We start from the raw sequence: 72,089 nt of genomic DNA, 5'->3' as shown, positions 1-72,089 counted from the left end.
CAAATGTGTTTTATAAAATATTAAAATACATTTACAAGTATAGGGTGAGTAGGCATGCTATATATTCATAATCTATAAAATGGTAGATGTTAAAATTCCAATCTCTTTTTATTCCCATGCTTGAGTGCAATAATACACACATATGCTCACATATATGATGTTTATAAAGTGAATAGAACAATTTGACTGTATCACATAGGTCACATAACAATTTTAGGCATTTCTTTTGTAAATTTAAGTGGCAGATTTTAGCACCGCCCCCCACACACATTCAAAAATAAACATTTAGATAGTTGTAACAGAAAATATATTTTGTTTCCTTTCTAAATCTACTTAAATTAACTCAATTTCCTATGTTACTTTGCAAATAAATATAGACTCTGATTCAATATCACAAAGAATATTACAGTTAAAAACTATTTTTATTTCTTTTCTCTCTGCTTTCCAGACCACATCCCCAGCACAGATACAATATAATCTCCATGAGGAGGAAACAAATCTTAAACTTTCAAGTGATGTTAGAACTGTTTTTTCCCCTCAATTATCATGAAATGCATTTAAATACATTTTTATATATCAATAATTAGAAAGTACTGTTATCATCTATTACTTTTATATAGAATAGCATACCATAATAAAATAAAAATTTTAAATAAAATTATAAAATTGGGAGTTAATTGGGATTTTGTTTTCCAATCATCTTCTGCTAACCCTTTTAAAGTTAACAGAATTCCTCTGATAAGCAAGAAACAAAAATCCATTCCCATTAAAACAAATAGTCTACCCTGAAGTTCTGGTAGAGCAATAAATCAGATCTATGTCAACATGTACTTAATTATAATCAGGTATAAAACTGATGACCTTTGACGTATTAGTTGATGTCCTCAGGGGATAGAATCTTTAACTCGGATGGAAGCTATTTCTGACCTTGACAGTTAAATTCATGTAAATCTTTGAACATAGCAAAATATTTTTAAAGATAATTGTAAATATTTCCAAGTACCGCTACATAAAAGTCAGAGTTTTCAAGGGTATGGTTCACTGTCACCAATCTAAATCAGTTGTAATGGGGAAAAAATCCTTTTTTTATTGAAGAAAATTAAAGAATAACATTATTTACAGAAGCGGATAGTTATTTATCAGGTAATACTGAATTTGCCTGGTAACTGAGATAATTTGCAATAATTAAAAGATAAATGAGTATTTATTTTAATTATTAAAAATCCATAATTCATTTAGTAAGTAAATACAACTAGCTGAAGGCAACCTAAGTGCACCACATACTTTTATATTTACATACAATTACATAATAAATAACATTTTAGTGTTTATTAAATTATTAATTTTGATGGTTTCATTATGAGACTAAATAATTATTCTGTACCAAGATATGTTTTCATTATTTTATATCTAGTAAAAATAACTTACAGATTCAATTTTCCACTATACCTTTTTTCGGTAGTATTAACTGCAAATTCCAAATACTTGATCACATTTAAGGGGACAGGGTGTCTTATTTGACAAAATACAGGGTTTCACTCTGGAGTTCCCTTACCCTTCTAAGACTATTCAAGATGAAATCCTTGACTACTCAAGGGATAGAAAATATGACCATTTATATAATATGAAAAGTCTTTTAGGAGTCACCATGTTATTTCTTTTTTACTTTCCAATGAAATCACTTCCCTATAAAAAGGAAGCACCATCCTAGACTTAAGATGGGAGAATGAAAACAGAAGGATGGGGGATAAAGAAACTATAAAGAAGACATGAGAGGAAAACACTGAAAGCAAGAAAAGGTGTGTTTCATGTTTAATAATACAAGAAAATTTATCAGAGCATGTGGCCAGTGTGACATACATTACTAGATTGCATGGTTCTAGTGATATACCCTACTGTGTAAGTCTGTGACTCTCACTTAATCCTGAGAATTATTTTCAGGAATACAGCTACACATTACAAACATTTCCTGCCATGGTGTATAAATAGTCACACATTGAAAAGTTGGCATAATACTATCAGCAATTTACAATTAGGAATAAAAAAATGTGAGGCAAAATCCTTTTCACAGCAAAATGTGCTATGCAAAATACATATCTGCTAAAAAAATTGCATACCATATTCCTCTTATTTCAGAATTTTTAAGCTCTCTGTACTTTATTCTGAAGACAAATGCAATTGAAAAAATATAATTAAAAAACTGCAAGTCCAGTTTTTCAACAAGAAAAATTGAATTTTCTAATGTACATGTTATTTATTTTTTGGCAATTATATATAAACTTGTGCTAAAAAAACTAATCACTATTCCATCAAAAGCTGAAACAGATGTCCTTAACATAAATACAAAAATTCAGAGAATAGTTTTTAAAGGGCAAAATTGTATTTGCCACTTGGCAAATAAAAATCAAGAAATGATAAACCAAGATTTAATTCCAAAGTTAAAAACAAGTTGATATTATCTTTATTTGTCAGGACAATAAACAAGAAATTTAAAAATTAGTCTGCTTAATATTTGACATGATAAGCAAGAGGATATATTACTCCTGAAAAATATAATAAGAGACAATATATGCTGAACATTTACTCTATTCCAGATGCTCATACTATGATTTTTTTTAAACTAGTGCTTGGAGGGATGTTGAGTAATTAGCCCAAAGTCCCCAGTAGTAAGTGAAGCGAGGATGTGTAACTAGACAGTCTGGTTCAGACTCCATGTCCATAAACACTGGGCTAAATGTTTCAGTAAACTGAAGGCCTTTTGATAACAAGAAGCATGTTGTTTTATGAAGACGATCTCAATGGTGGACACTTGCGGAGGTTGTTAAAATTGTTCTGTATATGAAATGAAAATTTCTGTTTGATAACATAAAGTCTACTTTAAGCAGCTTTTGTTCTCTTAGCTTTTTCCATTGCATTCTCATTAAAACCCTGTTACGTTTTCTACAGTTGCCTGGCACACTTAGCTAAATGTAATGTTGGTGTGTTTGACGTTTGGATTTAATTGTATAGAATTGAGTTTATTTTGCCAAATTCACCAGGTAAAGAGACTATCTGCTAATTTGTCTGGTTGGACCCAGGCTATGTTCCTACTCTTTGCATTTGTTTGAGAAAAAAATTGTTAACTGGTTTCAACATCTAGTTAGAATAACTAGAAAGCCAAGTAAAATTTCTGACTCAGAAAATGAGGAGAAATCAAATGATGTGTTATACTGAGTGTCTTAAACCTCATTTAGAATAACCTATCTCTATAATGTCTGAATGACAATAAATAGCACATAGGAGATAAAAATTGATAAAAGATGGAAAAGAAGACTGTACAAGAGATTATCATATAGATTTGAACAGAGAATATTTAGACCTGGTAAATTTTTATTATTACCAAATTGACTCCATGAATTCATACTGAAAAATAAAATGAAAAAAATAATAAAATGAAAAATAAAATAAATAAAATTTGTATTCATAATTTACTCAAAAACACATACTCGTGGGAATAATAGAAACCAGATAGTAGACATAAAAGAAAAATGAGGCATCTTTTGAAAGTTTTTCTTTTTCTTTTAAAGATTAATTTCTTATGGAGTAATATATACTTGAGACAGAAGCTACTATGTGACGGGAACTATTCTAAGTAATTTGAATATCATCTGTTTTAATCCTTGAAATTAAAGGTAGGTTGATGATGAGAACAGTGAGGCTGAGAGTTTAGGCAATTTGCCCGTGGAGACTTCAACTAAAAAAAACTACAGCCAGAATTCAAGCTCAGTTTTATCTGATTTAAAACCAAGATTTTCTCACCACTCTACTCTGTTTCTTGAATATCAGACTTCATGATACCAGATTATTCCAATTAAAAGGAGACACAAGGACTTCCCTCATTGTCCAGTGGGTAAGACTCCGTGCTCCCAATGCAGGGGGCCCGGGTTCCATCCCTGGTCAGGAAACTAGATCTCACATGCATACCACAACTAAGAGTTAGCATGCAGCGACTGAGAGTCTGCATGCTGCAACTAAGAAGAAATCCGCATGCCACAACTGAGTCCATATGTCGCATCTAAGAAGTCTGCATGCCACAACTAAAAGATCTTGCACGCCTCAATGAAGATCCCATGTGCCGCAACTAAGACCCAGCTCAAACTACATCAATAAATAGATAAATATTTTTTCAAAGACACATTATAATTATAAAGAAGTTCACAGCAATAATCCAGAAATCAAGTACCTCTATTTATTTCAAGAAGTAAAATGACATTTCCGAAATTCAAATTAATTGTAATTCACAACTATGATGCTCTAAATGTCAAACAACTTTGCAGAGAGGGCAAAAAAGAAGAGGATCCTTTTTTTAAAAAAAAGGAAAATATAGGATTTTACAACTTCTAAAAGAATAAGAGCCATTTTCTTTTCAGAAACAAATATGATTTTAAATTCAGACACTGTAAAAGTTTCACTACATATGTGTGTGTGTGCATGTATATATGTGTGTGTATATATATATGCACACATAAAATATATTAAGTTTTTGTCTGTCAGTGTGAATTTGCTTCACATCTATTAATGCAGCCACAACTAATTTGGCTGTACTTTTGGAGAGTAAAGACCAAAGAAAAAGTATTATTTTATCACATAATTACATCATTAAAAGAATAAGTACTATTAGGGCAAAAACATTTATTCACTAATATATGAAATCATTCTTTCATGTCAAATAGCCAGGAATCTCCCCTTTTTGGCTGCTTCATTTTGATAAACAAATTAATACATGATACTTTAATCCTGGAAGAATTTTCCGTTTATATTTACTATTTATACTTTTGCATGTGGTGAAAGAAAACAAGTACTGATATTATCATTGGATCAATTTGATTCAAGACCCTTTTGAGTTAGTGACAGAAAGAGTATGTTAATTTTCTGTTTCAAATATTTTCTCATATAGCTAAATGGTAGAAAAATTGCCTAGAGAATATAAGTCTGTGAATAAAAAAGCCCTGAATGATGTACTATCATCATTTTTTTTCTATTGAAATCGGGGACTGAATCAAAGTAATGAGATATGACATTAAGGTGACTTCCCACTCTGTAGAGACTAGTTTAAATGAATGGAGCTTGTAGAGTTCCTCTGTTGTTTATAGACAGGAGCATTTCAAATATTCTCTCACAATCTCACTTATACAGACCTCACCTAGCTGAATGAGGGCCAGGCTAACCAGTTTGATATGAAATCTTTGCCCATGACAGTTGCTGAAGGAACTCATCAAGTTCTTCTTCACAATATACATTTGCTTCATTAATTGTAAATTGATTCTTCTGTCCGTGGCAGTCTCCAGAGGATCACTGAAATGACAAGCTTCCTGGATCAGCTCATCTGAATGTTACAGCTGTTTTTCAGGGAAATTGAAAGCCATGAATCCATCAGTCAAAGGGAACTATGCTAATCCCTATTGTTTTGCATGTCTATTGAGACAGCAGTGAGAAACTAAAATGTTCTATCACAAAATCATGTCCTGTGAAATGTTTTTTTTTTTTTTTTTACAATGTATGCAATTAAAATCCACATGAAAACTGGACTAATCTATAACACAGATATAAAATGAGAAAACACATTTTAATGAGACAAATTCTAATAAATGAGCACTGCTTTATTTTTATTTATTTATTTATTTTTAAAAAGAATATCACAAAAGTTTAATGAACATCAATCATCTCATATACATACAACATCAAAGAAACAGAAAAAAAAATTCCTTGTGATAACTCTTGGGATTTAATCCTTAACAACTTTCATATATAACATACAGCAGTGTTAATTATATCATCTATCATGTGGAACATTATATCCAGAGTACTTATTGATTTTATAACTGCAAGTTTGTACCTTTTCACTACCTTCATCCAGTTCCACCTCCCACGAACCCCCTCACCCCTGGTAACCACTTATCTGATCTCTTTTCTCTGGTTTTTTTTGTTGTTGTTTTTTTTTTTTTTTTACCATCTTTATTGGAGTAGAATTGCTTTACAATGGTGTGTTAGTTTCTGCTTTATAACAAAGTGAATCAGATATACATATACATACGTTCCCATATCTCTTCCCTCTTGCGTCTCCCTCCCTCCCACCCTCCTTATCCCACCCCTCTAGGTGGTCACAAAGCACCGAGCTGATCTCCCTGTGCTATGCGGCTGCTTCCCACTAGCTATCTATTTTACATTTGGTAGTGTATATATGTCCATGCCACTCTCTCACCCTGTCACATCTTACCCCTCCCCCTCCCCATATCCTCAAGTCCATTCTCTAGTAAGTCTGTGTCTTTATTCCCGTCTTGCCACTGGGTTCTTCATGACCTTTTTTTTTTTTTCCTTAGATTCCATATATATGTGTTAGCATACTGTATTTGTTTTTCTCTTTCTGACTTACTTCACTCTGTATGACACACTCTAACTCCATCCACCTCACTACAAATACCTCCATTTTGTTTCTTTTTATGGCTGAGTAATATTCCATTGTATATATGTGCCACATCTTCTTTATCCATTCAACCGATGATGGACATTTAGGTTGCTTCCATGTCCTGGCTATTGTAAATAGAGCTGCAATGAACATTGTGGTACATGACTCTTTTTGAATTATGATTTTCTCAGGGCATATGACCAGTAGTGGGATTGCTGGGTTGTATGGTAGTTCTATTTGTAGTTTTTTAAGGAACCTCCATACTGTTCTCCATAGTGGCTGTATCAATTTACATTCCCACCAACAGTGCAAGAGTGTTCCCTTTCCTCCACACCCTCTCCAGCATTTATTGTTTCTAGATTTTTTGATGATGGCCATTCTGACTGGTGTGAGATGATATCTCATTTGATTTGCATTTCTCTAATGATTAATGATGTTGAGCAGTCTTTCATGTGTCTGTTGGCAATCTGTATATCTTCTTTGGAGAAATGTCTATTTAGGTCTTCTGCCCATTTTTGGATTTGGCTGTTTGTTTTTTTGTTATTGAGCTGCATGAGCTGCTTGTAAATCTTGGAGATTAATCCTTTGTAAGTTGCTTCATTTGCAAATATTTTCTCCCATTCTGAGGGCTGTCTTTTGGTCTTGTTTATGGTTTCCTTTGCTGTGCAAAAGCTTTTAAGTTTCATTAGGTCCCATTTGTTTATTTGTGTTTTTATTTCCATTTCTCTAGGAGTTGGGTCAAAAAGGATCTTGCTGTGATTTATGTCATAGAGTGTCTGCCTATGTTTTCCTCTGAGAGTTTGATAGTGTCTGGCCTTACATTTAGGTCTTTAATCCATTTTGAGTTTATTTTTGTGTATGGTGTTAGGGAGTGTTCTAATTTCATAATTTTACATGTACCTGTCCAGTTTTCCCAGCACCACTTTTTGAAGAGGCTGTCTTTTCTCCACTGTATATGCTTGCCTCCTTTATCAAAGATAAGGTGACCATATGTGTGTGGGTTTATCTCTGGGCTTTCTATCCTGTTCCATTGATCTATGTTTCTGTTTTTGTGCCAATACCAAACTGTCTTGATTACTGTAGCTTTGTAATATAGTCTGAAGTCAGGGAGCCTGATTCCTCCAGCCCCGTTTTTCTTTCTCAAGATTGCTTTGGCTATTTAGTGTCTTTTGTGTTTCCATACAAATTGTGAAGTTTTTTGTTCTAGTTCTGTGAAAAATGCCAGTGGTAGTTTGATAGGGGTTGCATTGAATCTGTAGATTGCTTTGGGTAGAAGAGTCACTTTCACAATGTTGATTCTTCCAATCCAATAACATGGGGATTCCCTTGTGTGCTATTTGTTGTTTTTCCCTTGCTGCTTTTAATATGTTTTCTTTAAATTTAATTTTTGATAGTTTGATAGTTTGATTAATATGTGTCTTGGCATGTTTCTCCTTGGATTTATCCTGTATGGGACTCTCTGAGCTTCCAGGACTTGATTAACTATTTCCTTTCCCATATTAGGGAAGTTTTCAACTCTCTTCAAATATTTTCTCAGTCCCTTTCTTTTTCTCTTCTTCTCTGGGACCCCTATAATTTGAATGTTGGTGTGTTTAATGTTGTCCCAGAGGTCTCTGAGACTGTTCTCAGTTCTTTCCATTCTTTTTTCTTTATTCTGCTCTGCAGTAGTTATTTCCACTATTTTATCTTCCAGGCCACGTACCCGTTCTTCTGCCTGTTATTCTGCTATTGATCCCTTCTAGAGTATTTTTAATTTCATTTATTGTGGTTTTCATCGTTGTTTGTTTCCTCTTTAGTTCTTCTACGTCCTTGTTAAATGTTTCTGGCATTTTGTCTATTCTATTTCCAAGATTTTGGATCATCCTTACTATCATTATTCTGAATTCTTTTTCAGGTAAACTGCCTATTTCCTCTTCATTTGTTAGGTCTGGTGTGTTTTGACCCTGCTCCTTCATCTGCTGTGTGTTTTTCTGTCTTCTCATTTTGCTTATCTTACTGTGTTTGGGGTCTCCTTTTCACAGGCTGCAGGTTCCTAGTTCCTGTTGTTTTTGGTATCTGTCCCCAGTGGCTAAGGTTGGTTCAGTGGGTTGTGTAGGCTTCCTGGTGGAGGGGACTAGTGCCTGTGCTCTGGTGGATGAGGCTGGATCTTGTCTTTCTGGTGGGCACGTCCACGTCTGGTGGTGTGTTTTGGGGTGTCTGTGGCCTTATTATGATTTTAGGCAGCCTCTCTGCTAATGGATGGGGCTGTGTTCCTGTCTTGCTAGTTGTTTGGCATAGGATGTCCAGCACTGTAGCTTGCTGGTCGTTGAGTGAAGCTGAGTCTTGATGTTGAGATGGAGATCTCTGAGAGATTTTTACCATTTGGTATTACATGGAGCTGGGAGGTCTCTTGTGGACCAGTGTCCTGAAGTTAGCTCTCCCACCTCAGAGGCACAGCCCTGATGCCTGGCTGGAGCACCAAGAACCTTTCATCCACTTGGCTCAGAATAAAAGGGAGAAAAAATAGAAAGAAAGAAAGCAAGAGGATAAAATAAAATAAAATAAAATAAAGGTATTATAAGAAAAAAATTATTAAGAAAAAATTTTTTTTTTAATTTTTAAAAATAAATTTATTAATTTATAATAAAAAATAAAAATTATTAAGAAAAAAATTATTAAAAATTTGTTTAAATTTTTTAAAATAAAAAATAAGGAAAAAATTATTAACAAAAATTCATTAAGAAAAAAAATTTTTTAAGTAAAAAAACAAACAAACAAACAAAAAAAACAGATGGACCGAACCCTAGGACAAATGGTGGAAGCAAAGCTATACAAATTCTCACCCAGAAGCAAACACATATACACTCACAAAAAAAAGAAAAGGGGAAAAATTAATATATCCTGCTCCCAAAGTTCACCTCTTGAATTTGGGATGATTCGTTGTCTATTCAGGTATTCAACAGATGCAGGTACCTCAAGTTGTTTGTGGAGCTTTAATCCGCTGCTTCTGAGACTGCTGGGAGAAATTTCCCTTTCTCTTCTTTGTTCGCACAGCTCCCGCAGCTCCCGGGTTTCATCCTTGGATTTGGACCTGCCTCTGCGTGTAGGTCGCCTGAGGGCGTCTGTTCTTCACTCACACAGGACGGGGTTAAAGGAGCAGCTGATTCGGGGGCTCTGGCTCACTCAGGAGTGGGGGAGGGAGGGGTACATAGGAGGCGGGGCGAGCCTGCGGCGGAAGAGGCCGGAATGACGTTGCAGCAGCCTGAGGCGCGCCGTGCGTTCTCCCGGGAAGCTGTCCCTGGATCACGGGACCCTGGCAGTGGCGGGCTGCACAGGCTCCCGGGAGGGGCGGTGTGGAGAGTGACCTGTGCTCGCACACAGGCTTCTTGGTGGCGGCAGCAGCAGCCTTAGTGTCTCATGCCCGTCTCTGGGGTCTGTGCTGATAGCCGTGGCTCGCGCCTGTCTCTGGAGCTCATTTAGGCGGCTCTCTGAATCCCCTCTCCTTGCGCACTGGGAAACAAAGAGGCAAGAAAAAGTCTCTTGCCTCTTCGGCAGCTGCAGACTTTTTCCCGGACTCCCTCCCGGCTAGCTGTGATGCACTAACCCCTTCAGGCTGTGTTCATGCAGCCAACCCCAGTCCTCTCCCTGCAATCCTACCAAAGCCCGAGCCTCAGCTCCCAGCCCCGCTCGCCCTGGCGGGTGAGCAGACAAGCCTCTCAGGCTGGTGAGTGCTGCTCGGCGCCGAGCCTCCGTGCGGGAATCTCTCCGCTTTGCCCTCCGCACCCCTGTGGCTGCGCTCTCCTCCACGGCTCCGAAGCTTCCCCCCTCTGCCACCTGCAGTCTCCGCCCGCGAAGGGGTTTCCTAGTGTGTGGAAACCTTTCCTCCTTCCCAGCTCCCTCGCACTGGTGCAGGTCCCGTCCCTATTCTTTTGTCTCTGTTATTTGTTTTTTCTTTTGCCCTACCCAAGTATGTGGGGGATTTTCTTGCCTTTTGGGAGGTCTGAGGTCTTCTGCCAGCGTTCAGTGGGTGTTCTGTAGGAACAGTTCCACGTGTAGATGTATTTCTAATGTATCTGTGGGAAGGAAGGTGATCTCCGCGTCTTACTCTTCCGCCATCTTGCCCCGAGTTGAGCACTGCTTTAAAAGGTAAGTCTCTGTTTTTCATTTTACAAAATGTTTTTGGAAATGCATGTCTTTTAATCTCACTTTTAATATATCTTACAGACATATCAGAGAGAGGTTAGGTTAAGATTTTCAATTATGAGTATTAATAACTGAAGTTATATCTTAGTAGATACTTCAAAGTTTATATATTATAAAATAACTGAGCAAGCCAAAACTTGTATTCTGATATTCTTGAAACCTCAACTCAGTTTGAATAGATGTGAGAAAAGCATTATATTTTTCTACAAAAAATAGGATTACATGCCTGAATGATATTTATGATTTTAAATAAACTGGTCATCTTACATACATCATTTTCCACCCTCAAAGTGTTTTAAACCTGAATATTTATTCTTCCATGAAGCATTGTGCGAATTACCCCAATATTAAAATTCACATTTTTTCATACATTTTAATTTTGTATACAGGCTGATCAACTACACTGCCAAATATTCTCAATAAATGAATGAATTGTGCTGGAAGAGTTTGGAAATCTGATGTTTAGAAATTGGAGTAAAATTTTCCATTAATGTAATGTTGTAAAAAGTACATAGGTTCTGAAATCAGCTAATATAATGCAAATGTTTAGGTTTTAAATATAAGTTATAAAGATTATTTTCATAGCACTTTTTTTTGAGAGAAATATGCCACAATTAGAGATGTCTAAAAGATTTCTTTTACTGTAGCAGGAACAGGATATATTCCATGCCCATCTTCCCATCCGGGAGAAGGTTCCAAACAACAGCTGAGACAGCAGGGCTTTTCACGACAGATTAAGGGAAACAGTAACGTCCAACCAGTGTAAGGATTCTAAATGGATATCTGGAGGGATTTTTTTGGTGGGAAACGAGTCCATAATCATGAATGGTGCTGAGAGAAGATAGGAGAGGTCTCTGACATGCTGAGGATGAACGCAGAAAGGCAGGTCTTGCCAAGAGCCCATTGTGACAGTTTTTGTTTCTTGCACTTTTAATTCTTTCTTCTATCTCTGAGGACAAAGACAGAAGGAGGGTAGAACCTGCAGAATTCTTTACTCCTATTGTGTCACTGAATATTGCTTCTGTGTTTGTTTGCTTATGTTTAATTTTATAGTCAGCATCAAGTAAAAATCAGCTTAGGGTAAATGCAATAAGAGTTTTAATATCACACTATATCACAGAAAACTTTATTTCTGATGTTCATTTAAATACAAAACTATCTTGTCTCTGATGATATCAGCTACCACAATTTTTTTCTATTTAACTGATAGTTTATGTTTATTAATAGTAATAAATTTTAAGTAACTTGTTTTTATTATGCAAGTACAATGAGGAACTACATGAAAGACACAAAGAATTATTTTTTCAATAAATAGCATCAAGATATATTTAAGTCCATAGTAATGAAACAGAAAGAATCCCTCTTTTCTTCCCCCGCACCCTAAAAATAAAATAAACGTAGTAAAGGTTTGGAGGAAAAGAATTTAACAGTAAAGAAAAGCTGAACTTGACTCTTATTGATAATGATAATAATGATACTATGGTCATTTCTTAAGTATTAGACATATAGCAGGTACTATGCTAAATGTTAACATTTTTATTTCATTTAATCCTTCAGACCAACTTAGGAAGAGTGTTATGATCTTCTCCATTAAATTCACAGAGATATTGAAATTATAAATGCCAGGGTATTTGTGCATGGTCACATATGAAATCAGGATTCAAGCCAAGAAATTCAGATCCAGAGTCTGGGCTATTACTTACTACACTGTATTGACTCTGAGCTCCACTTTCAATCGTGTCTATTTTTTAATTTCCTTTCCTTCCCTTCTTTTAATGCCTACCTGCCTTCTTCCATTCATTCAATATTTACTAAAGATCTACATCTACCATTTTGTACTGTGAAAAGTTTCGATGTGCTTATTTCATAAAAGGAATATTACTAAAATTTCTTTTTTTTAATTGAAGTATATTTGGTTTACAATGTTTTATAATTTATTATATATAAATTATATATATATAATTGATTTTATATATATATATATATATATATATATACACACACACCACATCTTCTTTATCCATTCATCTGTTGATGGACATTTAGGTTGCTTTCATGTCCTGGCTATTGTAAACAGTGCTGCTATGAACATTAGGGTGCATTATCTTTTTGAATTAGAGTTTTTGTCTTTTCTGGATATATGCCCAGGAGTGGGATTGCTGGATCACATGTTAACTCTATTTTTAATTTTTTAAGGAACCTCCATACTGTTCTCCATAGTGGCTGTATCAATTTGCATTCCCACCAACAGTGGAGGAGGAGTTCCTTTTCTCCACACCCTCTGCAGCATTTATTATTTGTAGACTTTTGATGATGGCCATTCTGATGCGAGGTGATACCTCACTGTAGTTTAGATTTGTGTTTCTCTAATAATTAGCAATATTGAGACTCTTTTCATTTGCCTGTTGGCCATCTGTATGTCTTCTTTGGATAAATGTCTATTTAGGTCTTCTGTCCATTTTTGTATTGGGTTGTTTGTTTTTTGAAATTGAGCTGTATGAACTATTTGTCTATTTTGCAAATTAATCCCTTGTCAGTTGCATTGTTTGCAAATATTTTCTCATAGTCCGTAGGTTTTCTTTTTGTTTTGTATGTGGTTTCTTCTGCTGTGCAAGAGTTTATAAGTTTGATTAGGTCTCATTTGTTTATTTTTGCTTTTCTTTATTTCTTGATGCATAAACAGAGTTTTAGAAAGATAATTCTGGTAAACCAGTAATTCAAGATATTGATGGCAGAGTAAAATATTTATCTATTTCTGCAATTTTTCTAAAATATAATGATTTCAAATAAAACATTTATTTTCTAACAGAGCTCCTGTGGGTTAGGAATCTGAGAATGGCTTAAATCCATTGGTTGGTTCTGGCTTAGGGCCTTTCAGGAAGTTGTAGTCAAGGTGTCTCCTAGGGCTCCAGTCATATCTAAGCTTGATTGGTACTCAAGGATCTGCTCCCAAGGCAAATCAGTGTTTGTGTTGACAAGAGGTCTCTGTTCCTCACCATGTTGACTTTCCAGAGTGTTAGTTGAACATTCTCATAACACGGCAGCTGGCTTCACCTGAAGTGAGTAATCCAGAAGGCAAGGCCAAACGTAGCCTCACAAGTCAAACACTGCCATTTCCACAATAACTTACTGGTAAAACAGATCATCCCTGTTTAGTGTGGGAGGGAGATACTCAGTGGTGTGGATACCAAGAGGTTGGAATAATTGGGGGTCACTGTGAAGGCTGGCTACCAATGATAGCTTCAGTTCCTTTAGTAAAATGTTAAAGAATAATATTGATGAGAATCTAAACTAAAGAATTAGAGAAAACAGTGAAATGTAAGTAGTGGTTATTATAAAGATATTTCATAGATGTAATAAGCAAAACTGAAGGATATTTTTGTTCAGGGAGAATGGTTGTCAAGCCATGATGGAAAAGAAGATTGAATATTGCAAAATTTTTGTTTTGGGTGGCTAGGGGAAACACACGCAACAACAACAACAGCAACAAACAACTCTGCTAATAGTTGATGTAGGAGAAAAATATTTTAAGCAAGTGAACAATTGTGAGTTCATCCATTTATTATTTACTCATTTATTCAACAAATATTTCTGCATGATATGTTATGTTCAGGATAATTAGGCTAGCTGATGGAGACATAGACATGAACAAAACAATAGCCCTTGCTTTCATGGGCCTCACATGTTAGTAAGGAAAGAAGTGAACACATTTATGCTTTATAATCTATTATTTTAGGAGAAAGCCTACACATGATCCAACACCTTTTAGATACAGCCCAATGTGTCTGCTTTCGATTACAGCAGCTCCCTCAAATATATTGTCTATATTTTATTTTCTAATCTATTGATTTTCTTCAGTTTATTTTAGTCGAATATCTGTTTTCATCTACCTGACTGAAATTCTCCTATCAAGTGACCAATAGCTTCCTCTATGGAAAACTCTCCCTCTAAGCAACATTGACACACTTCTGGAAACATGTTTTTTTCTTGACTTCCATGACACTACATTTTCCTGATGCATCTTCTACCTCATTGGCTGCTTCCTTTCAATCCCTTTACCTGGTTCATCCTCAGCTTGACCTTCAAATGTTAAATCACTCAGGACCATATAATTTAGCCCTCTTTTTGTCTCTATGTTCTCTCAAGTAGCCTCATCCAAGACTTTGAATGCTACTACAAGGTTATTATTTCTAAACATATCTTTAGTTAAATGTTTCCCCATGATCTATATTTGTATATGTAATTGCCTACTTGTTTTGTTCACATGAATGTCTAGTAATTATCAAACACTTCAACCAAACCAAAGCAGCCACAATGATTCCAGTCCCTACCTCCAATCTGTTCTTCCCTCAATTGTCCCTAACTCAATATATGATGCTATCAAAGATAAAACTCATAATTGTTGACACCGTTCACAGACCAATCAGATACATCAGAAAACCTCATCATCAATACTTCAAAAAAATTCCTAAACCTGACCATTTCTATTTCCTTCCTACTACCTTAATCAAAACTTCACTACTAAATAGCTACCCAATGATTCTCTGCTTCCAATTTTATTCTCTTACAAAACAAATCATATCACTTACCAGCTAAAAACTGTCTAATTGTTTCCAAACATTGTTCAAATAATATTAAAACAAATTACCGGGATCTACAGAGTTCCGTAAGACTTAACCCCTGCCTATCTCTCCAATGTCATCTCTTATCTATCTTCCATGTTGCTTCAGGTCGAAAACATCAAACACTTTTCCCCTGTCCTTTTAACGGGTCAAACTTCTTCAAATTTAGGTCCACTGCACTTGCTTTTCCAGTTATGTGCATGGGGTGACATACTAATTCAGGTTTTATAGCAAATGTTCCCTTTCCAGAAAGGGCATCCCTACATCATCTCAACTAAAATATACATCTGTTCTCCCCATTTACTTTCAATCATGCATCATTAATTTTCTGTATAAAACCTATCATTATGGAAATATTTATGTGTTTTTCATTTGTTATTTACTTGGTTATTTTCTATATAATCTAGACCAGCATGCACGCTCATTGAGAGCATTGCTTTTTCTGGTTTGTCCACAACACTTAGCTATATCTAAAACTAGTTAGAAGCCCAATGAATATATATCGAATGACTGAAATGTTATTTTTTAAGTATTCTCTACAACATTATTATAACATTTTCAGAATCTGAGGCTAGATCTTTTCACCTTTGTATCTCACTTTACAAAAAATGCAACACAAAGCATTTTAGACACTAAATAATAGTACTAAAATAGAATTTAATATTAGTCTAATAGATTAGTTTCTTTTAAAATTAAGTTGAAACACCACATATTAAATAATCTATGATTGTACTTCACTAGTAGTACATAATATAAAATTTGCATACCTTAATAGAAAGCATAATTACTGAGTAGATTCTTAGCTTTGGAATCAGAAAGGTCTATATTTTAATAATGATTCTCATTTTCTCAGTAGGAGTTTAAATTTTTACTTAATATTTCTAATATTCAGTTTACTTGGTTATAATGGGGAATAATCACAATTTTCTAACTCACAGGTTTCCAGTATATATTAAATGAGATAATTTATGTAAAGCACATGGCAATGTGCTTGACAGTGTACTCAGAAAATAAATTTTATCACTATTTCTAATATTTTGAAGGCTTTAAAATTTAATTTCTCTGGACAGCCGCATGTAAATCAATGTAGTTAGAACACACCCTCATACCATTCACAAAAATGACTCAAAATGGCTTAAAAACTTAAATATAAGACAAGACAAGACACCATAAGACTCCTAGAAGGGAACATAAGCAAAACATTCTCTGCCATAAATTGAACCAATGTTTTCTTAGGTCAGTCTCTCAAGGCAATAGAAATAAAAACAAAAATAAACAAATGGGACCCAATCAAACTTATAAGCTCTTACACAGCAAAAGAAACCATAAACAAAACAAAAAGACAACCTACAGACTGGGAGAAAATATTTGTAAATGATGCAACCGACAAGGGCTTAATTTCCAAAATATACAAACAGCTCATACAACTCAGTATCAAAAAAATAAATAACCCAATCAAAAAACTGAGCAGAAGACCTAAATAGACATTTCTCCAAAGAAGACATACAGATGGCCAATAGGCACATGAAAAATTCTCAACATCGCTGATTATTAGAGAAATGCAAATCAAAACTACAAAGAGGTACAACCTCACACTTGTCAGAATGGCCATTATTAAAAATCTACAAATACTAAGTGCTAGAGAGGGTGTGGAGAAAAGGGAACCCTCTTAAACTGTTAGTGGGAATGTAAACTAGTGCAGCTACTATGAAAAACAATATGGAGGTTCCTCAAAAAACTAAAATTAGAGTTTCCATATGATCCAGCAATCCCACTCCTGGGCATATATCCAGACAAAACTATAATTCAAAAAGATACCTGCATCCCTATGTTCATAGCAGCACTATTTACAATAGCCAGGACATGGAAGCAACCTAAATGTCCATCAACAGATGAATGGCTAAAGAAGATGTGGTATATATATACAATAGAATATTACTCAGCCATAAAAAGGAATGAAATAATGCCATTTGCAGCAACATGGATAGAACTAGAGATTATTGTACTAAGCAAAGTAAGTCAGAAAGAGAAAGACAAATACCATATGATATCACTTATATGTGGAATCTAAAATACGACACAAATGAACATATCTATGAAATAAAAACAGACTCACAGATATAGAGAACAGACTTGTGGTTGCCAGGGGTAATGGAATAGGGGTGGGAAGGATTGGGAGTTTGGGATTAGCAGTGGCAAACTATTATATATAGGATGGATAAACAACAAGGTACTACTGTATAGCACAGGGAACTATATTCAAGATCCTATGACAAACCATAATGGAAAAGAATATGAAAATGAATATATAGATATACACACACACACACACACACACACGTATGACTGAGTCACTTTGCTCTACACCAGAAATTAACAGAACATTGTAAATCAACTATACTTCAATAAAATTAAAAAAAAATAATTTCTCAAAAATTCATCATGGAAGAAAACCTTTCTTTTAATTGTCATTTTTCACTTAGTTGATATACAGTACATTGTAAATAAGGTAAAAGTTCTCTAGGGGAAATGCAGAAGAAAGTACAGTAGCCTGTAGCATTTATTTCCTTCCTTCCCTCCCTCCCTCTCCTTTTCTTTCTTCCTTTCTTTCTTCCTTTCTTTCTTTCTTTCTTTCTTTCTTTCTTTCTTTCTTTCTTTCTTTCTTTCTTTCTTTCTTTCTTTCTTTCTTCTTTTCTTTCTTTTCTTGCTTTCTTGCTTTTCTTGCTTTCCTGCTTGCCTTTTAATGGAAGTGCCATAGCTTTTAATTCCCCAGGAATATAATGTCACAATATAATACCTAAAAGAATAGAGTTATTAGCAATAACACAAGCATTAGGACAGAATTTCTAAAATGAAATATAGTTGAGTTTCCCAAGCTAAATTTATTACAGGATCTTCTATAAGACCTGTTGGATGAAAAGCGGTCCATGAGCAATTAAAGGCAACATACTTAACAAAAAATAGAGGACACAGAAGAGTTGCTTGCTATTCATCAGAATGGTTTTCAATGATAGAATGACAAATCTTCCAATCTCATTGTGCCGAATAAATTGAATGTCTGTAAACCTCAGAGCTCTCATTTGTAAAATGAGGGTAAAAATAGTACCTACCTTGTAAAGCTAGTGTTAAGATTATTAAACATAATCAAACTAAAGTATTTAGCACAATACTACACAGGTTAATCATTCATTAAAATTTATCTATTGTTTGCATCATTATCAATACAATAGTTTGAAGAGTTAAGCACTGAACAATATACTTGCTGTTCCTTAGATTATGAACTTGAGGGAAGAAGGATGATACTGTAGTATTTTATGATATATTAAGTTATGTAAGTCATAAACACAGAAGTGCTGTGAGGACAAATGCCACAATAAAGTATATCTGATGTAATATGCAGCTAACAGCTATCTACATGTTTCCTCAAAAATAAAACCCTACTACAGAATTTTGTTATGATTCTAGGCATCAGGCAAAAGTAATATTGGAGTTTTGGCTAGTTTTACGCTCTGCTAGGTGGATAGTTTTCCCTTCCCCATGAAGGGAACTGTGAAAATTTCATCAATTTACAAATACATTTCAAGAAGTTTCAAGATGTGTAAAATAAGAGGTGAAGTAATCTAGGCAATAATAATGAATGTTGTGAACCAAGATTCATAAGCAGAAAGCATATAGCACTTTCAGTCACATAGAAGAGAGGAAAGACCCAGACAGAGGAAAGTATTTGTCAGAAATTTGTACCTAATATTCCCTGTTGAGCTAAAGATTATAAACCTATTTCTTATATTAAAAGTAGGAACAAATGGAGGTTCAGAAAATTCTGTCCTCTAAAATTTGCTTTCTATTGATTTCATGCTATGGGAGGAAGGTTCAAAACACGTATGAAGAAAAAAAAATTAATCCTACAAATAAAATATACCCTAAATAGGGTTGACAAAATAAAAAATATGGATGCAGAGAGACTACTTTAACATCATTATTCAACATTCCATGAAAAGAGAGTTAGACTATCAAAACAGTAATATTAAGTCTATGATAATTCATAACCTCAAAAAATACAAATTTGAGAAAAAAATTGAAATTATGATCAATTCATTCTTTGGGGCATTTCTCTCTTTGTCTTAACATTTGGTAAAATAATCTCCCAAGTTGTAAATAAAGATTGATGGTCTAGATGATCTCTGAGGATTAACTTTCATGTATGTTTGAAAGGGGGAAGAATGAGAGAATACAACAGATATATATAGAGATAAATTGATATTAAACAATAGACAGATAGATAATAGACACAACAATAATATTTGTGTCTATATTTCATATATAATATAAACATGTATAATAATATATTTATAACTGAAGTGATCACCTCTGTATAATAATGTTGTAGTTCACTTTGCTTTCAGATGAAAACTATTCTATTATATGCATGCCAGATTATCAAGAAAAGAAGATTTTTTTCTAGGGGACTTTAAAAAAAATTTAAGAATCTGAGGTCTTAGGAAAAAAAAAAGAAGACCAGTAGTGTTTCTATGTGATTCATAACAATAGAAGTGTAAAATTAATGTAAATATATTGAATTCTTTTAGAGTTAACTCTTTTAGAGTTAGAATGTTCAGTTTTCATTAACTAAATTAGGTCAACTGAATGAAATTAGAAATCAAATACATAAAAATGTATATTGATATTCCAGTTTACAAAGGCTCAAGTCTATTCCAGTGTGATTTCCATGTATCAGCCCCAATTGTCTACCATACTGTGTCATGTGTGCAAAGGAACACATCCATTATATTTCCATGTCATCTGTTCATCACACCATTTGATGATGTTCTATGGTCAACAGCCCTGAAGAAACTGGATTTCTACTGACTTATCTAATTTTCTGGCTCTCCATTGCTATGTAACAAACTATCCAAATTTTAGTTGCTTTAAAAAAACATACATTTAATTATATCATCTGATTTGTGGGAAGACTTTAGAGCTTAGCCTGGCAAGTTATCTGTTCTATGAGGCACAGACTGGGGTCACACTGTGATATAAAGCTTGATATCTGGGCTTGTCTGGAGAAGATAAGATCACTTCACACATGTACTTGGCATCCTGGCAGGGAAGGGAAAAGATTGGTATCAGCTAGGCCCTTCTTCTTCAAATAGGCCAAAGTCTCTACATGTAGTCTATCTCGCAGGGTAGTAAGACTCAAAGGGACCAAGGTAGGTAGAAGCTGTCAGTCTTCTTTAGGGCCTGAATAGGCATAGTGTACCACATTCTGTGGTCAAAGCAGCTATAGGCCAGACCAAATGTAAGGGTGGAGAAAATAGTTCCCATGTCTCGATGGGTGGGGTGTCAGTGAATTTGCAGCTATCTTTAACAGGCCAAAGTTTCCTATAGCTGTGATAATTCACTCCAGTAGCAGTCCTATAGCCTTACAAATTCCTACTTAGAAAAGCATACATTAGCATAGCTCTTCAAAATTGAAAAATAGTATAGAGAAATGTGACATTTGAAATCTATACTTGAATAAAAATATTTCTCTCAGGGAAGCATAATGTGCAGACATGCAAATCTTATCCTGGAGATATCTCTCTTGTTAAAAAAAATAATGCTGTTCAGCTGTTCAGAACCACAGTAAACTACATGGATGCAAATAGCTTCAATTCAGAAAAGGGTGCTTGTATTTCCTTTTTTTTTTAAACATCTTTATTGGAGTATAATTGCTTTACAATGGTGTGTTAATTTCTGCTTTATAACAAAGTGAATCAGCTATACATATACATATATCCCCATATCTCCTCCCTCTTGCGTCTTCCTCCCACCCTCCCGATCCTACCCCTCTAGGCAGTCACAAAGCACCGAGCAGATCTCCCTGTGCTATGTGGCTGCTTCCAACTAGATATCTATTTTACATTTGGCAGCGTATATATGTCCATGCCACTCTCTCACTTCGTCCCAGCTTACCCTTCCCCCTTCTCGTGTCCTCAAGCCCATTCTCTACGTCTGTGTCTTTATTCCTGTCCTGCCCCTAGGTTCTTCAGAACCACTTTTTTTTTCTTTAGATTCCATATATATCTGTTAGCATATGGTATTTGTTTTTCTCTTTCTGACTTACTTCACTCTGTAGGACAGAATCTAGGTCCATCCACCTCACTACAAATAACTCAATTTCATTTCTTTTTATGGCTGAGTACTATTCCATTGTATATATGTGCCACATCTTCTTTATCCATTCATCTGTCAATGGATGCTTAGGTTGCTTTGTGTCCTGGCTATTGTAAATAGAGGTGCAAGGAACATTGTGGTACATGACTCTTTTTGAATTATGGTTTTCTCAGGGTATATGCCCAGTAGTGGGATTGCTGGGTCGTAAGGTAGTTCTATTTTTAGTTTTTGAAGGAACATCTATACTGTTCTCCATAGTGGCTGTAACAACATACATTCCCACAAACAGTGCAGGAGGGTTCCCTTTTCTCCACACCCTCTCCAGCATATATTGTTTGTAGATTTTAAGATGATGGCCATTCTGACGGGTGTGAGGTGATACCTCATTGTAGTTTTAATTTGCATTTTTCTAATAATTAATGACATTGAGCATCTTTTCATGCGCCTCTTGGCCATCTGTATGTGTTCTTTGGAGAAATGTCTATTTAGGTCTTCTGCCCATTTTTGGATTGGGTTGTTTGTTTTTTTTTGATATTGACCTGCATGAGCTGCTTGTAAATAATGGAGATTAATCCCTTGTCAGTTAGTTCATTTGCAAATATTTTCTCCCATTCTGACGGTTGTCTTTTTGTCTTCTTTATGTTTTCCTTTGCTGTGCAAAAGCTTTTAAGTTTCATTAGGTTCCATTTGTTTTTTCTTTCCATTTCTCTAGGATCTGGGTCAAAAAGGATCTTGCTGCAATTTATGTCATATAGCATTCTGCCTGTTTTCTCTAACAGTTTTATAGTGTCTGGACTTTCATTTAGGTCTTTAATTCATTTTGAGTTTATTTTTGTGTATGGTGTTAGGGAGTGTTCTAATTCCATTCTTTTACATGTAGCTATCCAGTATTCCCAGAACCACATGTTGAACAGGCTGCCTTTTCTCCATTGTATATTCTTGGCTCCTTTATCAAAAATGAGGTGACCATATGTGTGTGAGTTTATCTCTGGGTTTTCTATCATGTTCCATTGATCTATATTTCTGTTTTTGTGCCAGTACCATACTGTCTGTCTTGAATACTGTAGCTTTGAAGTATAGTCTGAAGTCCAGGAGCCTGATTCCTCCAGCTCCGTTTTTCTTTCTTCAGATTGCTTTGGCTATTCGAGGTCTTTTGTGTTTCCATACAAGTTGTGAAATTTTTTGTTCTAGTTCTGTGAAAATTGCCATTGGTAGTTTGAAAGGGATTGCATTGAATCTGTAAATTGCTTTGAGTTGTATAGTCATTTTCAAAATGCTGATCCTTGCACTCCAAGAACATGGTATATCTCTCCATCTATTTGTATCATCATTAATTTCTTTCAACAGTGTCATAGTTTTCTGCATACAGGTCTTTTGTCTCCTTAGGTAGGTTTATTCCTAGGTATTTTATTCTTTTTGTTGCAGTGGTAAATGGGAGTGTTTCCTTAATTTCTCTCTCAGATTTTTCATCATTCATGTATAGGAATGAAAGAGATTATTGTACATTAATTTTGTATTGTGCTACTTTACCAAATTCATTGATTAGCTCTAGTAGTTTTCTGGTAGCATCTTTAGGATTCTCTATGTATAGTATCATGTCATCGGCAAACACTGACAGCTTAACTTCTTTTCCAATTTGGATTCCTTTTATTTCTTTTTTGTCTCTGATTGCTGTGGATAAACCTTCCAAAACTATGTTTAATAATAGTGGTGAGAGTGGACAACCTTGTTTTGTTCCTGATCTTAGAAGAAATGGTTTCAGTTTTTCACCATTGAGAATGATGTTAGCTGTGGCTTTGTCATATATGGCCTTTATTATGTTGAGGTAAGTTCCCTCTATGACTACTTCCTGGAGGGTTATTTTCATAAATGGGTGTTGAAATTTGTTGAAAGATTTTCTGCATCTATTGAGATGATCATATAGTTTTTCTCCTTCAATTTGTGAATATGGTTTATCACATTGATTGATTTACATATATTGAAGAATCCTTGCATTCCTGGGATAAACCCCACTTGATCATGGTGTATGATCCTTTTTATGTGCTGTTGGATTCTGTTTGCTAGTATTTTGTAGAGGATTTTTGCATCTGTGCTCATCAGTGATATTGGCCTGTAGTTCTCTTTCTTGTGACATCTCTGTCTGGTTTTGTTATCAGGGTGATGGTGACCTAGTAGGATGAGTTTGGGAGTGTTCCTCACTCTGCTCTATTTTGGAAGAGTTTGAGAAGGATAGGTGTTAGCTCTTCTCTAAATGTTTGATAGAATTCACCTGTGATGCCATCTGGTCCTAGTCTTTTATTTGTTGGAAGATTTTTAATCACAGTATCAATTTCAGTGCTTGTGATTGGTCTGTTCATATTTTCTATTCCTTTCTGGTTCAGTCTCAGAAGGTTGTGCTTTTCTAAGAATTTTTCCATTTCTTCCAGGTTGTCCATTTTTTGTCATATAGTTGCTTGCAGTAATCTCTCATGATCCTTTGTATTTCTGCAGTGTCAGTTGTTACTTCTCCTTTTTCATTTCTAATTCTATTGATTTGAGTCTTCTCCCTTTTTTTCTTGATGAGTCTGGCTAATGGTTTATCAATTTTGTTTATCTTCTCAAAGAACCAGCTTTTAGTTTGATATTGATCTTTGCTATTGTTTTCTTCATTTCTTTTTCCTTTATTTCTGACCTGATGTATATGATTTCTTTCCTTCTGCTAACTTTGGGTTATTTTGTTCTTCTTTATCTAATCGCTTTAGGTGTAAGGTTAGGTTGTTAATTTGAGATGTATCGTGTTTCTTGAGGTAGGATTGTATTGCTATAAACTTCCCTCTTCGAACTGCTTTTGCTGCATCCCCTAGGTTTTTCAGTCATCGTGTTTTCACTGTCATTTGTTTCTAGGTGTTTTTTGATTTGCTCTTTGGTTTCTTAAATGATCTCTTGGTTATTCAGTAGTGTATTGTTTAGCCTCTATGTGTTTGTATTTTTTACAGATTTTTTCCTGTAATTGATATCTAGTCTCATAGCATTGTGGTCAGAAATGATACTTCATATGATTTCAATTTTCTTAAATTAACCAAGGCTTGACTTGTGACCCAAGATATGATCTATACTGGAAAATGTTCCATGAATACTTGAGAAGAAAGTGTATTCTGTTGTTTTTGAATGGAATGTCCTATAAATATCCATTAAGTCCATCATGTTTAATGTATCATTTAAAGCTTCTGTTTCCTTTTTTATTTTCATTTTGGATGATCTATTGGTGAAAGTAGGGTGTTAAAATCCCCTACCATGATTGTGTTACTGTTGATTTCGCTTTTTATGGCTGTTAGCATTTGCCTTATGTATTTCGGTGCTCCTATGTTCGGTGCATAAATATTTACAGTTGTTATATCTTCTTCTTGGATTGATCCTTTGATCATTATGTAGTGTCCTTCTTTGTCTCTTGTAATAGTCTTTATTTTAAAGTCTATTTTGTCTGACATGAGGATTGCTACTCCAGCTTTCTGTTGATTTCCATTTGCATGGAATATCATTTTCCATTCCCTCACTTTCAGTCTGTATGTGTCCCTAGGTCTGAACTGGGTCTCTTGTAGACAGCATGTATACGGGTCTTGTTTTTGTATCCAATCAGCCAGTATGTCTTTTGCTTGGAGCATTTAATCCATTTACATTTAAGGTAGTTATCGATATGTATGTTCTTATTACCATTTTCTTAATTGTTTTGAGTTTTTTATTGTAGGTCTTTTCCTTCTCTCATGTTTCCTGCCTAGAGAAATTCCTTTATCATTTGTTGTAAAGCTGGTTTGGTGGTTCTGAATTCTCTTAGCTTTTTCTTGTCTGTAAAGGTTTTTTTTCTCTTTTGAACCTGAATGAGATCCTTGTTGTTTAGAGAAATCTTGGTGTAGTTTTTTCCCTTTCATCACTTTAAATATGTCCTGCCACTCCCTTCTGGCTTTCAGTGTTTCTGCTGACAGATCAGCTGTTAACTTCTTGGTAATTCACATGTATGCTATTTGTTGCTTTTCCCTTGGTGCTTTTAATAATTTTTCTTTGTGTTTAATTTTTGATAGTTTGATTAGTATGTGTCTTGGTGTGTTTCTTCTTGGATTTGTTCTGTATGGGACTCTCTGTGTTTCCTGGACTTGATTGACTATTTCCTTTCCATATTAGGGAAGCTTTCAACTATAATCTTTTCAAATATTTTCTCAGTCCCTTTCTTTTTCTCTTCTTCTTCTGGGACCCCTATAATTCAAATGTGGGTGTGTTTAATGTTGCCCCAGAGGTCTCTGAGACTGTCCTCAATTCTTTTCATTCTTTTTTCTTTTTTCTGCTTTCTGGTAGTTATTTCCACTCTTTTATCTTCCAGGTCACTTTCCATTCTTCTGCCTCAGTTATTCTGCCATTCATTCCTTCTAGAGAATCTTAAATTTCATTTATTGTGTTGTTCATCACTGCTTGTTTGCTCTTTAGTTCTTCTAGGTCCCTGTTAAATGTTTCTTGTATTTTCTCCATTTTATTTCTAAGATTTTGAAGCATCTTTACTATCATTACTCTGAATTTTATTTTTCAGGTAGAGTGCCTATTTCCTCATCATTTCTTTGGTCTGGTGGGTGTTTACCTTGCTCCTTCATCTGCTATGTGTTTCTCTGTCTTCTCATTTTGCTTAACTTACTGTGCTTGGGGTCTCCTCTTTGCAGGCTGCAGGTTCATAGTTCCCATTGTTTTTGTTGTCTGCCGCCAGTAGCTAAGTTTGTTTCAGGGGGTTGTGTAGGCTTCCTGGTGGAGGGGACCGGTGCCTGTGTTGTGGTGGATGAGGCTTGATCTTGTCTTTCTGGTGGGCAGGACCGCCTCTGGTCGTTTGCCTGTGGGTGTCAGTGACCTTATTATGATTTTAGGCAGCCACTCTGCTAATGAGTGGGGTTGTGCTCCTTTCTTGCTAGTTGTTTGGCATAGAGTGTCCAGCACTGTAGCTTGCTGGTCATTGAGTGGAGCTCTGTTTTGCGTTGAGATGGAGATGTCTTGGAGAGGTTTCACCATCTGATATTATGTGGAGCTGGGAGGTCTCTGGTGGACCAGTGTCCTGAACTTGTCTCTCCTACCTCAGAGGCACAGGTCTGACACGCGACCAGAGCACCAAGACCCTGTCAGCCACACGGCTCAGAAGAAAAGGGAGAAAGAAAGAGAGAAAGAGAGAAAGAAAGAAAGAAAGAAAGAAAGAAAGAAAGACAGAAAGAAAGAAAACAAGATAAAATAAAATAAAGTTATTAAAAAATAAAAATAAAAAAGTTATTAAAAATTTAAAAAATTATAAAGTAATAAAAAAAAGAAAGAAAAGAGCAACCAAACCAAAAAACAAATGCACCAATGATAACAAGCGCTTAAAACTAAACTAAAAAATAAAAAAAAACAACAACAACCAAACAGACAGACAGAACCCTAGGACAAATGGTAAAAGCAAAGCTATACAGACAAAATCACACAAAGTCCACCGCCTCAAATTTGGAATGATTCGTTGTCTATTCAGGTATTCCACAGATGCAGAGTACTTCAAGTTGATTGTGGAGATTTAATCCGCTGCTCCTGAGGCTGCTGGGAGAAATTTCCCTTTCTCTTCTTTGGTTGCACAGCTCCTGGCGTTCAGCTTTGGATTTGGCCCTGCCTCTGCTTGTAGGTAGCCTGAGGGAGTCTGTTCTTCACTCAGACAGGACGGGGTTAAAGTAGCAGCTGATTCGGGGGCTCTGGCTCAGTTAGGCCGGGGGAGGGAGGGTAACAGAATGCAGGGTGAGCCTGTGGCAGCAGATGCCAGTGTGACATTGCAATAGCCTGAAGCGCGCCATGTCTTCTCCTTGGCAAATTGTCCCTGGATCATGGAACCCTGGCAATGGCGTGCTGTACAGGGTCCCGGGAGGGGAGGTGTGGATAGTGACCTGTGCTTGCACACAGGCTTCTTGGTGGCTGCAGCATCAGCCTTAGCATCTCATGCCCGTTTCTTGTCTCTGTGCTGCTAGTCACAGCTTGCGCCTCTCTCTGGAGCTCGTTTAGGCAGTTCTCTGGATACCCTTTCCTTTCACACCCCAAAACAATAGTCTCTTGCCTCTTTGCCAGTTCCAGACTTTTTCCCGGACTCCCTCCTGGTTAGCTGTGGTGCACTAGCCCCCTTCAGGCTGTGTTCTCACAGCCAACCCCAGTCCTCTCCCTGGGATCTCACCTCTGAAGCCAACGCCTCAGCTCCCAGCCCCCACCTGCCCCTGCGGGTGAGCATACAAGCCTCTCAGCCTGGTAAGTGCCGGTTGGCACCAATCTTCTGTGCAGGAATCTCTCCACGTTGCTCTTTTCACCCCTATTGCTGTGCTCTCTTCCGTGGCTCCGAAGCTTTCCCGGGCCACCCCCCCCACCCCCGTCTCTGCCAATGAAGGGGCTTCCTAGTGTGTGGAAACTTTTCCTCCTTCACAGCTCCCTCCCAGAGGTGCAGGTCCCTTCCTTATTCTTTTGGCTCTGTTTTTTCTTTTTTCTTTTGCCCTACCCAGGTACGTGGTGAGTTTCTTGCCTTTTGGGAATTCTAAGGTCTTCTGCCAGTGTTCAGTAGCTGTTTTGTAGGAGTTGTTTCACATGTAGATGTATTTCTGTTGTATTTGTGAGGAGGAAGGTGATCTCCAAGTCTTACTCCTCTGCCATCTTGAAGGTCTCCTCTGGTGTTTGTATTTCTGAACAGTCAACCAGGTATCTTTAGTTTGTTTCTGTTTTGTCCGAAATTAATTTTGATCCCAAAGGTAAAATTAATTTTGTACATTAGAAGATGTAAAATGCTTTTAATTTTTAAAGCATAGCATTCTCCCAATTTCTCCTGTTTTGAAAAATATTAAGATCCAGACTCAGAGAGCACACATATTACATAGAATTACTGAAAAAGGTTTATATTTTCTGATGAAAATAAATGCCACATTTTCCTTAATTAGAATTTGGTAGTGACCTATCAGTTTCATGCTGTTTATTTTATAGGGAGTATATAAGAAAAATCGATAATCACATTTCATTCAATCATCAAAAACTTTAAAATATATTTGAGGGAAAGAGGAAGAAAGAAAAGCAGGCGGGAGGGGGAGAGAGGAAACACAGTTATATTTTATAATATAATATGCATATTATGTATATAATTAAATGTATATATAAATACATGTATTTTCATATATAATTCTATTATATACATTTCATTATATACATTTGATAGGGAGGAAGAGAGGGAAGGCACGAAGGAGGGAAGGGAGAAGATAACAAATGCACCACAGTTTGTTCTACATAGAATAGTATTGAAATCTGTATGCCACAGATAATATTTAAGAGATAAGATCTCTTCAGGCATTACAGTAAATAATAAAGATATCATAGAAAATTAAGAACTCAGCTTGCTTCAAATAGTATATGTGATTTAAATAGGTGTGTATGTGCATGGAGAAGGGAAGGGAGCACAGTTTATTCAGACTAAGAAACTTCCCTGAGCAAGGACAAGAAGGTAAACTTTAGCAAGAAGTGTGCTGTGAAGAGAGATGCATGAAGTTGTAGTAATGGATTTGTTTTGGTGAATAACAAAATAAAAGTTTGTATTGGAGAGAATACAATCATTTTGTGGGGATCCCTAACATAAAACTAAGAAGAAAAGAACCTCAGACAGACAATCTTGAAAAGATGTGTTATATGATGTTAATACTACTTTGAATCTATTTGTCTGACTGAAATATCAAAAATATCACCTTGTGCATATAGTCAAGAATAATGTATTTTACACTTAAAATTTTGTTGAGAATATATCTTATGTTAAGTATTCCTACCACACACAAAAAAGACCCATTGTTAAAAAAAGAGAAATATTGAAAATAGGTTGGAAAAGAAATATCAAGGCAAAGAGGTCTTTTAAAGAGGTTGCTGTTTCCACTACTCTAGGAGACGGCTCAGAAAAGATATTGCTGCGATTTATGTCAAAGAGTGTTCTGCTTATATTTTCCTCTAAGAGTTTTATAGTATCCGGTCTTACATTTAGGTCTTAATCCATTTTGAGTTTATTTTTGTGTATGGCATTAAAGAATGTTCTAATTTCATTTTTTTTACCTGTAGCTGTCCAGTTTTCCCAGAACCATTTATTGAAGAGTCCGTCTTTCCTCCATTGTATAATCTTGTGTTCTTTGTTGTAGATTAATTGACCATAGATGCATGGGTTTATTTCTGGGCTTTCTATCCTATTCCATTGATCTATATTTCTGTTTTTGTGCCAGTGCCACACTGTTTTGATGACTCTAGCTTTGGAGTATAGTCTGAAGTCAGGGAGCCTGTTTGCCCCAGCTCTGTTTTTCTTTCTCAAGATTGCTTTGACTATTTGGGGTCTTTTGTGTCTCCATACAAATTTTAAGATTTTTTTGTTCTAGTTCTGTGAGAAATGCCACTGGTAATGTCATAGGTTTTGCATTAAATCTGTAGATTTCCTTGGGTAATATAGTCATTTTGACAATATTGATTCTTCCAATCCAAGAACATGGTATATCTTTCCATCTGTTTGTGTCATCTTTGATTTCTTTCATCAGCATCTTATAGTTTCCTACACTGTTGTTGGGAGTGTAAATTGGTGCAGCCACTATGGAGAACAGTGTGGAGGTTCCTTAAGAAACTAAAAATAGAGCTACTATATGATCCAGGAATCCCACTCCTGGGCATATATCTGGAGAAAAACATGGTTTGAAAGGATACATGCACCCCGATATTCATTGCAGTGCTGTTTACAATAGCTAAGACATGAAAGCAACCTAAATGTCCATCAGCAGATTAATGGATAAAGAAAAAGTGGTACATATATACAATGGAATATTACTCAGCCATTAAAAAGAATGAAATAATGCCATTTGCAGCAACATGGATGGACTGGAGATTATCACACTAAGTGAAGTAAGTCAGACAGAGAAAAAGAAATATCATATGATATCCTTTATATGTGGAATCTAAAAAAAATGATAAAAATGAACTTATTTACAAAATCAAAACAGACTCATAGACTTAGAAAATGAACTTAGTTTACTGGGGGGAAGGGTGGGGGAGAGGGATAGATTGGGAGTTTGGGATTGACATGTACACACTGCTGTATTTAAAATAGATAACCAGCAAGGACCTACTGCATAGCACAGGGAACAGGGCTCAATATTCTGTAATAATCTAAATGGGAAAAGAATTTGAAAAAGAATAGATACATCTATATCTAACCAGCACAACATTGTTTATCAACTATGCTCCTATATAAAATACAAATTTTAAGAAATAAATTTTTTTAAAAGAGAGGTTGCTGTTTGTATCAGTGTGAGATTATAAGAGAAAAGGGTAAATCTGTGGCATATTTGAAATGAAGGATCTTCGATGTTTGGAAATCACTTTAAAACTGGAGTAAAAAATTTTTTTTTCCTTGAACTTTTGATTGTATCTTTATTTGCTCTTAAATGGACAAATATCTACTGAAAACATGGCATTCATCTGAAATACACAACTTGCATTCAATTTCCATTAACTATTCTAAGAATAATGCTTCATCAAAAATAATAAAATGAAATAAAAATAAACATATTCATTTTCTTTCTAAAATGGTAAACTAGGTTTTTTTATTGAAGTATAGTCAATTTACAATATTGTGTTAGTTTCTGGTGTACAGCAAAGTGATGCAATTATATATATATATATAAATTCTTTTTTTGTATTCTTTTCAATTATGGTTTATTACAGGATATTGAATATAGTTCCCTGTGCTATGCAGTATGACCTTGTTGTTTATCTATAGAAGTTTGTATCTGCTAATCCCAAACTCCTAATTTATCCCTCCCCCACCTCCTTTCCTCTTTGGTAACCACAGTTTTGTTTTCTATGTCTGTGAGTCTGTTTCTCTTTTGTAAATAAGTTCTTTTTTATCATATTTTAGATTCCACATATAAGTGATATCATATGATATTTGTTAGACTAGGTTTTTTGAAGCACCTATAATTAAGGAAACCAGTAGGAAGGAAATTTTGTATTTGAGCATGTTTAATGTAAAGATGAAAACTGAATTTTCCAGAATTTATGCTGACTTTCTATTTCCATTTTTTTGATTAGTGCTTAATATTTTATTAAATTTGTCACATAATTGACTTTGCTCTCTCTATTAAACTATATACAAATAATATAAAAAGGAAATCATTGTCATTAAAATCTAATTATTTAATTTATATTTTGGTAACTTTAAATATCATTTTCAATTTTACAGGTTATGGTAAAGCAGTGTATAAAACATTTATATAGGAGAACAAAAATAAATTTCCAAGCAGCCACAATGTGCTAATAACTTTATTCTTAGGTGAAATAGTATATGATTATTTTCCACTACTCTGTGTGATTGCTGTACTAGAATATACTGTCAAACTCATTTGCCCAGTATCCAAGGAGAGTGGTATTCTTTTGCTATTTCTTTTTGATGGGGACTTAACTTCACATGTCTGACATTGAGCTGAATAACCCTTGTTAGGATTTGAAAATCCTTTCACAATAGGCAGAATTCTTCTGCGCACAGGCTGGGAGAACTAGCATGGACTCAGAGTAAGGAGATTTAAAAATTGTAGGGTTGGAAAAGAAGAATTTGTAGAAAGAATGGTCGTATGCATTATGATTACTTTTTGTTCAAAATTCTAATTCAGAAACAACAACCAATTTGCTCATTACTAAATGCACAAACGAGGTTGTAACAATAGTCAGTATAGTTAAAAGGCATTTTAAGGAAAATATTAATAGCCAATTAATTAAGTTAGCTTACAATTCAATTGTCACTTATTTCAAAAATCAAATTATATGGAGAGTAAAATATTAATGCCAAATCTTATAATATTCATCATGTATTGTTAATGTACATATCTTTACTTGGGGTATGCTAGCAAATCTTAGTGATCTTTATCTCCCTTCCCTAATTTATAAAGTCAGTCTTCCTCTCTGATTTATGGAAGAGCCAAAAACTATATCTACATTTTTTTAATCAGGGAAAAAACCTCTCTTCCCTTTGCTTCCTATTCTATCAGTACATTTTTTCTCACTAGTACAATCATTTGTACTACAATATTGTCCATCACTTCTTTCTATTGATTATCTATATGGTATTGCATCCCATCCCCCTAGACTTAACCACTCACTTCCTTTCTAGTCACTAATGTGGGTAGCCCTATCAATCTAGGGAATCTTTAGTTTCATTTATAAACCTTCCACATAGAAAATGTCCATTTATACTTCATAAAATATTTCTATTGAAAATTGAAAAAAAAAATGTCCAAAGAGAAATATAGCAACCTATTGCAATCAGATTAAGGTTATCAGTAGGAATTATTTTTCCAGTCACATTTTTCTCCTATCTGAACATGCCACTCAACTTCCACATAACAACCCTTACAAACCCTGTTCTAGTTACTACTATCATCCCATTGAGATTTTGAGCCAAAAGATTTTAATGACATGACATTGACACAAATATAAGCCAATTCTCACAAATACAACAATACTCTAAATACTGGATACCATGACACAATGGGAATATGAATATTTCTAGTCTTTAGGCAAAGTAAAATATGGATAGGTTCTCTTTTCATATATGTAAAAGTGCTACCTTGCTTTATTGAACATGAAGGGAAAGATCAGTAAACTGTTTGCCACACAAAGAAATTCATCTATACAACACAGAAAGATGAAACTCATCTTATGTCTCCATATTTATATGTGTTCATCTCATCTCAAAACCAGTCACAGTCTGGACACAAAGCAAGGACATGTGCCTCACAATCCCTGAAAGCAAACATCTGCACAACAGGCAGGGTCAATGACATGGGAATAAGCATTCATATGACAATGAATATTACATTGGACACCACTTCCTTCTTTCAGTAGCAGCAGAAGCACCAGGAATCGGGATGACATAAATTTTAATGGAAAAAAGCCCCCCTTTTAAACAATAGTCATTTAAATTTATAGCCTGATGTTATTTTCCACCCAGCAGAAGCAAAAGAACCTATTTATAAGCCAGAAAATTACCTATGGAATTAGATAACATACACTTACTGACAGGGAATTTTAAGGGTTAGCACTGATTATAATTTGAAATCTGCCTAATTCTATGGTTTAACTTAGGCTCTGGTACCAATAGTAATGAAATGAAGTATACTTACTTCCGAAATTGAATCTTTCAAAGAGAAGAAACAGAGTGATAAGTAATAGATAACATAAAAGTTAATGTGGAAATGCATTAGAATTACAGTCACTTAGTTTTTCAATATTTCAATTTGTTGTAATTAGACATAAGATAGGGCAAATACGATTTTGTCATTACATATGAAATAAGGCTTTGAAGAAAAAATAAAATAAAAGGTATTATTTACACATGTATATAGTATATAATATATGTATATATATATATATATATATATATATATATATATATATATATTTAGATGCCCCCAAAATAGAAGGGAGTTATAAAATAAAAAAAGATATTGAAATCATGGCATTTGAATAAGGTCTTCAGGGAGGTGTAGGACTCCATCAGCCAAAAAACTGGGGAATAATCTGTAGGACTATGCCTTTTGTCCTCTAGAGTAATATCTTAAAACATAAAAAAGGCAGTTATTCAAGTTTATAGGAATACAGAAGAAAAGAATAACTAATTTGATAACTTATACAGCCATGATTCAAAATACTTTTGGCAGGTTGGCATACAATGTAAGATGAATGATAGGATGATAGAGAAATACATTTCAGCTTTACATTTAAATTACAGTAGTGCTGATAGAAAGCTCACTATTTAATTTTATTATTGTACTATTTTAATAAAATGTTAAAGTGACACAAAATCTGATTCTCCACCACTGGTTATAGACATAAATGGAGGAATATTGGTTTTGTATTCAAATACTTAAAGGACAGTCATGCATAATAAGAATGTGTTCATGTTTTATGTCTTCTAAAGATTGAAAATAAAGGCACTTGCTAAAACGGTAGAGAATCAGGTTATGGCGCTCTATAACTTTTTATCAAAATTGTACAGTAATAAAATTAAATAGTGAACTTTCCACTGTCATCTGCACATAGATGGATACCTTTTTCTAGAATTTATGTTGTTAACATTATGTAAGGAAATTAATCTATACAGATACTAAATTGCACAGCTCCATTAAAAAAGAAACCACTTTGGGTTTTGTTTATTTGTTTTTTGTTTCCTTTTTTCTTACTCTTGAATCTCTCATCTCTAAAGTAATATCTGAAACAAAGAAAGAACTTGATAAATATTGATTAAAAGAATACATGAATGAGTGAGTGAGATAGGAAGTAGTTTGAATTAAATTACTTTTGGAACTTACACTGTTCTTATGCATTATATATTCAATTTATGCTGACAGAATAAATGGATGATCTTAAAAATGTCTTCCAAATAAAACCTCCTATGGTTTTCTACTCAGTTATAGTTTATAGCATCAAACAAATAATCCAAAAAAAATACTATATGGATAAGCTTATATCTAAGATTCTGTATGAACAAGGATTAATTTCAGTTATATTCAGTTTTGGAAAAATATACACTAGGGATTGCTAAACTCTAGACAATAGTCAAATTAGCCTTTGGTGAATTGATTCAAACATTTAACAGTAATTACTTTCATTTTCAATTTTCTCTTATTAGGCAATTTGAATGTGAGCAATTTCAGATATAATACTTTTTTAATGAAATAAGAAAGCAGACGTTACTCATTTGAAATAGGCAATTCCAACAACAAAATAGATTAATAAGAACTGTATAAATTAATATAAAAGGAGTAAAGGAAAATAATAATTTTAGACCTTTGTTTCACTAAATGACAATCTCTTAAATATCCAAAGGAGTTTATCACATAAAAAAAAAAGACCTATTATGTTATGCTTTATAAAAACCACTAGTTTACACTGCTTTGTCACTCAAGTGGAAATTTGCATTAAAAATACCCAGTAGGATTGGTAACCATAAAATTTCTTTTTTATTCTTTAAGTTTTCTGCTTGTAACTTTTGCAATTAAGGGTATACGGAGGCTGTTCTGATACAGTTACATTTTTCTTGCTTTCAAAACATTTTTTTTCTCTTTCTCTGTCTTTTCAATAATGCTACCCTTCCGTTACTTCCCGAAATCTTTTCTGTCATTCATTCATTTTACTATACCTTACTGGGTGCAAATAACATACCATAAATATACCAGACTTTGAGAATAAAAAGTAACTGAGGTATGGTTTCTGAGTTCAGACAAGTATAGAATACAGAAAATAAAATCAGTGTCTAAAAGGGAGCTTGTTATGTAACACTGGATGTTACAGAAATACAGAATCAGAGACCAGAAGAAAGATGTCTAATTAAAAACAAAACAAACAAAAAAAACCCTCTCTGATACGTAAAGATAAAAATTGAGCTAGCAAACTTAAGGAATAATTGAAAGCAAATTATCTACATGCAATAGTATGCATAACATACATATTTAAGGAGACAGAGAGCAAAATCATATTGTGAAGGTTAGTAGAAATCATAGTGATTACTGACAGCCCCAAGCCATGGAAAGAGGAAAGTCATAAGGCCTACACAGTTGTGGCTATCTGTTTTAAACAATTACACTAGCAAAAAAAAGAAAGGCCGGAGTTTAAGTGCAGAAAATTTGGTTTGATCAGAAAAATGGAGGGAATTCCTGAATGATGGTCTCAGTTTGTTAGTGTTTGTGTGTTTGTGTGTGTGTGAAGAAACAAAAGAGACCTACCGAAAGTGAGCTTGATGGGAGCATGAAAAATTGGCTGGATGAGAATGGTTGCTGATGAAGACTCCTAGGAATGATTGGGAGGTAGTAGTGAATGACCACTGAAACTGCAAATAAGTACTGGTGCTTATTTGAACAATTGTTGTTTTCCTTCAGCAGTGTTCAGGGGTTTAGTGTTGAGGCAGAGAAAGCAGGAAGTTAAATTTATCTAGGCGGGTGGTTTGAAGTTGGGAATATTGCAAGCATAGAGTATGGAGATAGGCTTGATTAATGATAAGAGTGATCATAGATGTACTGGGAAGGACTTAAAATCAGGAATGGATTGATTCGTTGGGGGAAAAAAAGGACAAAAATGTTGATAGCCTCATAGTAGTAAAGAACAACTTCTTGATGAGTAAAAATATCTGGGAGCTTTAAAGAGTTTCTCCATTCTCTAATAGTACATTAGTCAGCAATTGCTATCAAATTTTCTTTAACATATCTCTAGCACTTCTTTACTTTGTGTAATGTAATTTTTTATACAATTTTTACAAAATTATCATGGCTTTCAAGGGGCATCACTGACCACAGACCCTTTCTATTCAATACAACACTGGGTCTACTTCCTTTTATTTCAGTAACAAATTCAAGGTCAGCATGCATTGTGCTGGCCAAAAAGTTCATCTGGGTTTTTCCGTAAGATCTTATATGATAAATTCCTGGGCTGCCAGTGACTTTATCAAAACAGATCTTTATGTGAATGTTATTATAATAACTGTTTTTCTAAACTCAGTGGAAGATTTGAGCCACCATTCCTTTGACGGTAACACCTCCACCTGTGCACTGTACTCACATTTTACTGAGCTTTAAGGATATTCTTCCATTATATGTTGATAACTTCATCACAAAAACCTTTTATACTCTGAATCGCTGCTTCTACATTACATGCTAACAGGTGTTTTTTTTTTTTCCTAAAAATACTTCACTCTGAATCCAACTGCAATAGGCTAAATGGTTTCATCTGCATTATAATTTCCCAGTATATTTTATACTATGTACCATAGTGTCTCAATGTGTTTCATAGCAAGTTTCTAATCTGTCCTTGCTCTGCTTACTCTGTAGTAACCAACAGATATTTAAGTGTAGTGTTACAATCTATTTTCCACACATACACAAGGATGTGAAGTGCCCTTGAGTAAATATGCTTTCTAGAGGGCTAGCTGGTTCCTTATTAACAAGGTTTCTTTTTGAGGCCAGTATAAATCAAGGCTCCTTGTGACATACATAAGTGCTTTAGAAGTCAGAATTGATGACTGGGGCAGGTTTAGATTTCTCGGTCACCCTGCAGTAAATCATTATCTAGCCTGAAAACATTTTTCCACAGGGCTAAATATCATTTAAGTAATGGAAAAGGATATTAGCTATAGTTGTCATTAAACTATTTTATGCTAGGTTATTAAAGTTTCTTGGAACCATTTTATGAAAAAATTACTTTGCTGATACACACAAATTTCAACATGGCAAGTCTTGATGACCTGTCAGAAATGACCAAACTTTGTTCTGTGCAAGGATTGGAGTCCGGAAAGAATTATATCAAGGTAGCAAAGTCCCTGGATAGAATCTTGTCCCAGCTGCCTTAAGTAACCAATTTATAGCATTGAGAGAACTCTTCAGTTCTTTGGCTCTATTTCTCTAATTGAAGAATGAATGAATTATAAAATATAGAGTTTAAGATAATTCTTGTTCTCAGCTTCTATCATGTCAATACTTTCCCAGCTGTTAAACTAGTAATTGTTCAGATGACAGAGAACAATGACAGATTTCAGAGAGAAATTACTTTTTGATTTTTCACACAAAGCATAATTTTGTCTGCACTTCGGATCCTAGAGGATCAAAAGGAAAATTTGATCCTCCACATTCTCCTCTTAGGCTGCATTCAAAACTGTATAATCTAGAATGGATAATATTCGACCTTCTGAAAAGCACACATTACAATTCGTGAGAGGAAGTGGACTCTATACAAAATTGTAACCAATATCAAATGTAGATTACTTAACACAGGTATTACCCAATGGCTTTCAAAACAGTAATAACAAAACATAGATCATGTGATAATTCACAGACGTCTCATCTCACTTTTCAACTTTGGTCTTTCAAATTCATTTCATTTGTAGGGTATATTGCTGTTTTGGGGTATCAATACAATGTAATAATTCAATAAAGTATCTTTCATGGTAAAACAATTGTTAAAAACAAGACAAAAGGCCCCAAACGGAGTCACTTATGCAAAACTTCAGTCACCAAACTGAGACTTGACTTAGAGTTTCAGCTCTCCCCAAAACGGAATCTTAAACCAGTCAATCAGGAATCACCCGATCAGCACCAGTTAGGTATTCTGTCTGATAGCCCTCTGTCTTCCCCTAAAGGAAAGTTACCATGCAATAACAAGCCCACTTTCTTGTCAGTATAACTTCCTTGTTTCTGCTCCTTTCTGCCTGTAAAAGTCTCTAATTTTGTACAGCTCCTCAGAACTACTTTCTACCTGATAGACTGGATGATGTCCAATTCATGAATCATTGAATAGAGCCAATAAAATCTTTAAAATTTACTCAGTTGAATTTTGATTTTTAACACAGTGAAACATGAAAAATGGAAGTTATTAATCAAAAATATATTTCTTGATTATTTCTCTATAAGCATATTTGTTTTATTAGGAGCTTATTCAAGAGTTATGAGGATAAACCAAAATGGAAAAAGATAACAAAGTTAGATTATATATTTTATTTAATAAAAAACATTTCTTTCTGAAATATATGATTTAAAAATATTTTAATTACTTTCTTTGCTTGCATATACTTCTAGACCCATATGTATACATGTCTAGATGTTTGTGATAGTTCATGTTCCCAGGGAATGCTGTCAATAATGCCTAAATATGTATTGCAAAAATCCATGTCTGTGAAATAAGTGATCTTATTTTATGGACATTATGCAAATTTGTCATTTCATTTCCATGCTTTCAGTCTATCTTTTTTTCCGGTACCAGCACCAAATTTTGCTTTGCAAGACTATGTAAAATTAAATTTTTACTCTTTGAGACATTTTGAGTGAGCATGAACTTCCTTCATATCAGCAAATAAACAGTTAAGGCAGCAAAGGATACTAGTGCTTCTTAGCTAGGCCAAATCACTAAAATTACCATAGCCAGAGATAAATACTACCATTTTCCATTTTGGCGTTCAATTAATTTATTTTTCTATATAGCAATGACCCCTAGTCATAAAAGGTAGGACAATATGAATTCAAAAAAAACAATCTCCCTTTACTTAAGCAGGAAAAACTATGATCTTCACTACTCAAAAAGTTCCCAGGCTCTAAGATTCAGAAAGACCACAGTTCTTTACAAAACCAGACATCATTTTAGTGGTTTTTCCATCTTCTATCCACTGCCCAGGCTTCTCCCAAATAACTTTCCCATCTACTAAGGGTATAATCTTTGATCCCTCTCATTTCTTTTAAAGTTCTCAGTTCCATCTGGAGACCTCTTATAAGCTTAAGCCTTGTCCATTGGCTCTTCAAGTGGCTTGTGGTTATTGACACCAGCAAATCCCTCCCAAGGTATACGGAGCTTTAAAGGACAGCTTATCACATGGGTTTGCAGACTCAGCTTAGATTTTGGTCTCTCTGTTTCTTGCTTAATTTCTTAAGAAGTTAAACAAAATTTTATTTATTCATCCTTTATCTCTGTTTTCAATGGTAAAATTTTCAAAACACCTAATCTGCCATATTGCTTGACATAGAAGTGTTCACTGATTTTTACCTCTTATATTCCATTCTTATTCTCTAGCTCCTTTGAACAAAGCACAAGGAATATCTCCTGATAGCATGATGAATGACTGACCTCTATCAAATTTCACAATAATAACAACTAAAGCAGTAGTCAATCCACCGTTTTTGTTATTTGGCTCTCACATTCACTCTAGCTCTTAAAGATATTTCTGCACTACACTTATATCAATGGCATTTCGCAAAGTACTAAGCACCAAGTAATTGCTCTGTAAATGCAACTATGTCCTGACAATGATATGTAGAGCAAACTTTAAAATGTCTGATTAAAACAAAATCTTCCTTTTATTTCCATTGTAATAAAATAAATGGCAGTTACAAGAATCAGATATATTCCATGATTAAGAGAGGATAAGAAAGAGAAATGGTGGTGTGATGGGGTATATCCAAAGTCAGAATAAATAAACTAGGAATTTCAAAGTTGAGAAAATCTTAATAAAAACACTAATTATAACTGCTCTCAGTATTTACAATGCAGACACATACACAGACGTGCACACACACACTCTATACTGTTCACATATGTTGTTTAAATGTACCGAACTGTTATTTTCTCGCTCTCAATTTCTTTTGCTTTCTTTACTACACCAAAAAAGGTCAGTGTATTTCTCCCACTGCTGAGTTTTTGCATATGATGTCCCTCCTTCTAAAATTCATTTCCTACTTACCTCAGTCCTCTCATTTCTTACATAACTAGCTTGCCTCCATTTTTCATGCCTCAAATTAAATATCGTCTCCTCAGAAAAGCCTTACCTGACCACCAGTATAGACAGTTGCCCTTATTATTCACTATTTATTCATACTACTGTTTCTTCATAATATTTAGGAAATATAGCATCATGCCTTTGTCTCTTCACCTCTAATTAAATGATTTATCTGTTTAACTGTTTATTTTGTGTTACTCATACCAGATTATAGACTCTTGTCAGAGTTTGTTCACTAATAATATACTCAGCATTCAGAAATGAATCTACTCATCTAGTAGGCTTTGAATAGCATTAACTGAATAAACAAAAAAGTTAATCTAATTTTATATAGTATTCTATATTACTCATCAGAGATGTGAACTAATCTCTTTCATTTATAGGATGAATAACAATTTGACTCTTTGTAACATACTTTACTCAAAAAATCCCCAGTTCTTTGTGAGTACATTTTGCCATCTACTTTCATAGGACTACTCACTATGGATTATTTGGAAACAAAATACCCTCATTAAACGTTTGCTTGTGTCTTGCCCTTGTTCTGTTCAGTATGATTTGCTTGGCCTTAGTCCACTCTTTAGGTCTCATGCAGAGAACTGAGAAGAGATGAAAATGAAATACATTTACCAATGGCACAAACAGTTTGTAAAATCATATGTTTATATGTCTACGCAAGTTTATAAAAATTAGATCAGAAATCTTTGTTTTATTGAGTTTTACAAGTACGATAAAGAAACCCGTTACATTTTTAACTGATTTATTTTTTCTCAATAGATTTTCTTTACTTTGTGCTGAATTTTAGTTATTTAGTTTATGCAGTTGGAAAAGATATTCAATTTTAAGTAATTAATTAAAAGATCACCAAATCTGATGTGTTACATTTCATTTATGTTACTGAAATATCAGAATTCACATCACTGTCTCTTAGCATTATAAATTAAATTATTTTTGTTACAAAAACTAAGTTAATAGCAAAATTTTGAGGAAATATTTTTAATGCTGTAGAATAACTCACGCTGAAGACTATAAGATTTTTGCCACAGAATATATGTAAAATTGTATGGTTAAGTCCCATTTAGTCTTTCTATATATATTTTCTTTTATTTTATACCACTATTTTCATATGTTCTACAGTAATTCCTCTCAATTGTGCTTTTTTCAAAAGAAAACCATAGGTTAAGCAAGTTTAAAATAAATAGCAGACTTAATAGAAATTATATTTTTCCAGTGAAAACTCATCATAAGAAAATTTGAATTTATTTTATAAAATGATATAGTAAAATATTATTAACAAAATAATTCATACGTATGGTAAAAAAGAAAAAAGAAAATTCAAACCATTACATTAGAGTATTAACTGAAAATTAAAATTACTCTGACCCACTTCTTGTAACACTCCTTGATTTAACAGCATTTAGAAGTTTCCATTTTAGGTCTGGTAATTTTCAATGAAATTCTAAAGGATATCATTTTATTTTTCTTTCTTGATTTATCAATTTTAAACTATTTGTATGTATTTCCTCTACTGAAATATGATGGATTTTGCCTTAGGGCATTTTTTTTTACCTTTTCTATCCTATTGTTACTAAATTATTTTTAATTTTTCATATATTTATAATTTAATTTTAAATAATATATGTAAATCTGTTTCTTATCTCTCTAAATGAAGACAGACACCCCCATGTAAGATTTTTAAAAACGCTAGTGTCCTTATATTTACCTACTCAAATTCTCCCTAACTCTACGTTCCAGCTTAAGATACTCAGACCATTAAAATTCCATTGATATGGCTTATCAAATTTACAGTTTGTCCTCTTATAAAAATTAAAATACCCATGTTTTGTTACAGTTTGATTCTAACATTGAAACAAATAAAGAGTATTTACATTTTCATGTAAATATTGTTTGTTACAAAGCCCATAGAGAAGAAAGAACAAGTATAGAGAAACATAAGCAAAATGGTACAAAAACTGCAAAAATTTTTTAAAAGGAGCAATTTATCTTTAAGTTAAATTTATCATGTTTTTTAACCAGTTTATTGAGGTACGACTGACACGAAAAAGTTGTACATATGTAATGTATACATCTTGATGAGTTTGCAGGTAAGTATATACTTGTCAAGTCATCACCACAATCAATGCCATAAACATACCCGTCACCTCCCAAAGTTTCCTCTCCCTCTTTATTTATATTAATAATAAATAAATAAATAAATGTATTAAATTTTCTTATACTAAAACTCAAGTTGCATTTTCTTTTTGCTTCAATTTGGATTATAATTTTGTGCAGCTTTTGTTTTTCTTGGGGTCTAATTACTTGTGATTTTTTAGAGTTGGCAAAAGAATCATAAAATATCCTCATAGCACCCATGACATTTTCCAGATTCTTTATCATACTACTTTGATACTGTTCTACATAACACTGACTGCTTTCTAAAGGGCTTGCCCATTTGTTCCTGGAATGTTTTTCAGTGGGAATTGCTGTTCTTCATTTTTCGTTTTCTTGACTCCTTTTACATTTTACTTTAGCGTATGTTCAAGGGATATCTTTTTCTGGAAATGACAAATATGATAACAGACACTCCAAGACCCTGCATGTCTACAAATATCTTCTTTGTCCTCTTCGTCTTAATTTTTGCTAGTTATATAATTCTAAGTTCAAAATTAATTTCCATCAGAATTATGGGGAAATTTCTCCTTTGTTGCATACCATGGAATAACTTCAAAGAGAAGTCTGGCATTGCCTATTTTTATTGTTGCTCTTCTTTGTGTGCTATTATTTCTCAAAACTTATGCAAACTTCTCTTTGTCCATGGGATTTGAAAATCTGTTGTGCCTTTAGGAAAAAGGATTTTAACATTTATTTGTGAGACATTTAGTGGATACATTTAATCAGATGGCGCATATTGTTTCTAAATTCTGATTATTTGTTTCTAATATTTCCTTTATGATTTTCTTTCTGATTGTTGGACCTACTTGGATTGCTATTTTATATTCATGAATTTTCTGTGATATTTTTCACATCATTGACTTTTGCTCTTGGTTTAGGAAAATTTTCTCAATGTTATCCTACAAAACTTTAAAACTTAAAAAAGATCAATCTTATGATTTTAGACTTACAGAGTTGCAAAAATACTAGACAGTTCCATTGTATCCTCTAAGTTTTCCTTTGTGAATATTTATCTTACATAATATAGGACAATTACCAAAACTAAGAAAGTAACTTTGGTACAGTACTATTAATGAAACTAAGAAACTAACTTTGATTCAGTACTGTTTTTGAAACTAAGAAACTAACTTTGGTTCAGTACTATTAAACAGTGGAATTTGTGCACAGTTTACCTTTTTTTCCCCCCAACTAATAGACTTTTTCTGTTCCAGGATACAATCCAGGTTCTCACCTTGTATTTAGTTGTTATATCACTTATCTGTGAAAGTTCCCTGGTCTTTTCATATAGTTCAAGACCTTGAACATTCTGAAAAGCAATGACCAGTTTATTTTTGTAATGTCCCTCAATTTTAGTTTGTCTAGTATTTTCTCATCACAGAACTCTCCAAGACCCTGCATGTCTTTTTTGTCCTTTCCATCTTAATTTTTGCTAGTTATATAATTCTGAGTTCAAAATTAATTTCCATCAAAATTCTGGGGAAATTTCTCCTTTGTTGCATACCATGGAATAATTTCAAAGAGAAGTCTGGCTTTGCCTATTTTTGTTGTTGCTCTTCTTTGTATGCTGTAATACATTTTGGGGAAGGGTACCACAGAAATGATGGCTCTCAGTGCACCATATTAAGGTATACATTATGTTGACAAATATTACTGATACTACTTTACCTTGGTGAAGTATGTATCTTTGAGGATTCTAAATTATAAAGTCACTATTATTCCTTTTTTAATTACTAAATAATTGGGGGGAAATATTTTGACAATACGAATATAACAACTTCTGCTTAAATGTTCACTAATTTTATCACCCACTGAGGATCTTGCCTGTAGCAGTTATTACTGTAGTGTTCTAATGATGATTTTCTCTATCCCTCACTCCTCCTACATCTATTCTTCTATAAGGAAGAGATGTGCTTTCTCCCCATTTATTTGTTCAGTTATTTATTTATACATATGGACTCATGCATATTTATTTTATTTGGGGGTTATAATCCTATTCTGTCATTCCATATTTTGTCGCTCAAGTTGTTCCAGCAGCTTTGTCCTTTGAGAGCTCTTTCAGGTTGACTCCTGTGTCCTTTTAACATGCCTCCGTCTATTTTTCATTAAATGTATTCGTTTCTGATACTGCTAGATGGTCTAGGCTCATCTTGTATTTTTCTTCCCACAGCCCTGAAATCAATAGTTTCACCAAGGACCCTTGAATCTTTTTATTGGAAAATTATATTTAGAAACCAAGATCTGGACATTAGGTGTACTTATTGTTATTCCTTCTATTTCTTCTTAGTGAAAAGATCTAGGAATATATATTTACCAATTCCTGCATAAGTACACATCAATAATTATGTATGCATGTATGTGTGTAATCTGTCACTTATCATCTATATGTCTGTACTGATACTTACTCCGATCCAGCACTGCAGGGTTTATTCTAATTTTCCCCATTTAGTTATTTATAACTCCCCCCCACCAAAAGTCAGAAACCTGGCTCTCATCATGTACAAAAAATTTACTTATTTGTTCAACCCTCTTATAACAATAGTTTTAGATTTGTTAAGCCATATCCAAGGGAGAAACACATTTAATAACTAGAGTGTTTGGATACATTTCTTTATACATTTACTCTTACAATATCTGGTCAAAACACTACTTTCCAAAATTATTTAAAACGAGATTCTTTTTTTTTCCCATCCCCTTCAGTATGGTTATTTGACTCAATTGGAGTTCACTTATTTTGTCACACTCCAACTATCTCACAATCCTGATTTTTTAAATTTAAAATTGTATATAAAAATCACTCTGTGATGTGTGGTTCCACAGGTTTTGACAAATTTATAGAACTGTATATTCACCACTACAGTTTCACAAAGAACAGTTCCATCCCAAATACAGTCTCTTTATATTCATCCTCTCCCTCTCAAAACCCAATGTGTGGCACCAACTGATCTAATTTTCTATCCTTATGGTATTGCCTTTTCCAAAATAGCAAATATTAATGGAATCATACAATATATAATATTTGGTGTCTAACTTCATTCACTTAGCCAGTTACATTGAAGATTTGGGAGTCATCTATTTGTTAGAATATACAAAAGTTTGTTTATCCATTCACTGGTTGAGAAACATTTGTTTTGTTTCCAATATTTGGTGACTGTGAATAAAGCTGTTATAAATATTTAGTGTGCATGTGTGTGTGTGTGTGTGTGTGTGTGTGCGGACATACGTTTTCATTTGCCTTGGAGTAATACTGCTGGGTCATATGGTAAATAGAAGCACATTCAACTTTATAAAATACTGCCAAAATGTTTTCCAATGTGGCTGTAGAGTTTTGCATTTCTAATAGAAATGTATGAGACTTCTAGGGGATTGCATTGTTGGCACCACTTGGTATTGCCAGTGTTGTTATTGTTACTTTGTTTGCTTGTTTTGGCATTTTGATAGGTGTATAGTTACCTCACTGAAGTTTTAAGTTGCAACTCCCTAATGATTAATAATGTTGAGCATCTTTTCATATGCTTATTTGCCATATCTCCATCTTCTTTGGTGACACCTATCTTCAGATCTTTCCCACATATTGTTTATTGATTTTTATTGCTGAGTTTTGAGATTTAGATTTATTTTTATATTCTGGAAACAAGTCCTGAAATGGAAATTTGATTTGTAAATATTTTCTTTGAGCGTGTCTCTTGTCTTTCCATTTACTTAGTAGTATCATTTGAAGAACAGTAATTTTTATTTTAAAAATTTCAATTTATATTTATAAAAAGTTCAATTTATCTTTTCTTTTCCAAAATAGATCATGCTTTTAGTGTTGTATCTAATATCTCTTTGCCTAAACCACAGTCAGGTAAATTTTCTCCTATAATTTCTTCTAAAAAGAACATTTTGTAGATGTTTTAGAGTTTTATATTTTTCACTTAGAACTACAAGTAATTTTTCATTATTAAAATGTCCTGAAGAAGGAGGCTGAGAGCTGTGACTGCCTGCATGGCTTCCAGATGACCCACTCCCTGGGTGGAGGGACTGGGTCTGGGATGGGTACTTTCCTCATCAGCAAGATCCAAGAGGCATATCTAGATAGGAACATGAACATTTTCAGTGTGGCGCCCTTGCCTGAGGTGTCGGATAGGATGGTGGAGCCCTACAATACCACGTACTTGGTCCACCAGCTGGTAGAAAACACAGATGAGACCTACTGCATTGAGAATGATGCTCTCCATTACGTCTGCTTCAGAACCATAAAGCTGGCCACGCCCACCTACAATGACCTCGACCACCTGGAGTTGGCCACCACGAGTGGGGTCATTACCTGCCTGTCCTTCCCCTCCCAGCTCAATGCTGACCTGCACAAGCTGGCATGGTCAAGGTCCCCTTCCCCCACCTGCACTTTTTCATGCCGGCTTTGCTATGTTAAGCAGCCAGGGAAGCCAACAGTACTGGGCCCTGACAATGCCGGAGCTTACCCAGCAGATGTCAGACACCAAGAATATGATGGCCGCCTGTGGCCTCTGCCATGGCTGCTATCTGACTGTGGCCATCATGCTCAGAAGCTGCACGTCCATGAAGGAGGTGGACGAACAGATGCTTAACGTCCAAAACAAGAGCAGCTATTCTGTCCAGTGGATGGCCAACATTGTGAAAACAGCTGTCTGTGACATTCTGCCCCAGGGGCCTAAAAATGTCTGCCATCTTCACTGGCAACAGCACAATACATAATATTTCTTAAAATATTCCAATCGGATGGTGGGAGCCTACAGCCAAGGGCGAGGATGACGCCGGAGAGGGCAACCAGGAGCCCTGGGTGTTTCTTAACATGTCTTGCCCCTTCTGCCCCAAGGCCTTGCCAGAGGCAACTCCTGTGACTGCCCAGCGACAAAACAGGCTTCAGCAAGGCCTTGTCCAACAAGCGGCTCCGACTGGACAAAGGCACGCCCAATAAGCCCCGGTTGTTCAGAGTGGTGGACAGCGTAGAGGATGAGGTGCAGTGGCGGCTCCACCTGGTCCCGGGAGGGCAGACAAGGAGGAGAGAAGCGAGCTCAGGAACAGGAAGCTGCTGACTGAAGTAACCCTGAAGTAACCTGCTGGGTAAGAAAAGGCAGCGTCTTCAGCGCCAGCATCTCCAAGCAGGAGGTGGAACTGGCCCCAGAGATGATTTCCAGCAGTTCTGAGTGGGACCGCCCTTTAAGCCCTACAACTTCTCAGCCCCCAGGATCCCCCACAACAGCGGACACCTGCACACCCTACTCAAGGTCTGTACCCAGCTCCGGATGATCTTTCTGGAGTTGAGGTTCACAGGGTTGCCAACAGACCATCTCCTCAAACAATCCTTCTGGAGTTTTTATTTTTGATGCCCTCTTACAGCCCCAGTGGCACTCAGCACACGACTAGCATGACACCTTCTTCCTGGGATATCCAGCAGAGGCCCTGCAGCTGCCAGTGGACTACGTCCAACAGGTTAAGCGGGCCCGGTCCTAGGTTGGCCGCCACTCATGGGGGAGCAACCGGGACTTCAGGGAGCAGGACGAGGCGGGAAAAGCCTGCTGCGCGAACACACGCACCACGTCCGTCAGCTCAGTGCACTCCGCTGCTTCCACCCTGAGCGAGTCCATTGTGCCCCGCCAAGAACCTAACCACCAACCGTGTGTTCTGGAACGAGACCTGGAGGACTCGCACCTGGCCGACTTCCACCAGATGGAGGGCGTTGTGGCTAACCACCACCTCATCCCAGGCCATCTTGTGGACATCATAAAGGAGTTCTTCACCAAGCTGGTATCATTTGCTTCAAGGCAGCCTACAACCCCTACACAGAGCCCAGCAAGGAGGCATTCAGTTACCACCAAGGCCTAAAGAAGTGGGTGGAGGTCCAGAGCTCCAGGCTCTACCTCCCTGAGATGCTGCTGCCCATGGGGCTCCCCGAGAACCTGTCAGTTGTTGCCTGGAGCCTCTCCCTGGAGCACCTGACTATAATCAAATGTGGCATCAGCAATGTCTGGGAGCTGGTGAGTCTAAGATGAACCTGCAGATGGTGGTAGTCGTCCCTTGTACCACCTGAACGGCCGAACCGGGATTCAGGTATAGATAATGTAATTTGTTGGGGGAGGGGCGTGGGGGGGGAGGTTGGTGGGGTAGAAGAAAAATGGAAGAGGAAAAAGGGGAGAAGGAGGCATCCAGTGGATGGCTTTCTAACTTTGTTAAAAAATTTTCTATTGAATAAATTTGGGGAAATCTATTTTCTAGTCTAATTCTGTTCCATCAATCTGTGGATATATCTTCTTTCCAATACCACACTGTCTTGATTAGTGTAGCTTTCAAGTAAATACTTAAATTGAAATGCGTGAATCTTCCAAATTTGTTCTTCAGTTTTAAAGTCATTTTTGTCAATTCAAGTTTCTTTGTCTTTCCATATAAATTTTACACTCACCCATAAGATATCTACAAAAATCATGCTGGAATTTTAATTAGGGTTGTACTGAATCTGCAGATCAAATTGTGGATAATTTATTTCCTAAAAATATTGAGTTTTCCTGTCTAAGAACATGGTATATCTCTTCAGTTATTTGTTGTTTAATTACTTTCATTTGTGCTTTATAGTTTTCAACACACAGAACCTGAACATATTTTTGTTAAGTTTTTACCTAATCTTTCAATTTTATTTAGTGCTACAGTAAATGAAATTTATTTTTTTAAATTCCAATTGTTTCTTGCCAGTAGGTAGGAATAAAATTGATATTTTTAGGTCGACTTTATTTACTAAGACTTGATAAACTCTATTAATTCTAGAAAAATATCTGAGATTTTCAGATTTTCCACATAGAAAATTATTTCATCTGTGAATAGAAAATGATTATCTTGGGGGGACCTTCAAGATGGCAGAGGAGTAAGACATGGAGATCACCTTCCTCCCCACAAATACATCAAAAATACATCTACATGTGGAACAACTCCTACAGAACACCTACTGAACGCTGGCAGAAGACGTTAGAATTCCCGAAAGTTAAGAAACTCCCCAATTTCCTGGGTAGGGCAAAAGAAAAAAGAAAAAACAGAGACAAAAGAATAGGGATGGGACCAGCACCTCAGGGAGGGAGCTGTGAAGGAGGCAAAGTTTCCACACAATTTGTGTCTTCTCTGTGTTTTGTTTTTTGTCAGAGTGTGTAAACATTTACGAATTTTATTAAAACATTCAAAAGCTAGTTTTGAAACTGTTGGATTTTTTCTATTATTTTACTGTATTTATTAACATTATTGTCTTCTCTATTCCCTCCTTCCTTATGTCTCAGTTTGGTTTAGTTTACTCCTCTTAAGTTTCTTAAGGTTGAAATTTAGATCACTCATTTGTGGTGTTTCTTCTTGTCTGATACAAGCATTTAATGCTATAAGTTTTACTCTATGTACTGCTGTTAATGCATCTCAAATTTTTTGGTATGTTACACTTTTCATTCAGTTCAAAATATTTTTTCTGTTGAGTATTTTGACCATAAGTTATTTAGAAGTGAGTTAATTTCAAAATGTTGTGGATTTTCCATATATTTTAGCTTTATTGACTTTTAATTTTCTTGTGTTCCAAGTACATACTTCATGTGATTTCCAATCTTTATCAATTTGTTGAGCTGTTTTATGATGCAGAATAAGGTTGGTATTGATGAATGTTCCGTATATACTTGAAAAGAAAGCTTGTTGTGATTTTGTCGAGTGAAGTTTCTCTGCAATTGTCTTATCAATTAATTAGAAAGGAGTATTGAACTCTTTAACTATTATTGAAATTTTTCTGTTTCTTTTTTCACTTTTACCTTTTTTTTGAAGCTTCCTATTTAGGTACATTCAGATTTAAGATTACTATATTTCTTGGAGAATTGACCACTTCATCATTATATTATGTCCTCCTTTGCCTGTGATTTTCTTTGTGTGTGTAATTTTCTTTGAACTGAAAGCTACTTTGTCTGATATTAGTATAGTAATCATCTTTAAAGATGTTGCTTTATAATAAAGTATTATCTTTATTTTGGTTAGTGTTTGCTTGGTACATCTTTCTCCTTTCCTTTTCTTTTAATCTATGTATTTATATTTGAAGTGGGATTCTTATAGACAGCATATTTTTGGCTCTTGTATTTTCATTCAGTCTGGCAATCATTGTCTTACTGGTTGGGGAGATCAGCTGGGTTTGAGATTTATTGCTGTTATGATTATTCTCAGGACACCATACTCTTTAAATTTCTGTAGTGATAACCTGTGCTTAGGGTTGGGTTAGTTTTCTGGAGCACTGCCTGTTTGGCTCTGAGTTTTAAGTTTTCCCTTTCTCCTGTGCCTCAGAGAGTTTTTGTGTTCTTCTCTTATTCCTCTCCAACAGTTTTCCCCTGTTACTTCTCATTCAATGCTTGGTAACTTGGTGGTGGGAGGGAATGTGGGGATTGAACATTCTTTGTTGTTTAAACCTCCTTTATAGGCAAGCTCCATATCCCTGTGTGTCAGGGTGTGGCATTCACTGTTTTCTTTTTTGGGGGGAGGGGGGGCGGAATCATTTATTTGCCTTTTACATGGAAACAGAAAATTGAGAGGGAGAACAAAAGGGGAACTAGCCAGCTGCTTAGATGCCCTGGCTGTAGTTGTGGGCCTAGTGCCTATTCCCACCACTCATCCAGGGATAATTTTATCTGTTCCCTTCCCCTTCCTCAGCTACAATGAGTTTTAAACCTGAGGGTAACAGTGTTTGTTGCCCTTGTCTTCACAAATTATATAGAAGAACTACAAGGATGATTAATGAAATTGATTGACTCATCTTCTAGTCTATTTCCCCAGTAGTCTTCTCCTTGGAATATAAGATCTGCATAGAACCCCTTTGTACATATTTCAGAAAAGGTTTTACTTAGCTGCAAATATGGAGTGGTTGCAATAATCTGTCACCTTCTCTATAGACAAATTAAGATGAGATTTGTTCTGAAGCACTGCCCTGTATACTTAGAATCCTCCTCTATTCCCTAGTGGATCTTTACTTTTTTGAAGGAATACCACTTTTAAAGAAAAAAATCACACTCCACTAGCTACTCTATAGGATACAATCCTCTGTACCTGCTAATTCTAAATGTAGTTGGGTTCATTGAGCAGAATGTGTTCTGTACTTATTGGAGATTTTTCTGTGCCTATTTTGGTCTCTGATTTTCTTCAGTTTGGTTTATTCCTTAACTCCATCTGCTTTAAAGTATCTAAAGATTTATGGGACAAAAATTACTTGTTCAGGTATGCTGTGGTCTGAATGTTTGTGTCTCTTAAGAATGCATGTTGAAACCCAACCCCCAAGTGATAGTATTAGGAGATGAGGTCTTTGGGAGTCATTAGTTCATGAGGTCTGGGCCCTCATAAATGGGATTAGTGTCCTTATAAAAGAGATCTAGAGGGATCCCTGTCCCTTCACTATGTGAGGTTACAGTGAAAAGTCAGCCATCCTAAGCAGTGGGCCCTCATTAGACACCAAACTGCTAGTGCCATGATCTTGGACTTCCAACCTCCAGAACTGTGAGAAATAAATATTTATTGTTTATAAACCATCCAGTCTATGGTATTTTTGTTATAGCAGCCTGAACAGAATAAGACAAGGTGGTTTTACAATTTTCTCTATGTTTTTCTGGATTCATTCCATTTTGTATACATTTACTGTAACTTCAGTGAGATTTTCAGGAGGAAACAACTCTAAGTACAAATTTTCAGACCACTATCTTGAATTAAAATTTCTTATTGAAACTTTAAAGGTGCTATTTCTCCATTAAAAAAGAAATAAATTCATTTTAACAAGAAAAATTGTGACATATTGTAATACTTTGAGTTTTGGTTCCAATTTGTAAATTAAATTTATAAAGCAATTTATATTACATTGTCTTTTTAAAGAATAAAATAAATTTGTTCAAAAATATAGGATAGTCATAAGAAAATGTTATATAGATACCATGCAGAGAATAAAAAATAGCCTCTATTTTAAACATTCTACAAAGATTCTTTTGAAATGTACTTTATAGAACCTTATACGTCACCATGGAATTTTATATGCAACTGATCTTTTCATCTACTCTGTAAGGGTACTTAGGTGCAGAAAGGATAAATAACACCCTCTGGGTATAGTCTGAGTAAAATGGAGTTTCAAGTGAAGCTGTTAAGAATCTGAGAGTCTAATAAGTCCTGTTACCCTAGTCAAATAAAGGCAGTAAACACAATAACAACAGTGGAAGCAACAGCAACAATAAGCAAACCATTACAGTTTTCAAATTTTGCCTTTAAAGATATTGGAAGCTGAAAAATAGCAATACAGAATGAGTGTCTAGTTATTTCAATCTGTATTGTTTTAGGAAGTTAAACAACATCTAAAACTAAACAGTATTTTTTTTTCATTTTCCATTTTATAATGTGGTAACCATTATGTCTTTTGTTTGTTTTAGTAGTAAGTTGTGTAATACAAAGTATATTTCTCACCTAGGCTTCACTTGGCAACCATTTTAAGAAATCTTTTTTTCATTGTTGTATTCGTTGTTGTTGTTGTTGTTTTTAATAAGGTTTCATCTTTATTTTATAAGATCCAGTAATTTCAACAGGAACTTTTTGGGGGTGGACTAAAATTTATATGAGAAGGAAGAAAATTCCCTTTGTAATACCTCATGCATTACTCATTAGTTCTCCTTATAACCTGGCAACTCTTATTTCCTTTATGAGGGAAAACCAATATATGCAAATTTTACACATGTACTCCCAACTTGCTCAGAAGTGTAGAGAGTATCGAGGATCAGAAAAGAAAGAGAGCAAGGAAAAGAAGGAGAGGAAGGAGGAAGTACATCAGTATGAATAATCAAGAAATAAATACAATTTGCTAATCAAACAACCAGTCAATTAGTACTTACAGAGTAGATAGAAAAGCATTTAAGAAATGAGAGAGGAGACCAGATTATATCTTAAGTCACTGAAGATGCTTAACCTTTTTCTCTTTCCAGCTGGTACTGTGGGATGAGAACAGCTCATATATGTTGAATTGTAGAAAATTCAGTGCAACTTTCTCTTGGAGACCCCATGAACTGTGATGAACCAGAGGGGCTACAGTATTGAATGACAAAGTAGAGGTGAACATACTTATAGCTCCATCAGCATCCTGTGGTCAAGGGCAGGTATGAATGTTTCCTTCTAGGATTTTCAGCTAAGTGGCATGTATAAGATTCCAAAAGAGATTTTAAAATGTTATCAATATATGAAAACCTGAAAGATATGCACATAGAAGCTAGAGTCCAATAAGATACGAAGATGGTAACAATTTGGAAAGAATAAAGATTCCTAAAGAAATCTTCATCTTTGGGGTCTTAAATTTAAAAAATAATCTACTTATACCCTAAATTTATAAGCATGATTTTTCATGAGAGAGCAACAGAGCCAAATGTTTTCAGGGCTTTTATCTTCATGCCTCTCTTTCAGCTGCAAACTTAGAGAAGAGCACAATGTTACTACCCAATTTTTAATTTTCTATTGTTACTTTCCTTAAAAATGAATTTATCAGGGAGGGAAATCTAAGCTTTCTGGTGCCACCTCTGAGTTGCTAGTCTGTTATTTCTGCCTCCATTCTATGTTGCTCTGAGTTGTCCTAAGGATGTGTTACTTTACAACAGGTGCTATTCCCAGGTCTTTCACTTTCCATGTGTTTATGCTAAACATTTAGTGAAACAAAATACTATTCATGGAGTTAGAAGTTTGTTTCCTCACAGTAGTAATAAATAGGTAGATATGTATCTTTCTGATGAAACAAACCTTTACTGGGAAACCAGGTTAGGGGCATAACACAGACCAAAATAAAATCTAATACTCTCACGTCATTACATCCATCACTGACCATCTCTGACCAGAACCTCAGGTGCTTATATCAAATTTCCTACAGTCTAGAATGCGTCCTATAGTTTCCTTATAAACTAACTAAGATCCTTAAAAACAGAGTTGAACCATATGAACTTTCACCACTTCATTCCCCTCTTACCCCACCTAACTTGGATATACAAGGGGCCCCTAATATTATTTGCCAAAACAATGAATGGATTGATAGATGAACAAGTAAATAATAAAACATCTAACTGATTGTAACTTATCTTTTTGTGAAATATGTATTATTTTCATCTTTAAAATGTAGTGAGCTGTTAGCTTTTTATTTGCTGTTCTGTGTTATCTGTGCCTAAGAAGCTAAATCAAGCAGGAACCTTCATCTGAAGTCAAAAAGCCTAATCCACTGAGCACACAAAATGTAACATATTTTACAATTAATGAAGAAGTACAGGAATTTCCATCCTAGAGTCCTGGTCAAATTACCTAATTCTCAGATGGCTACATTTTGCCTACTTAACTTCTCTATGCAGCAGCTGTTGCCTTTAGTGTTTTTCACCATTTTTTAGCTACCTTTTAAAATTATTTTGCACTTTCATTTGTAACTATATAGAGGTGAAATGCAACAGCTATTTTTGTGGTGGTTAGAGCAGTCCCTGAAGAAAGGCATTTAAATTTGCAAAGTACTTTTATTCCTTTTGAGACTTAAATTTACTGCTCAAAAAATGCAGCATACTGCAAATGCCAAAGGAGCTATAAAATAAGATATTGAGAAAAATTATAGACTGGTGTAAGATTACTGTTTTTTTTTTTTGTTATACTTGCTATTCTATTTTGTTCCAAGCTTCTTTCCTCTGTATTAAGTGAAAAATACTAAAGGAATTGTCATTCCCCATTCCAAATACAAACTATTTAAGCAGGTAAAAATACTTTGATTGTCATAGAATGTCATTTTGGAATATCAGTTCCCTTTTCAATAGATTCTTACCATTTGGGAAATCATTTGTACTTAATAGAAAAGAAATGGTTTTGTAATAATTATCCAATGAACTCAAATTTGGCAGCAATACCATAATGATTATGTCAAATTCTCTACACGTATGCTATAGAAGTAATATTTGGCTTTGGTTGGTTTCTTATTTTGGAATGGTTCCACACTAGACCTATTTTGTTAGTGGTAGTCAAAATGGTCTCTCCAAACTACTTCATTAATTGCTTTAGGTCAGTTAATATGCAGCTATTTATGGAGAACCCATAACCTCAATGTTTGGAGACAAATAAGAGGAAAACAAACAAAAAGTGTCAATGTAATATGGAAAAAAGTATTATAACAAATTCTCTTTGTAATTGTTAAGAGATACATATTAAAAGGATCATACACCATGATCAAGTGGGATTTATCCCTGGGATGCAAGGATTATTCAATATATGCAAATCAATCAATGTAATACACCATATTAACAAATTAAGGAATAAAAACCATATGATCATCTCAATAGATGCAGAAAAAGCTCCTGACAAAATTCAACACCCATTTATGTTAAAAACTCTCCAGAAAATGGGCATAGAGGGAACCTACCTCAACATAATAAAGGCCTTATATGACAAACCCACAGCAAGCATCATACTCAATGGTGAAAAACTGAAAGCATTTCCACTAAGATCAGGAACAAGAAAAGGATGTCCACTCTCGCCACTCTTATTCAACATAGTTTTTGAAGTCCTAGCCATGGTAATCAAAGAAGAAAAATAAAAAAGAGGAATACAAATTGGAAAAGAAGAAGTAAAATAGTCACTGTTTGCATATGACATGATACTATACATAGAAAATCCTAAAGATGCCACCAGAAAACTACTAGAATGAATCAATGAATTTGGTAAGGTTGCAGGATACAAAATTAATGCACAGAAATCTCTGGCATTACTATACACTAACAACAAAAAATCAGAAAGAGAAATTAAGAAAACAATCTCATTTACCATTGCAACAAAAAGAATAAAATACCTAGGAATAAACTTACCTAAGGAGGTGAAAGACTTGTACTCAGAAAACTATAAAACACTGATGAAAGAAATCAAAGATGACATAAACAGATGGAGAAATATACCATGTTCTTGGATTGGAAGAATCAATATTGTGAAAATGACTATACTCCCCAAAGCAATCTACAGATTCAATGTAATCCTTATCAAACTACTAATGGCATTTTTTACAGAATTAGAACAAAAATTTTTACAATTCATATGGAAACACAAAAGACCCCAAATAGCCAAAGCAATCTTGAGAAAGAAAAACGGAGCTGGAGGAATCAGGCTCCCCGACTTCAAACTATATTACAAAGCTACAGTGATCAAGATAGTATGGTACTGGCCCAAAAACAGAAATATAGATCAATGGTACAGGATAGAAAACCCAGAGGTAAACCCATGCACATATGGTCACCTAATTTATAACGAAGGAGTCAGGAATATACAATGGAGAAAAGACAGCCTCTTCAATAAGTGGTGCTGGGAAAACAGGATAGCTATATGTAAAAGAATGAAATTACAACACTCCCTAACACCATACACAAAAATAAACTCAAAATGGATTAAAGACCTAAATGTAAGACCAGACACTATAAAACTCTTATAGGAAAACATAGGAAAAACACTCTGACATAAACCACAGCAGGATCTTTTTTGACCCACCTCCTAGAGTAATGAAAATAAAAACAAAAATAAACAAATGGGACCTAATGAAACTTAAAAGCTTTTGCACAGCAAAGGAAACCATAAACCAGATGAAAAGACAACCCTCAGAATGGGAGAAAATATTTGCAAATGAAACGGACAAAGGATTACGCTCCAAAATATACAAACAGGTCATGCACCTCAATTTCAAAAAAATAAACAATCCAATTAAAAAATGGGCAGAAGACCTAATTAAACATTTCACCAAAGAAGACATATAGATGGCCAAGAAGCACAAGAAAAGATGCTCAACATCACTATTAGAGAAATGCAAATCAAAACTACAATGAGGTATCACCTCACACCAGTCAGAATGGCCATTATCAAAAAATCTAGAAACAATAAATGTTGGAAAGGGTGTGGTGAAAAGGGAACCCTCCTGCACTGTTGGTGGGAATATATATTGATACAACCATTATGGAGAACAGTATGGAGGTCCCTTAAAAAATTAAAAATAGAACTACCATATGACCCAGCAATCCCACTACTGGGCATATACCCTGAGAAAACCATAATTCAAAAAGACACATGTACCAAAATGTTCATTGCAGCACTATTTACAATAGCCAGGATGTGGAAGCAACCTAAATGTCCGTCGAAAGATGAATGGATAAGGAAGATGTGGCACATATATACAATGGAATATTACCCTGCCATAAAAAGAAAGAAAATTGAGTTATTTGTGGTGAGGTGGATGGACCTAGAGTCTGTTATACAGAGTGAAGTAAGTCAGAAAGAGAAAAACAAATACCGTATGCTAATGCATATATATGGGATCTAAAAAAAAAAAAAATGATACTGATGAACCTAGTGGCGGACAGGAATAAAGACATAGACATAGAGAATGGACTTGAGGACAGGGGGAGGGGGAGGGGGAAGCTGGGGTGAAGTGAGAGTGGCATCAACATATATACACTACCAAATGTAAAATAGACAGCTAGTGGGAAGCAGCCCCATAGCGTGGGGAGATCAGCTCTGTGCTTTGTGACCACCTCTGAAGGGTGGGATAGGGAGGATGGGAGGGAGGCTCAAGAGGGAGAGGATATGGGGATATATGTATGAACATGGCTGATTCACTTTATTGTACAGCAGAAACTAACACAGTATTGCAAAGCAATTATACTCCAGTAAAGATCTATTAAAAAAAAAAGATGTAAATGAGGAACGGGTAGATGAAGGGGTGCTCAACATCACTGGTCATCAGGGAAGTGCAAATCAAGGCTGCAGTGAGCTGTCACCTCGTGCCTGTTGGAATGGCTGTTATCCAAAAAAAAAAAAATAGGTGTTGACCTGGATGTGGAGGAAGGGGAAAACTTGTACACGTTGCTGGGAGTGTGGATTGGTGCATCTGCTGTAGAGGGCAGCATGGTGGTTCCTAAAAAGATCGAAGATAGATCTGCCCTATGATCCATCAGTCGCACTTCTGGGTATATAGTCAAGAATTGAAATATTCTGTAATCCCATGTTCATTGCAGGATATTTCACAGTAGCCAACTCGTGGAAGCAAGCTAAATATCCACCAACGGATGAATGGATAAAGAAGATGTGGTACACGTATACAGTGGGATATTGTTCAGCCTGGAAAAAACAAGGTAGGTTCTTCATGACCTTTTTTTTTTTTTTTTTTTTTAGGTTCCATATATATGTGTTAAGGGTAAGCTGGGACAAAGTGAGAGAGTGGCATGGACATATATACACTACCAAATGTAAAATAGATAGCTGGTGTGAAGCAGCCTAATAGCACAGGGATGTCAGCTTGGTGCTTTGTGACCACCTAGAGGGGTGGGATAGGGAGGGTGGGAGGGAGGAAGATGCAAGAGGGAAGAGGTATGGGGACATAGGTATAAGTATAACTGATTCACTTTGTTATAAAGCGGAAACTAACACACCATTGTAAAGCAATTATACTCCAATAAAGATGTTAAAAAAAAAAAAATAAGGTGGGAAATCCTGGCACTTGTGACAACATGGATGAACCTGGAGGATATTATCCTACGTGAAATAAGCCAGACAGGACAAATACTACGTGACTATACAACTTATATGAGGAATATAAACTAGTCAAACTCAAAGAAGTAGAGGGTGTAATGGTGGTTGCCAGGGCCTAGGGGGGAGAGGAAAATGAGGGGGTATTACTCAATGGGGATAAAGTTTCAGTTATGCAAGATGAATACACCCTAGTGATCTACTGTACAGATCTATTGCCTATAGTTAACAATACTGTCGTATACTTAAAAATTTGCTAAGAGGATAGATCTTACATTAAGTGTTCTTACCACAAACTAATAATAATAAAGAAGGTGGGTGGAAACCTTTAAATGTGATGGATATGTTTATGGCATAGACTGTTGTTGAGAGTTTCACAGGTATATACTTATCTCCAAAGTCATCAAGTTGTATACATTAAATACGTACAACTTTTTGTATGTCAATTATACCTCAATAAAGTGCTTAGAAAAAAAAAAAAAAGAGAGAGATACTGGAGAGAAAAAACAGAGTAGATTCTTCTGTTATAGGTGGATTGAGATTTACATACATACCCTCTAAAGTCTCCTGATATATGTGTGTGTGTGTGTGTGTGTGTGTGTGTGTGTGTGTGTATAAAACAATTTTAAAAAAACAACAAAAATGTGGTTAAGATCTAACCAAAATCCTTTTCTGGGAAATTTTATCCAATTAATTCTGCTTGTTTATTTATGCACTATTCCCTTTGCAATTAACTACTGTGGATGAATCACTGTCACTTTCTTATTCCTAACTGGCTTTATACATATGTTAATGTTTCTTTAAATATGCTCTTTATCTTTCCTAGTTTGTTATAAAGTCTATAAAGAAAAGGGATTTGATGTTCCTCATTTCCATATTGTCCCATAATTAGTGGTCAGTTATACTAAAGAACTGAGTTATAATATTTTTCCAGTTTTATTTATTGAAAGAGTGATTATTGATGTGAATTAAGAATTAAATATGAGCAGTATGAAATTTCTATCACTTGATGTTTATCATTTGAGATCAAAAGCAATAATGTAAATACATCTTTAACACAAATTACATGTTTGTGACTTCACAATAAGGAGATGCAATCATAGGATGGGAGATATTTAAGAATAAAATGATAATAAAATTTTTTATGCTTTATTTGTCATTAATTTTTTTCGAATTTTATAGTTATTTTAATAAGTGGCACAAGTGGCATAGAATGCTGAATTTGATCTTTATATATATAATTAAATGATGTATTTGAAAATTTAGTTACTAATCAAGAGATTAAAATATAATCATAACTATATGGGAATATAAAGCACATGTTCATATTTTCATTTACTCTTTCCTTTAATAAAGCTTTTTGTCTTTTAAGAGTTAGGCACTCTAAATCTGGGCATCTTTCAAGTGCTTACCCTGGGGGAATTGTTCTTGGTGTGCTTCTTTTAATCTTTTAATCCCTTAATGAGCCTAATAATTGTTCTATGCTCTAAATATAAATTGTCTTCTAACCTAAAAATTCTGCCTAATTGCTGCCTTTTTCATTAATCAATTATTCATCTTTCATCGTTTTAAAATAATATTTTAGTGTTTTCCTTGACTCTTTTTATTACTTATTCCACACACAATTTTTAATTTTTCTATTTTAATATGAAACATTATTTTCAGTCAACCTCTTCTTGCAGCACTACCCTAATAGAATTTCTCCAAACTATACCATAGCTACTTCCAAAGACATTAGTACCAGCTTTCTTTAAATAGCATTTCTCTTTCTCTGGGACAGTTTAGTCTGAGTAATGCTGTAGGAACAAACAACCCATGAATCTCAGTGGTTTGACAAAATAAAGCTTGATTTTGTCTCATACTGAATGTGCAGTGCTGGCTATCAGGGAGCTTTGCTCAGCGTGCTTACTCAGGATCTCAGTGAGAAAGAGTTCATATCCCTACATACTACTATGATCTCAGTAGTCGCTGGGATGGGGAAGGGTGGGAGAATGATGAATCACACATTGGCTTTTCCAGTTTTACAAATCTAACCACTTTCATATTGCTCAAGTTTAATTAACAGATACATAAATATCAAAACTTATTACTATGGTTCAGTCTCTCTTCCAAGTTCTTTTCATTGTGTAATTTAATGATCACATTAAATTCATACAGTTAATATTATTATTATTTCAGTCTTAAGTTTAAGGGTCACTGAGGCTCACAGGTTAAATCATTAACTGGACAAAGTTCACAATGGCAGATTCAGAATTGAAACTCCACTGGGTCAAATGCAAAAGCCATTGTGTGGAATTTACCCTATACTAGGAAACATGATATTCATAAGTTTCATTTTTTATTATGTTGCTAATCTCAAAGCTTTCCCATTGCATCTTTGTTCAGATAAAGAGAGAAAAAAATATAAATTTGAGAGACCTTTCATCAACATTATCACATTGTCTTCAGTGCCATTATCTTACACTGAAATTTGTTTCATACTGCAAACTGTACCTGAAAAATTTTCCAGTTGTTAAATATGATTCAACTTTTAGAGATCCAGTTCAGACACAGCCATACCAGATAAAAAAAGAATAATATAATATATAAAATAATTATACATATATTTTATTGCTTTAACACAAAATTGTGAAGGGTTTAATATTATGTATTAGCCTATAATATTTAATTATCTGTTAAATAAATGCTATTATTTAACCAACCAATAATAGGACCAGTGAACAGAGGTAATTAGTAATAATTAATAGTAGGACTAATTATGCTGATAATGTCTATGAGAAAACTGTAACAATATTTTTAAATGTTTCTTTCTGTCACTTAATAAGGCAATTTATTTTACATCTGTTTTTAATCTGCATTTTTTCCATTATGTAGATGAGGTTCATTCTTATTGCATATGTAGTTCATTCATTTTCTGGACAGAATAGTATTACATAAATACCAAAATTAACTCATTCATTTACCTTTCTGGACATTTAGATTGTTTCCAGCTTTGAACCTTTTATAAAAATTGCTGCTACATGCATTTGTACATACAGAGAAATTCATGTATTTCTATTCGCTATTTGCCTGGGAATGGTAAAATGCTGGGTCATAGGATACAAGAGGTAGTTTGTCAACAAAGATAGCTGTCAACAAATCCTCCCATGCTTGAATATTTTTTCACTCTTTTTGAACTCTTTCTTAGATATTTAATTTGTATAAGCTATGTTACTGCATATTTTCAAGATACATAAGTATACAATTAAAAAAAAATACAGAGGAAACAGTAAAAAGACCAGTGGTGGAACAAAATATTTACAAAAGACACATCTCTAGAAGGATTGTTTTCCAAAATATACAAAGAACTCTTGAAACTCAACAATAAGAAAATGAAAAACCTGATTAAAAAATGGGCCAAAGACTTTGACAGACACATCCCCCAAACAGATGGCAAATAGGTGAATTTAAAGATGCTTCACATCATATGTTACCAAGGAAATGCAAATTAGAATAACAATGAGATACCATTACACACTTAGTAGAATGCCCAAAATCTGGAACACTGACAACACCAAATGCTGTTGATGTGGAGCAACTGGAACTCTTATTGCATTGCTCTTGGGAATGCAAATGGTATAGCCACTGTAGAAGACAGTTTGGCAGTTTCTTACAAAACTAAAATACTCTTACCATACGATCTAGCAATTGGATTCCCTGGTATTTAACCAAAAGAGCTGAAAACTTATGGCCACACAAAAACCATGCAAGAATGTTTATAGCTGCTTTATTCATAATTGCTAAAACTTGGAAGCAACCAAGATATCCTTCAGTAGGTGAATGGATAAATAGACTGTGGTACATCCAGACAATGGAATATTATTCAGTTGTAAGAAGAAATGAGCTATGAAGTCATGAAAAGACATGGATGAAACTTAAATGCATATTACTAAGTGAAATAAGCCAATCTGAAAGGTTATATACTGTGTGATTCCAACTATATGACTTTCTGAAAAAGGAAAAACTATGGAGACAGTAAAAAGATAAGTAGTTGCTAGTGTTTGGTGATGGGAGTTGAATAGACAGAGGACTTTTAGGGCAGTGAAAATACTCTATATTATATTATAATAATAGATAAATGTCATTATACATTTGTCCAAACCCATGGAATGTACTACACCAAGAATTAATCCGAAGGTAAATTTTGGACTTCGGGTGATTATGATGTGTTAGTGTAGGTTCATCCTTGATAAGAAATGTACCAGTTTGGTGGAGGATGTTGATAACGGGGGTGGCTATGCAGATGTGAAGGCAGGGGATATATGGGAAATCTCTGTACTTCCCTCTGAATTTTGTTGTATATAAACCTAAAACTGCTCTTAAAAATTGTCTTAAAAACAACTAAATAACAGTAATAAAAACCTGGGTCAAAAATGACCAGTGGTTGCCAGGAGATTGGGTAGACAGAGGGATGAATAGGTGGAGCACAGAAGCTTATTAAGGTGTTGAAATGATTCTGTATATTATAATGGTGGATACACATCATGAGGCATTTTTCAAACCCATAGAATGTACACCACCACGAGTGAACACTAGTGTAAACTATATACATTGGATGATAATGATGTGTCAGTGTAGCTTCATCAGTTGTAACAAATGTACCACTCTGGTGGGGGATGTTGTCGGTGAGGGAGGCTGTGCATGTGTTGGGGCAGGGGGTACATGGGAAACCTCTGTACCTCCTCTGAATTTTGCTGTGAACCTAATGCTGCTCAAAAAAAAATACATTCTATTACAAAGAAAAAAAAAAGACAATGTGATACCATATGACTAAACAGATATTACCTATATTTAATAACAAATGAAAGTGACATATTTCTTTCTGTCCTGTGATACAGTAGGCTATTTTTTCTCTTTGTTTCCTTTTCTAATAATACTTCTCTAAACTGGCTGAAGCATTTAGGACACTCTTCTTTTCTCTTATGTAGTGGTAAACCTGAATTCAGTCAAATGTAAAATTCATTTTGACTTGTAGCTCTGCTCTTATCAATCTCAGAGTACACTGATTTCTGGTGTCAGTCCAGTGTGATGATTTCAAATTAAATAGTCTCTCAACAAAATCATTTGAGAGTGCAATTCTTAGGATTTTACTTACTAGCACCAGCAAGTTAGGCTTGAGGGAATCACTTTCCATGTTTCTGAAAATGTTGATCTACATTATATCTACAGTCTTGTTTTGGTAGACCAGCTGTTTGTTAATCATGTTCTTTCCGTCTATTCATTATAGGCTATTCATGTTTAAAATGCCCATCGTTTTCACATACTACAAAACATATTGAATGTTTTTATTAGCTAAACCTCTATTTCTCAGTGAAATTTGTTTTGAAGAAGGGAGGTAATTTGAACTCTTGAAAATGAAGCTGGATTTCAAGTAAGTTACAATTTTAATAAAGAAGTTGAGAAAGTCCTGTTTAATTCACCTGCCCTTTTCTAGTGATATTTGTGTATGTGTGTTCTGAAATAGTATATTACCCCAAAATGAGTAATTTTTTTAGTGTATAAGTTTTTGTTGTGACCTATGCTAACACTGGACACAGGTGCAATCAACTGTCCTTTTCTAAGCTCTTTTTGGCCAATTCAAAGATCATCAAATAGTTTGAAGAAACAGCGTATAAATGTCTATTTTACTGAGATTCCTTTTTTCCATTCTCATTCTCAGTGAGCTTCCAAATTAGAGAAGGTCATTCTTCTTTCCCCACACTTTGAAAATACGATTTCATGTCAGGCCAACATTTTAACATCTTTATGGCCAGCCACAATGATAGCAATCTTGTAAGTGCATGTCTAGAAATTTATCTTTTGACATTTTTATAATGCAAAAAAAAATCAATAAGTTATTCTGCAAGTTTTGAGAAAACCAAAGATGTTTATTATGACAGCCTAGATATCACAGGTACAGAAATCACACTCCTTTTTAATGTATAGGCTATAAAGTTTGGAGGATATTTAGTAGATATGACCTTTTCATTTTCTTTGTTAAGCACTCTATAGATGAATGAAATTTGCCAGAATTTATAGTTGCACTATTGAATATGCACATCGATTGACAAAGTCTAGTTTGTATTTGGACACAGTGTCAGCAATCTTTTATGTTTTCTGCATATTAAATGTTCATATGAACAGATGATATCAAAGTACATTTCTCAAACCAAATATATAAGATCTGGGGCAAGTTTTATTGTTGCTGTGATTTGACACATCATCTGATACACAATAGAAATAATAAGGTCTGACAGAATCAGATACATGTTGCAAGGGGCCAACCCATCTGTTATCAAAATTCTCCCTTTCTTCTTCCCCAGTTTCAACCTCCAAATCAGGACATGTTACTTCACTCAGATTCATAGAACAATTAAGGAAAAAATAGGATAATGTGTTTGTGTAGTACATCCAAATTAATTCAGCTCACATTATTTGTGATTGAGCATAACTGTCTATTTGGAAGGCAAAACCCTTTGCTTGATTTAGAAGTACATGCCTCTGTCATCCAAGATAGACCTGTGAGGTTCATTATTTGTGTGTACTTCATCTGTTTCTCCACGATGCCAGTCCCAAATCCCTTCCTGTATATTGGGCAGTATGCTCTGTCTTGGTTAAACTTCCCTAACCCAGTTGCATATGACCTTTCATAAATGTAACAGATTTATTTAACCTTCATTTATGGTGATATCTGCTTAACGCTGGCATAGGTATCTTAATGGTTCCTGTTTTCATTATCTGAACTCTTATGAAACATGGTAGCAATATTAAAAATATTAAACTAGTATTATCTTGATAGCCTAATATTTAATTACCAGCAAAGTCAAAGGACTGTTAACACTTACACTTAAGTTGTGCACTTAGTCACATCACTCAGAGTGATGCAATAATGCATGATCCATTACTGTGAGCCACAAATTATGGTCACCAACAGCAGGTGCCATGGCACAAAATAAGAACAGCTAACCAGGGAAGGTGAATAATCTTGCCCTATCTGATACTAAAAAGTGTGTTTCTTTTGGCCCCTATATTTTGGCCACTTTATCTGTTTTGTATCTTTCCCTCAACCCACTGTACCCATCCCCAAATTGTAACTTTTTTAATCCCAGTGGGGGATATTCTGTGACATTGGACTTCCAGTGCTAACACTGAAACAGTCCTGGACAAATCAAGATAGTTATTCACTCTACTTTTAGCCTAATATACAGCTCTAAGTTTTTCTTAGATAAGATCTCTTTCTCTGAGTAAATCTTGTTACAGTATTTTCCCAGAGATCTGATTAACAAGATTAGACCTGGTTACCTGTCTTCTTTCTACTTCCTTGGAAGTACCCTCCCAATAAAGCTAGTAAATGAAATGCTGTCCATCTGCTCTAACTTCTTTCTCCTGAAATGTAAATATATAAAGTATATCTATATGTGTGTGTACACATGAATACATATATTATACATAAATGAATATGTCATATATAATTTTACTTTTCATTATAGAAAAAATAAATTCATACAGAAGAAGATAGTATAATGAACTAACAATTATCTACTCATAGTCTCTAAAAGTTAAGGACTTACTTAAAAAATATAACCACATTATTATTATCACAACAAAGAGAAAAATATAATACTTTACTAGCATGAAATATCCCATCAGTGTTTAGATTTTCTCATATGTATATTTCTTTCACTATTTGTATAAATCAATATTAAAACAAAGCACACATGTTGCATTTGTTAATATGTTTCTTAAGTACTGGTTTAAAATTTTGAAACTGCTTTACATGTGTGCTCTGGTTGAACAAATAAGTATATGGATGGTAAATGGTAAGATCTGGGTTTACCATGTTTCTCACTCTCAAAGAGAGAAGTTAAAGATAAACAAGAAAGGAAGGCTGAAATGAACACGCTGGTACTGAATTACTTTCAGAGATATCAGTATGAATTCATATTTTGCTTAATTCATTCATATTCAGATGTATAAATACAGAAACAATTTTAAATACATGTGTATGCATGGGTTAGTGTATAAATATATGTGTGTGTGTATATATATATAGACTAAGCATATATCTGTGTGCGTCTATGTGTATGTATGTGTATGTGTACACTAAATACAAAAATAAAACCTGAAATTGATCATAAACATAAATGTAAGATTTATAAAATGCAAATTTTATATATTTATAAAATATAAGATTTCGGTGGAAAAAATAGGAGAAAATAGTCATAATCTTGGAATAAGCAAAGTTTTCTTTTTCTTTTTTTATTTATTTCTTGGTTTTGATAGGACACAAAAGCATGAACAATAAAAGAAAAAATTATAAATAGGATAAAATTGATAAAATGAAAAATTCAACATTTAGATCTTCAAAACATATAGTTGAAAATAAAACATGATACAGACTGGAAGGAAATATTCCTAACGTATATACATGTAAAGGACTAGTATATTAAAAAACTGTTATAACTCATTAATTAGCAAATAATCCAATCAAAAATTGGGAAGAAAAAGTGAACATGCACTTAACCAAATAAGTTATTAGAATACTAAATAAGCACATGAAATGATGTGCAACTTCATTTATGCAAATAATACTCTATGTTCACTAAAGTAGCTAAATTAAAAAGATCGACACTACTTCTAATGATATGGAGCAAGTGGAGCGGGTGCATTGGTGGTGGAAATGAAAATTTTAAAATGATGCAACTACCTTGGGAAACAGTTTAACATTTTCTTATGATGTTAAGTAAATATTATACTTGCCATATGATGCAGCAATTCCTGCGTATTACTCAAAAGAAATGAATACTTATGTTTACACAAAGATTTGTACAAGAATGCTTATAACAGTTTTATTTATCATGGCACCAAACTAGAAATAACTCGTGTCCATCAGGAAGTGAATGGATAAGGAAATTGTGATGCACTCATATAATGGAACACTACTCATTAATTTTTCAAAAATGAACAATTGATAAATGCAGTAATGTAGATGAATTTCAGAAACATTACATTGAACAAAACCATTACACTGAGCAAATGAAGTCATAAATAGATGAATATATGATTACATTTGTAGGAAACCACAGAAATGACTAATCTAATCTGTATTGATAGAAGTAAATCAGTGGCTTTCTGGGATGAGGGGGAGTTGACTGGATAGGGTCACTAGGAGTCTTTTATAAGTGATAGAAATGTTCCATATTCTGATTTTATAGTAGTTACACAAATATATATATATATATATATATATATATATATATATATATACATTTTCAAACTGAAAAGAATAAACTTAAATGGATACATTTTATTTCATGTAAATTGTATCTCATTAAAGTTAATTAGTTATAATAACAATAAGACCTAGTTTTCTCTTCTTCCAAAGTGGCATACCTTGCCTTCTGTCTTCGTCTTCTTTCAAGGCATTCCTTCCCCATTCAAATCTGTGCAATTGTTCTTCCTTTTACTGTTCAGAGGAACTAACTATAGCTTAGCTGCTTAATGCAGTTTTTCCCCAAGTCCAAAACTATCAGTAAAGGCATATCAATATAGTTCTGAATATTTAATTCATCTGCCTCTATTTGCTGTAAAAATTAATTAGGTAAATTTATTAAAGCATTTATTATACTTACCAAGTCCACCTTGAATAATACTTTTGCATTTCTCTTAATATGTTTTTAAAATTTACACTGAATTTCTGTAGTTGTATGCTTTCAGAATTTGGAGTTCTGTTAGCACTTGATTTGTTTTGCAGACAGTATAAGTGGTATTTCTAGTCGATTTTAACCCTGTTTTATACAACATTTACTATTGGTGAAAAATAGTAACTACTTTAGGTAAAAAGCTTAATAGTTTGATATATTTTTAAGAAATCTTCCGGCATTGTTCTAATTCAAAATACCTTAAACTGGCTTGCAATTTGTTTTAGACCATTCTTTATTTAACTACAATAAGTATAATTAATACAAATCCAAGGCCTTTTACCTGTCTTGATTACAAATCTCTACAAAGTGCCAAGCATTCCTCCATCTGTTTTTAGAGAGAAAAGTGTAAGATTCACACTAAAATATATGTATAGTAGATTGTCTTCCTTTTTTGATACCAGAATTATATTGAATTAAATTTTCAAGTCTTTGATTATTGATGATATATAAGGTAAAACTTTAACTCATACATTGAATGTTTCCATATTCATTATTTCCTTTTAATATAGAAACTTTCAAAAATAATTGAATTCACAAATATCAACTTAAAATATAAACTCTGGTTCTAGAGCTGGTAGGCAAAATTTGACAAATGCAGAGATAGGGATCACTTTATTTTTGTAGAAATATCTAGAGTAGTAGTTCTCAATCTTTTTATGCTTAAAGCCCACTTTTAAATGCTAAAAATTAGATACCATATTTGAAGAGATTAAGTAACTCAAAACATCTCTAGACAAGTAAGCAATTACTACAATACAATTGCTGCTAGAGTATAACTCAGTCTCACAGTGTCTATAAATAGTCCAGTTATTGCAGTATTCAGAGTGTATTGTTTGTCTATGGAGTCACTTTCAAGGCAAGTCACATAACGTCTCTGGGACATAGTTATCCTCATTTATAAAGTAAATATGTATAACTAAATGATCTCTTCAAATCCCTTTTGTAGATAAATTACTCTCAAAAAGCTAATTTGCTGTCTCTTTTCCTTCAGTGTGCAGGTGGCATTTCCTTATAGAAACCACACATATAGGGTTTTTGTAAAAAAAGAAAAGTGTTGGGAAAGGAAGGAAGGCACACTTCTGTGTTTTCGAGTTGTAGCAGAGGCAGATAAACACTGTTATGTGTTGACTTTCGCCTCCACGCATAATATGCCGAAGTTCTAACCCTGGTACTGTGAATGTGACCTAATTTGGAAATAAGGTTTTTGCACATGTAATCAACTGAAGGTGAGGTAATTAGGGTGGGACCTAATCTAGTAATACCAGTGTCCTTATAAGGAAGATAAATTTGTACACAAAGACAGACATGCAGAGAGAAGACTGAAGCAGAGATTGGAGTGATACATATACGAGCCAGGGAACACCAAACATCACTAAGATGAGCCAGAAACTAGGAAGAGGCAAGGAAGGATTGCTCCCCTAGAACCATCAGAGAAAGCATGACCCTGCCCACATCTCGATTTCGGTCTTCTAGCTTCCAGAACTGTGAGGGAAAAATTTTCTGTTGTTTTAAACCATCCGGTTTGTGGTACTTTGTTACAACAACCCTGCCCTAGGAAACAGGTAGATTCACCAATTATTCTTTTTCTCAATTTGGAATTCAAAAAGATTTACAGAGGAAAGGAATAGAGACACAGTCATATCCTATGTAGACAAGTAGAAACCATATTCTTCATGTGACTCTATATCAAAAAGAAGCTTATGTGGTAGGGCGTTGTATTAGTTTCCTGTGGCTGCTGTAACAAATTATCACAAATCTAGTGGCGTAAACAACAATTAATTTTTTCTCTTAGAATTCTGGAGGCCCCAAGTCCAAAATAAAGATGTCAATAGAGCCATACTCACTCTGGAGACTCTTCTAGCTTCTGGTGACTGTCAACATTCCTTGACTTACGCACATACCATTCCAGTCTCTGCCTCTGTGCTCAGGTTGTCTCCTCCTCTTTCATCTGTCTAATCTCCTCTGACTCCTTATTATTTGTCATTGTATTTAGCGCCCACTTGGATAATCCAGCTCAAACTCTTTTTCTCAAAATCCTTATTTCCATGTTTTGCCAGATAAGTTAAGGTATACTCTTTGAACATATAAGGTAGTATTCACAAGCACTGGGGATTAGAACATGAAAATATCTTTTTTGAGACCACCATTCAGCCCACTACAGGATTATAAGGAATATAACCCTTTGTACATCTTGGTTTCTAATTCCTTAATGATACTGTTAAACAGCTACCATTTTGTTTTATTGCATTCTTATCTACAGTTTCATATTGATGTGATTAGAAAGTAAAAATTTATTCAAAACTCATTAATAATATATTTTTTATTGAATATTTTGCATGTTTTCTAAAATGATGAGGACATATGTTTAAAATCGTAGTTTTGTCATTTACTTTTTAAAAATCACTCAAATTCCAAAGTTTACCTTACGAATCACTAGTGGTATTTTATGTTCTATGGATTTGGACAAATACATAATGATATGTATCTACCATTATAATATCATATGTAATAGTTTTACTGCCCTAAAAATATTCTGTCACTGTCCATTCATCCCATCTTCTCACCTAACCACAGGCAACCATTGATCTTTTTACTGTCTCTATAATATTGCCTTTTTCAGAATGTCATGTAGTTGGAATCATATATTGTCAAATTTTCAGATTGGCTTCTTTCATTTATGAATATAGATATGTTTCATCCATGTCTTTTAATGACTTGAGAGATTATTTCATTTAGCACTGAATAATATTCCATTGTCTGGTTGTTTATTTATCCATTAATCTCCAGAAGGACATCTTGATTGTCTCTGAGCTTTTGGCAGTTATGAATAGAGCTATTATAAACATCTGTATGCAGTTGTTGTGTGGACATAAGTTTTCAACTCCTTTGGGTAAATGCCAAAGACCATTTACCCAAAGGAGTTGATT

General features: G+C 34.5%; 1 protein-coding gene across 1 annotated transcript; it reads left to right on the top strand.

The window, feature by feature from the left end:
• Positions 1-37,687: 37,687 nt before the first annotated feature.
• On the top strand, positions 37,688-49,995 carry LOC309657010 (tubulin beta chain-like; the record flags this gene model as incomplete). Its single annotated transcript, XM_082453989.1, is given in 5 exon segments — positions 37,688-37,768; positions 46,846-47,247; positions 47,253-47,283; positions 47,286-47,545; positions 47,547-49,995. Coding segments are annotated over 5 exon segments (840 nt in total). The 3' UTR covers positions 47,613-49,995.
• Between the last annotated feature and the right edge of the window lie 22,094 nt (positions 49,996-72,089).

Source organism: Balaenoptera physalus, assembly GCF_965194825.1.
Source record: "Balaenoptera physalus genome assembly, chromosome: 3".
Classification (NCBI taxonomy): domain Eukaryota; kingdom Metazoa; phylum Chordata; class Mammalia; order Artiodactyla; family Balaenopteridae; genus Balaenoptera; species Balaenoptera physalus.
Note: the sequence above shows the minus strand (reverse complement) of the source record. Positions and strands in the feature narration are given on the sequence as shown.